We start from the raw sequence: 72,089 nt of genomic DNA, 5'->3' as shown, positions 1-72,089 counted from the left end.
CCAGTCATTTAATATATAGTTTTTGATAACTAGGTATCGTGCTCATCACAGGAAAAATTGTATTTAGCAAAATAAATACAGTCCTGCACTCTTGGACCTTGCTGCTTGAAGTGCATTCAAAGTTAGTGGTTAGTTATACAAACATGCCTATGACTCACTCCTAGAAACTTTTTGGAAGACTGGTCACATGCTAGACCCCAAGATTGTGAGGTATTTAGGTATGGCCAATGTTTAATATCTTTTATTTATTTATTTACTTATTTACTTTTAAAAATTGTACTTTACGTTCTAGGGTACATATGCAGATCATGCAGCATTGTTACATATGTACCTACATGGCAAGGTGGTTTGCTGCCTTTCTTCCCCCATCACCTATATCTGGTATTTCTCTCCACGTTATCCCTCTCCACCCTCCCTACCCCCCGCTGTCCCTCCTCACCTTCCCAACCCCAGCTGTCCCTCCCCTAGACCCCCTCAACCGACAGCAGTGTGTGATGCTCCCCTCCCTGTGTCCACATGTCCTAGTTGTTCAACACCACCTATGAGTGATAACATGCAGTATTTGATTTTCTGTTCTTGTGTCAGTTTGCTGAGAATGATGGTTTCCAGATTCATCCACGTCCCTATGAAGGATACAAACTCATCGTTTTTTTATGGCTGCATAGTATTCCATGGTGTATATGTGCCACATTTTCTTTATCCAGTCTATTGCTGATGGATATTTGGGTTGGTTCCAGTTCTTTGAAATTGTAAACAGTGCCAAAATGAACATATGTGTGCATATGTCTTTATAATAGAACGATTTATAATTCTTTGGGTATACACCCAGTAACTGGATTGCTGGGTCAAATGGTATTTCTATTTCTAGGTCCTTGAGGAATCACCACACTGTCTTCCTCAATGGTTGCACTAATTTTCACTCCCACCAACAGTGTAAAAGTGTCCCTCTTTCTCCACAAACTCTTCAGCATCTGTTGTCTCCAGATTTTTTAAGGATCGACATTCTAACTGGTGTGATAATTTATTTATAAATTATATTTTAAAAAGCTCTCAGAAGGGAATAGATGTGTTTAACACATAATTAAATGTTGTATATCATCATTATGATCCTCTTTAATCATCTGAGTTGCTTCCTATTAGTAAATGTTTTAACTAAGGAAATAAGTGACAAATCCTCCTTTCTGATCTTTTTTATTTATGTATCTTCTCCAGTGTGTTAGGCCTGAGTTATTCGGTTCTTGGAACATGTTACAAGCCTTGCACATTTACTACTGATACAAAGGGATTTCAAAAAGTTCATGGAAAAAATGAAATTAAAGAATGAAAATTTAAAAATATAAACTTTATTTCTCTATATATCCTTAATCAAGTTTAGGAGACTTTTGTAAGTGATGATACCATAAGACATTTAGTCCTTCCCTAAAGAACTGATGATCCTTGGAATTTAACCATGTTAATGCAGTCTTTTTTATATTATTAACATAATAATATGAAAGATGAAAAATGGCACTCTTTACAGACTTTTAAAGATTATGAAGCAAAAAGAAGTCAGAAGGAGCCAAATCAGGACTAAAAGGTGAATGCCTAATAATTTCCCATTGAAACTCTCCAAAAATTGTTCTTGCTTGATGCAAGAAATGAACAGCAGCATTGCTGTGGTGGAGACAGACACTTTAGTGAAGGTTTTCCGGGTGTTTTTCTGCAAAAGCTTCTGGAAATTTTCTCTATACGTTCCCATAGTAAGCAGATATTATCATTGTTTGGTCTTCCAGAAAGTCAACAAGTAAAATACCTGGAACACAATGAAAAACTGTTACCATGACCTTTATTCTTGACTGGTCCGTTTTTGCTTTGACTGGACCACTTTCAACTCTCGGTAGCCATTGCTTTGATGGTGATTTTTCTTCAGGATCATACTGGTAAAGCCTTGCTTCATCTCCTGTTACAATTCTTCTAAGAAACATTTCAAGACATTGAATCCACTCACTTGTTTACAATTTTCACGGAAAGCTCTGCTCTTGTCTGCAGCTGATCTGGGCACATTGGTTTGGCACCCATGGAATAGAAAGTTTGCTTAACTTTAATTTTTCAGTCAGAATTGTGTAAGCTTAACCAGTTGAGGTGTCTGTGGTGTTGGCTAAGGTTTCTACTGTTAATTATTAGCCCTCTTCAATTAGAGCATGAAAAAGATTAATTTTTTTCTCACAAATTGATGTAAATGGTGTGCCATCAACATCATTGTTGTAAACATCATCTTACCTGTTCTTAAAATGAGTTACCCATTAGTGAACTGCTGATTTGTTTGGGGTATTGTCTCCATAAATTTTTCCTAAACGATCAATGATTTCACTCTTCTTCCATCCAGCTTCACCATAAATTTGATGTTTGTTAGTCCTTCAATTTTAGCAGGATTCATGTTGCTCTGATAGTGGTTCTTTTCAAAATGATGTCTTATCCTTTTTAGGACATCAAACTAGATCCTATTCATACATTTTATAAGTTTATATGGGTTTATTCTGGTGCAAAAATATTTTGAAATTCATGAATCATTTTTTGCATAAGCATTTTGCATGAATATTTTAAATAGCCTTCATATGCCTGGGTTTTTTCTAGATTCTCTCTGTCTCATTGGTGCACTGATCATAAAAAAGCTCTAGGCTTGACTGATACTGTTGCATTAACTATCCGAATCCTAACTTTCCTCAGCTACTGTATGTTTCTGTGCTACACCATTCAGTGATGAGTTCATTTTCTTTTGTGTGTCCTACTTGCTTTGCTTTGTGTGGTTTTTGGGTCTGCACTTGGGTAAGATTGAGAGCACATAGTCCTCTTTTGAATATCAACACCAAGCCATCATAAAATTACTCAATGGTTGCATTTCCTTTTCAGTATACTATCCATACTATGAAGCCCAGGTATTTTCCAGTGAATTATAATAAAAGTCTCTTTAAGTTTACATCTTTTTAGAATAACTGACATTTGCAGAGCATAGATCTCTGGCATTCATGACGAGGCTAGTGTGCATCTTGATATGCACTTGCTTCTGTGTTTCAGGCCCAAAGTGATAGCTTTCATGTGGAGAACATTTTTATTGGTAAATGTGCCTCAAAACAAAAGCTAACAATGGATAATTCTGTGCATTGGCTTTCCAAACTTTATTCACAGTTAAGATAGGTACAGAATTTATAATTGATAAAAGCATAGTGCTGGTTATCGTCACATCAAATAGTAACTAAGAAGATAAATTTTATTAATGTAGGAACAAAATAGGATAATCAATACATGAAAAGATGCTCAGCATCATTAGTCATTAAGAAATGAAATCCACAATCAAAAGCACAATGTTACACAACTCCCCGCATGCACTAGGAAGGTAATAATCAACAAGATGAGAATGTGCAGAAATTTCATACTGCTGGTGAAAATGCAAAATGGGGTAGCTGCTTTGGGTAACAGTCTGGCAGTTCTTCAAAAGGATCAAGGGAGTTTCCATATGATTCAGCAATTCCACTTATATGTATATACCTGAGAGAAATATGGATACCTGTGCACAAAAAACTTATACGCATATTTTCTTGTGGCATCTTTCAAAAGAGTTAAAAATAGAAACAATTTGAATGTCAACTAATGGCTGGATAAATAAAGTATAGTATTATATTTTATTTAATAAAGGACTACAGTATTAACCCCCTTATCTGTGGGGAATAGCTTCTAACACCCCTAGCGGACACCTGAAACTCCAAATAGTACATACCTACCTATGTTATATTTTATTAATTAGGCACAGTGAACAGTAACAACAATAACTAGTAATAAAGTAGAATAGTTACAGCAATATATCTGCATCACTACTTTTGCACCCTAGGGTCATTCTTGAGTAAAATAAGTGTTACCTGAACACAAGCACTGCAATACCATGACAGGCAGCCAATCTGATAATGAGACAGCTGCTCAATGACTAATGGGCAAGGATATGCCGGACAAAAGGATGATTCATGTTCACAGCAGAATGGAGTGTGATGGTGTGATATTTCCTCATGCTGCTGAGAAGTGTACACCATTTAAAAGTTATGAAATTTTTTGTTTTTGGAATTTTCATTTTAATATTTTCATCGTGAGGTTGATATTATGTAATTGAAACCACAAAAAGCCCAAGCTTGGATAAGAGAAGAAAAGTGTATTATTCAGCAATAAAAGCAGTGTAGTACAGATACATGGATACATGGTGCAACATGGATGGCCCTTGAAAACATTATGCTTAGTGAAATAAATAAGTTACTAAAATCAGTTACTAAAAGATCCCATTTATACAAATTGTCTATGAAAGGCAAATGTATAGAGATGGAAAGTACACTAATATTTGTACAAGAAATGAGGAGTGGGGAATGGCGAGTGACCAGTCAGGAATATGGGGCTTCTTTCTGTGGTGATACACATGCTCTAAAATTGACTGTGGTGATGGTTCCATAACTCCATAAATTTACTCAAAACAATTGAATCATACATTTTAAATGGGTGAATTGCATGGTATGTGAATTATATCTTAATAATACTTTTCTAAAAACAGATATTAACAATAGTATATTTTCATTCCTTTCCAACTGACCTGTGATATTGTTATAAACTCCACATGTTATAAACTCCATGTTTTTCAGTGAAAGAAGCAAAAATAGATGTTATATGTGTAAACTAATTTAATTTTATTCACTACCCATTTCTTGCCACCCATTATAAACTTTACACAAACGTTTTTTAAAAAGCCTTTTAGTTGATTCTTCTTTCTTTGTTCTATCATTGGAATTCAAATATTCATAAAACTAAATATTTTGTGGGCATCTATCAGATGCTAAATATGAGATAATGCAGGGACACAGGAATGAGGTATTTGTGTCATTGAGGAGAGTAGGCCTGTAATTGGAAACCAGGTTACATAACTAATGGAGCTATATTACTGACACAGCATTGAATAAGAGCTAGGAGGGCTTTCCTTTCTATTCTCAAATTCTGTGCTTGACAATGTAATGCTTGGGAAAATTACTCGAAAGTCTGTGGGCTTTTAAGTCTCTTTAAACCTAAAATATTTTGTAATTTTACATTCTACTCCTGATAACTTGAATGATATTTATTCTTGAGTCATGGATACAATTGTATTTTTCTTTTTCACGATTGACTATTGGACATTACCAAATATTACCATGTAAGAAAACTTCTTTCTACATTGAATTTTAGCAATGGGTATGTGCACAGACATATGTGAATTCTATCTTTAAACTCTATTGCAAATTCATCAATCCTTCTCCATTTTCCTTGCCGACACTATTATCTATTTTCTACAAAGAATGGCAACAATGATGAAAACCTTCTTTATCTTTGTTATCCCACTAATCACATGTGGTCATTGAGAACTTGAAATGTGATTAGTGTGCCTGAGATTTTGAATTTCAAATTTGATTTGGTTTTAAGTTACTAAAATTTAAATTTGAATGGCTTCATGTATATTGCACAGAGTGGGCCGAAAGCTCACTCTTTGTACTCTGGAATCTTTGTCAGGCCATTGTTTCTATCACAGGAGTCAAAACATATTTTTTCTCAGTGATAGATTAATTCACATCAGCCTTTTATAAAATGCTACCATGGCTTCACATTACATGTTTATGTCTTTCAACTCATCCTGTACCACTTTTCTCCTCTGTTCCAGCCATTCTAGATTTTCTCTATTACACACCCATGCTATGGTCACTTTGCTCTCAGGGATTTTCTCCTGCCTGAAATTTTCACCTCATAATCACATGCCAATTTTTTTTTTAAATTTATATATCATCTCAAATGTCATTTTTAAAGAGTTACCTTGGGTGATTATTGTATGAACAGAACCTCCTCCCCAACTAGTTTTTACAATAGTAACCTGTTTGTTTTGTGCATAGCACTTGTCATTATTTGAGATTACTTATGTTTGATGTCTATTTCCCTCACTAGAATACTAGCAGCAGAGAACTTTTATGCTTTTCATTCTTGTGTCTCCAACGTCAAGAATGATATCTCGGTATCAATGAAGAATAATACTAGATAAACATAAATATATAGCTGGCTTCATTCTGAAATATTAATTCGTTTTTTAGTTGGCATTACTCATTTTGATTTTCAATGCACACTGGAAAGATTAAGCATAAATTCCTAAGACTTGTACAATTCAACCTCTAAGAATAGTACCAATTTTAGTTAAATCGATCATATCAATTTTTAGTCTCTGTTGTTTTAAAATGTAGCTACAAAGTTGAATATGGTAGCCCAAAACAAAGCAAAAGTTAAGTTTAAAACTCTTATATTACATCCAAAACAAATTCTGCATATAGTGATACACTTTTGCCTTGTGACAGTGATTTGACAATAGGATGATTTCTTCCTTACTTCTATCACTTGAGTTGTATTTTTTTCTCATTCATTTGTACTGATGAGATTGACTTAAATGTTTAAAGTGGTTTCCAGGGAATCAAAAATGTAACTGCCAATCACAACCTTTGTCGAACTGTTAGTCATATTGTTTAGATTATACAAATACTTGTTCATGGAAAGTGTTGTAGAAAATCAAGGAGACTAGTTGAGACCTTCCAATGGGAAACATAGATTTAGGGTAGCTTGTTGACAGATGTTTCTACATTCATCAGACTATGTGGCCAGCACTAGCTACTTGTTATGTCATCATCATCATTATTAGCGTCTCTGCCACCACTGAACATTGAGGAAGGCATTGTGGTAATGTTTTAAGACTTGTATGTAAATTAAGTAGTTGTTAACCATCCAATACATAGCTTTGTGATCCCAAGCTCCATAAAAATGGTTATCCCAGTCTCCATTAAAACAGTCTATAAATGAATCAGAATTCAACACATAATACTTTTTGGCATTCTTCATTACCATTCAAATTTTTATCCAAATTCCATAAAATTTGATATACTTATATATAATTATAATGGTTATCTGTGCAAGAAAAAAAAAACTTGCTTTTTTCATATTTGTCTTATAAATAACAGTTGAAATAAGGTTTGCTCCCAACCAAGAGTTCTAATAAAATTAATAACAGCCACTCAGAAAAAAGTAACTATGACTATAAGTCATCTCATTAATATAGTTTTTAAAGCTTCAGGGATTTAAATGTATAATGGTTAAGAACTTGGATTCCTGAATAAAAATATTCTTGTTCAAATCCTTACTATTGAGGATTCAAGGTAAGTTTATTCAATTTCCCTAAGGCATGGCTTTGCATCTGTAAAATGGGGATAATAATATAGCCTATGTTGTAGAATTTTTTTAGCTAAGATGAATTGAGATGCTATAAATATAAAAGTATTGTATCTGGCTCAAAATATATTCTTAGTAAATATCAGTGGCTTCTTCCATTGTTTTTAATTTTTCTTCAAGATGCAAATATTGGAAGAAAAACCCCATCACTTTATTCAACAGAAGCCAAGTATAATACAGGGAGAATATGCATGTGAGGGTACGTAACTGGTAGTTAATAGTTGGTTAACATTTGCTAAATCAGTTAGACAAAATATTGCCACAAGCAATGTTTGTTGCACAGCAGGTATTAGGTTTTGTAAATTAATATAGAAAAAATAATGTTCTTTCAGGAAATAGTAACTTCTGTTATACTTATACTACTAACTTCTGCTCTTCAGGTTCTCAGTGACAAATGACATAATAATTATTTTGATTTTGACTTTCTCAGAAGCATGATATGAGATTAAAGAAGAAAAAATTAAAACTTAAAATATAGCTAATGGCATAGCATTAATAGTTTGAATTAATATTCTTAGTTTTCCTCTAGTGCTACAAAATAATATGATCATTTATCTATAACTGTACTTAATAAAATTTGACTTCACTTTGTACATCCTATTTTGTAGTATGAGTAAAAATATATTTCTTATAACTCTCAAGATTTGATATGGAAGTTACAGATCCTCTCTCTCATACCTGAATCAAAATTGCTTAGCTTCCTAAAATTATAACTTCCCACGGAGTAAAAAATTACTCCATGGGAAACATATCTGTATTTTCGGCAGATCTACAAAGGAACAGTCCATTGTGAACTTCTATGTTATATATCCTTTAAAAACGCCTATACAAATGCTTATTTCTTCAGAGAATTTTACAGGCTTTCTTTATAACACAAAAGCTCAGGAGTTTCTGTAAACCTTAGATATTTGGAGAGTAATATAGACTGAATTGTGCCCTCCTTCCCACGAATTTGTAGATTGAAGCTGTAACCCAAAATGTGACTGTATTTGGAAACTGAGTTTTTTGGGAGGCAATTATAGTTAAATGAGGTCATAAAAGTGACTGCTAATCTCACAAGTCTGCTCTCTGTAAGACTAGGCAGAGACATGGCACTCTCTCTCTCTCTCTCCCAGTGTACAGAGAAGAACGGCCCTGTGAGGACATTGCTAGATGGAAGCTGGATATAAGTCAGGAAGTGTGCCCTCACCTGGAGCTGTATTGGCCAACACCTTGATTTGGGGCCTCTGTCCTCCAGGACGATGAGGACATTTCTGTCATAAGCCATCTAGCCTCTGGTTATTTTGTTGTGGCAGGTTGAGGTAACTAAGAGAGATGAGTGTCACCTGGAATTTAGTTCCATCTCCAGCTCTCGGCACCACCATTTCTTCTTTCTAAATGTGCTCCATGACAGTTTACTTTTATGTATTAAAAAAAATGTTCTTTTAAATAAATGCTTGCATGGCACAAGCCACATAGTACGGGTAGGTTGAAGGTCTTGTGTGTTCCTGAATCTTCATTCTCTTTTCTGTAGGACTAATTGCAGTTCACACATTACAGCATGTTTGTGAGATGAGATGACCAGATAGAGCACTCAGTTTCTGAGATATAATAAATATTATACTATGCTGTAGTTTAGCTATTGTTATTTGGTAAAAATAATTTATAGTTATCTCAAAACATCATTATTACTAATTTCTGTGATTTTATTTACAGTATAAATGTATGTTATTGAACAAAATCTATTCTATCCTGGATTTTCTGTTTTCCTTTTGTTTGATACTTTTTACCATAAAACTCCTCTTGTGAATATATGTATATACAGTGTAGATATATAGTGTAGATGTATATATAGTGTAGCTATATATATACTATACATATATAGTGTAGATGATGCTGTCCCTCTCCCAAATACACACTCGTGATTGCAGTGGCAGCCAATCTGTTACAACCACTGAAATGACAACAGCTATAGCAGGAGAGGTGTGGCTGGGGTTGCATGCTTTGCAGAACTGGCAGGGACTGGGAACAGGTGATCCCCAGCAACTGCCCCACACCCTACTGAGTTAGCAGGGTGGGAGCCACACTCATGGGTGCAGCTGCAGCCACCCTGGGTCGTGGAGCCAGACCCATGCATCCCTGCACTCCTGGGGCCCCAGGAAGCCGCTGCCCCTGCAGGCTCAGTAGTGCCTGTTCCTGCTCACTGGCCTCTCCCTGCTCCCAGTGCTAGCTCCACTGCGGAGCAAAGTTGTAGCTGAGTCTGGACACTGTCGCAACCTGGCCAGGTGTACACTGCTGGAGGTGGCACTGACACACCAGCACTCCCACCTGATGCCTCGACCCTTCTGGACTTTGGGCACCAATGAGTACAGGAGGGATGGTGGAAGTTCTGACAGCAGCTTGGCGCAGGCCTGTGGGCACCCCTCAGCACAGACAGCCTGAGCACTGCAGACCTGCCCATGGCTGTTTGAGGATCAGTTAGCACATTCTTTCTCCATTCTGTGCACATAAAAACCCAAGAGTTAGCCAGATTCAGACACTTGTTGGGATGGCCTACCTGCAGAAAAGAGTTACTCATTTTGGGTCTCCTGAGAGCTGTTCTGTTGCTCAATAAAGGTCCTCTCTGCCTTGCTTACCTTCCAGTTGTCTGTGTCATCTCAATCTTCCTGGATGTGGAACAAGAACTCAAGACCTGCTGAACGGTGGAAGTAATAGGAGCACAACATATTTCTGGACTCCTTGCTGAGCTGTGGCCAGTGACATGCTCCCAGACTTAAGGAGTGAAGAGAGGTGACCCTTCTGGGGGTCCAGACATCAGGATTCCTCCAGCCAGAGCTGCTATAACATTGTAACCCTGCCGCCCTCTGCCAGCAGCGTTGGGCAGCTGCCCCACGCAACGGGAAGCAGTGGCAGGGCTGGAGCAGCCCAGGAGCTACCAGCTAGAGTGAAGTGGCTGGACTGAGAGAGCTATAACTCAAATGGGCTGACACACTTCCTGCCCTCAAATACACCCTTTCAATGAGAAGGAGAGAAGAACTGTGGCTCTTCCGGGAGCCCAGAGCTCAGGGCTTTCTGAGCCAGGGCTGTGACATGCTGTAATACCCTCTTTGGGGCTCTGTGGCTCCTGGTGCCTCAGGGATTTCAGGTTCCACCTCATTACCCTCATCTAGAAGCTGGTGACCACAGTGGAAGCCACTTGTACTACATCTGGTCCAGCCACAGCCTGGGACAAAGCTGACACCTGTAACAGTGATTGGGGCTCTCTGTCCCTCCACAGCAGCTGATGTGCCTGACTGTGTGCAGTGACTGGACCCCAATGCTCACTCACTCATACACCCCTTGCTGTTCCATGCCTGGCTTGCCCTTGGCAGGTGTGAGATCCAGGCTGGTTACATGAGCTGAGCACAGCCTGCTGGACCAAGTGGGTGGAACACGCCTAGCAGGCATGAACAGAATTCAGAGGTGCGGCTGGCCACTGAGGTTTCTGGCTGGCATAGCAGCACCCTAAGGATCCCATGACATTTCCACACAACCACACGCATACACTCAATAATGCTCTATAGGAAACATAAAATATGGTTAAGATTTTGAACTTCAGAGTCAGATTTCTAGATATGAAACCCATCTGTGCTATTTAGTAGCTTTGTGACCTTGGATTGCTTAAATTCTTGGGTTTAGGATTTTTAGTTTACAAAATAAAGATAATATTATTCACATTTTTGGGAAGATTAAAAAAATAATTCATATAATAGAGTTCAAATAATGCCCAACACATAATAAATATCATAAACATTAATTATTTGCAGATAAGTTATTATATATCCTTATATACCTGGCTTTGGAAAGCATTCAGTTAATATGCTTCTCACTAAATCTCATTAAACCTAGTGAGTAATGCACTATTTTAAAAGATGGCAGCTCCCTTTTGCAGGAGTTACTGATTAAATGTGTGTTATTTATGAAACAGAAGGAGAAAAAGTATAATTTTATTCTAATGCATATCTGTGATACTGCCAACTTATAATATTTGTTAATGAATTATTCCAGAATAATGGAAAATATACAGCAAGAGCTTTGGTATTTGCCAAACTCTTAGGGAAAGCAATTTGAGTTCTTTATATTCTGTGTGAATATTCAGGATAAGGGCATGGGGTAGGCCTTTGCTTTGAGAAACACCATTTGAGGGTCTGTTAAATTAATTTTCTAAAAGTGATCTATGTTAGACCTCCTTGATTATGTTAAATGAATTCCAGTCATCCCTCTGGCCTTAATGTTACTTACTGAAAAACCAGTGACCTAATGGTCATAGTGAATTTTGTTTAATTGCACTTATTACTGTTTGCATGTAATTTGCAATTATCTAGGAGTTTTTATTGTTACTATTGCTATTGTTGCTTAGGGCAATTTAAGAAACAGTCTCTGACATGGGAAAAGACATAAAATTGCCCAAATATTATTTTCTATCCCTAGGTGCAACAAGTGGGAGGTAGAAAAAGATGGGGGAAAGGGTCACTGAATAGTGAAAGGTGGCAAAATAATTGGCAGAAAACTTAGCTCTGCTGAGGTTGCCTATAGAGTACAATGAAATTTTCTGATAGTGTTATTTATTTGGGTAAATAGTTAAAAGGTAAAGATAAGGCATTGATTGTTTTGTGTTAGTCAAGTCTAATGGGAAAAATACCTGTTTTCTACCTACATATGAAATTAGAAAAATAATTACTAAGAACAAATCCATGTTTAATAACATCACAGCTTTTAAAACATTTTAATTTTAAAAATTATAAATATAGAGCCATCACCACCAGAACACCACATTTATATCAACCACCATTGCTAAATTTACTATCCTTTGAAAAGATAAAATGCTCAGGAAATGTGTTTTGAATACAGAACTTAATCTGAATAAGAGCGATATGGGTCCTTATAGCATATACCCCATGAAGATTTTATCTTGATATCATATGTTGGTAACTGATCTTCTGCTCTACTTGCTTTAAGCCATTGTCTCCCAAGTTTCATTCATATAATTCTTAGTCAGTTTTCCCAGGCTGTGGTCCAAATGTACCATATGATATGCTCCAAAATGTCAACATTCTCACCAATCCTAATTGCTTACGAATTTGTATCTTCTCTTTTTTTTTTCTTAGACTATGTCAGAGTTGCTCTATAGCTAACTTAACTAGCAAAAAGATTTGCAGATTTATACATGTTCTTTGTTTCTTTGCACTACCTATTTTTTAGTTTTATTCATCAACATGAAAGAAAAGGAAATAAATATTAGAATGAAAGGCCATAACAAAGTAGATATCACAAATTTCAGATTACATGCAATTCAGGATAGAGTATTGCAGAGCACCGTGGACAAAAGTGTTTGTGGTATTCTAATGTTTATTAGACAAAAACAAATAGTTGTGTATCCCTTGCTAACTTTTACTGGCTCAGAGCAAGAGGCAGCACTCAAAGGATGAGAATAAATGTACATTAAATTATGCTAAAAGGGTGTATTATTCTACTGAATGCTTAGAATAATTATTTATTATGGTTTGTTTTGTTCTGCTTGTTTGCTTCAAATTGAAGGGCAAAGACAATAAAAATAAAAACAAAAAAGCATTTTTCTGATGACCAGCAGTGAGTGTTGACTGCTTTTCATGTTTATTAGCTATTTTCATTTTCTCATGTATGATTGGTGTATCTGTAGCTTTGCTCATTGTTTGCTTATGTGGTGATTAACGTTTTGTTAAAGTGTGTGAGGTAAGGCTCATAAAAAATTAATTAACCCTATACATGTTTTCCTGTCTTACTTTAGAAATTTTATTCAAAATATAAAATAAATGTTATAGATTGTTTTTTAGTTAAATTTGTAAAATTTTCAAAGATATGATATTTTAGAAAGCCCTTCCACAACCCTGAAAATAAATAACAGAGTTACATTAAACTTGTTTTTATTATTTATCTTGCTTTTAATGTGTAAGTGCCTGGTTCCCTTCTCTCCTGCCTCATAGTCAATGAGATATTCTTTAGATCAGAATCTTGGTCAAATACTGACATTGTGTCCAATGTGTTACTTGTCCTTTAACTCTTTATTTATTTTTCCCCCATTTATTTATTTTATTGCATTTTAGGTTTTGGGGTACATGTGAAGAACATGCAAAATTGTTGCATAGGTACACACGTGGCAGTGTGATTTACTGCCTTCCTCCCCATCACCTACTGGCCTTTTAACTCTTTATAAAACAAGAACTCTCAAAGATAATCAAGAAATCAAATATTGCATACATAAAAATCGTAATATTTTACTATTGTCTTTCATAGGGTTTGAGAAAGAGAAAGTATGGATAATTTTCTTATGTAATTAAAAAAGCAAAACAATAGTTTCTTAAATTTTAATGATAATAACAGGCTTGAGCTTACCAACTTCAGCCTTTTTTTGTCCCCAAATTTCCTCTTAAAAAATTCCAAATCCTTACCATGGCTGTCAATTTTTTGTTTTCTTCCATAGTAGAATAACTCCAATATTAATAGATTCATTAGTCTTTAAATTAGGGTACAGGTTCTTGTCAATATTATTTGGGCTAGAACCATTGAAAACTCCAGGGAAGCCAGCTCTATCTAGATAGTTGCCATTGCAAGTTAAAATTGGTTGTATTATATTTCCTTTATAGCAAAGAAATGTAAGTTCTTAGGTAGGATCTGGTATTATGTATTCATGGGAAATATATGCTCAATGAAATAAGTAAATTTGTATTCTTCCAATTTCCTCGTGTTTCTTATTTAATAGTATATTACTTTATTATTATGTTATCACTTAAAATAGAAATGGCTTTAAAACTTCAATAATCTTTAAAAGTTGGAAATTATAAAATACCTTCACTTAATGTTTTACACACACAAATAGACACGCGCGCGCGCGCACACACACACACAGTGCTGATCCCTTAGGTTCAAGGAACAGAAATTTATGTAGAGAGAGTGCCTAGATTTTGAGTTTAGTGGCATGAAGAATGATTACACTGATGAAAGAAATGTGGAATTCTAGATGTTTGTCAGAAGATGGGATAAGGAAATAACAGTCTACATATCAGTGGTGTAGTTGCCCTCAATGTCATGTAACACATGATTTATTTTTCAAACTTTCCTGTTGCTTTTGGATAGTGAATTGCCTTGAAAGACAGGTGTGGGTAGATGGGCATACAGCTTACAGTAAGAGAAGACTTGTAAACCAAATAATACATTTTTCTAATCCATTTCATCAATATTGGGAAAGCCTTTTAAATTTCTCAGGTTTATATGATGATATTGCTACCAACTTTCCACCTCTCTTGGGTCCATGACCTCATCTCCTTTCCCCACATAGCATTTCAACTAAAGCCCTGATGATCCTGAGAAAGGCAGACCTCTGAGGCTGCTGCAGCACTAGCTGATTGCTCTTTGTTTGGGGCTTGCTTTAATTAGTCTTTAAATTCAGGTATATTTAAAGACAATATACATGATTTATCTTTCAAACTTTCCTGTTGCTTTTGGGTAGTGAATGGCCAGGAACATTTCTTCATTAGAATACTCACCTATGTATTTTTTAATGTTTATTATATTTTACCAAGCTTTTTGAAGCTTTTGTTTTATTTCTGGCTTATTTTTATTTTATTTATGCATTACTAAGATTTACAGGTTATCTTTCTGATATATTGGCAGAAATGGAATATCTTGGCCAGAAGATATTCTATTACATATTCAGTCCATTCATTTGAGTAAGAGAAGTACTGGTTTGGCCACACCATTTCCATAAGAAATTAACCTCTAATATATGTATTTTTAAAGTATGTGAATCTGCCTTTGAGCATCAGCACAGAATGCCTGCATGCAAGTTCTTGCTAGGGAATGGAACCTTGTGTTGCTTTTCACTGTGAGAAAGAAACAACATTCAAGGATGAATGAATGAAGAGTAATCTAGTGCTTTCAAAACGTAAAATTTAACCCACAGACCACAAGAGAGTACAAATTTGATATTCATTATTTCAACATTTACTTGCTTTTACTACATTTGATTTGAGATCATGCTCTTGAATTGCATTGATTGACACTATCTGAACAACTTCATGGAATTCTTTATTCTTGTATTATAGAAAGGGTGCTGAGATTATTTTCCACAAAATCACTCTGCCTTTTATGAATTTTCAAGAGAAATGCATCTAAGAACTCTGTGCCAGGAAAATTTTCACTTTCGCTGAGCAATTGGTTTGTTGTTGTCTCATGGACAGCATGAATCTTACAAGTGATCATGTTTTCCTTATTCTTTGTCTGTAATGAAGTACAGCTAGTTTAATATTTTAGACCTCATAAAATGCATTTCTGCACTACAAAAATTTCTCTCATATATTACAAATGCATCTTTATTTTTTAAACATTATATTATTCTATTAATATTTTAGAATATCCATACTTATAATGTCAAATACTGCATGAAATAGAGCATATATTAGTAAATTAAACCAGTGGCACAATATAATGACACAAATTTGAGTTTGTTGGAGATTCATACTTAAAGTCCAAATCTTCTCTCAACTCAGAAATGACCTTTACAAAGGTAGTGGACTGAGAAGGGGAAAAACACTTTAATATTGAATAAACGTTAAACCATCTGCTAAAAGACAGCAAAGACATAAAGACATTTCAACCCCTTACATAGCCAAGCAGATACAACCTGTTACATACATGTTTCAATATAAACAATAACTAGTCCTCAGTAAGAGAACTTGACAGCACCATTTGTCACACATAATTCATTCTAACTTCTAACTCTACCTGGTAATTTGGGTGACCATCTGTGTTAGCTAATTGGTTTATATTCAGAAAAAAAAAAAAAAAACAACTTCTCATATGTTTATGACAGGAGGTAGTTTTGCAATTTGGAGCAAAGAAACCACAGAAGTTAGGCTCCTATCCTCCCAAAGAGAGTTGGAGATGGGGTGCAATTTCCCTTGATGTTAAGTGTTTCAAAGGGTTAAAAGAAAAACTTCAGGCAAATTAAATTTAACAGAGTTTAATTAAGCAAAGAACAATTCACAAACTGGCCAGTCCCCACTCCTAACCAGAATAGACTCAGAGTGATTTTGGTGTTGTCCAGCATCAGAGAGGATGTATGGAAAAAAAAAGAAAAAAAGGAGTGACATACAGGGCATAGAAGTGAGATACAGGAACAGTTGAATTGGTTACAGTTGTATGTTTGCCTATTTTTAGTAAACTGAACAGTTAAGCCACCTTTGACTGCCGAAACTCTCATTGGCACAAGAGTAGGTTACAGTCTATTTACATTTAGGTTACAGTTCATTATGTATGGAGAAACCTTTACGCCAAACTTAAAACTTGTGTGGAGGCAACTTTAGGCTAAACTGATAAGAAAAGCTAAACTTAACAAAAGAGATGGCTCTCAGGGCCTGGAGAAAAGTATTTCTGGGCCTAAATAGTTTTCAAAAGAGCGGAGAACTGTATAGGCCAACAAAGGCCAATATAGGGTTTAAAAGAGAGAAGAAAGTACTTAAGTTTTACAGGGTGAATGCTCTAAGAAAAGGGAAAAGAGGAAAATTTCTTCCTTACTTTCAACAGGGAGAATTAAGTCTCATATTTTAATTTACATTTTCTCTTACGAGTTCTTAATAAATACATTAAAAATAAGAAAATATATACTTTAAACTATCACAAAATATCTAATTACAGATAATTCTGCTATATTATTATTTTATTTAAAAATAAGACTATAATCCTTAAGTAGCCTGGAACATTGGGCACATTTTTAACCTACAATTAAGAACATAATTAGTTGATTGGGTTTCTGGCCAACCCAACGGTGATCCACAGCTTGAATGAATCAATCTATAGCTTAAATGAATTGTGTTAGTAGCCTACGTTCTGGTTCCTAACAGCAGAAATAAATGCTATGTGGTCAGATAATAAGGAAAGAAAGCCTGCTTCATTTTTCCTGGATATAGGACTGAACTTGAAAGTGTGATAAATAGAAGTCATTTGTTTACTGCTATCTCTTTTCTACATCTCTCTCTGATTGCCTCTTTTCAGCACCCTGTATGCCCTGATCATATTTTGTGAAACTAAATTTTTGCCCTACTAAGCTCCTTTTATTCATGCACGTAATGTCTAAATTTATGTGCTGTACTTCTCTGTATTAAATATTCCCCACTTCTTCTGTGTATCTGTCTCAGCTAAGTGTGAGAAGAAATGTATCCTGTTGAACAAATTTAAACACGTGTAAATGGCTGAAAAAAGTCTATAACCCCTTTATGCATATTTTTATTATCAACAGAGAGGCTTCTTAAACCCACTGAATCCTCAAGATTTTAAAATGTAACAGTTTACCAAAGGATGGATATAATTCATGCTGAGGTTCAGAAGATTTTTGGGTAGTAATGCTGCTTTGTAGACATACTGGCTCAGTTTGATGTCTTTCTTGGGATAAGTTTGTCTGAGTTATTCTTGATTTTTGTAGCTTACAGGCATATGCTTCTTTACCTCCATGTCCCTGAAAACTAAATTTTTGTTCTGGGTTTTGCTTGCTTGTTTGTTAGTTTCATTTTTGTTGCCAGAAAGGGGTCCTGATCCAGACCCCAAGAGAGGATCCTTGGTTCTCACCCTAGAAAGATTTGAGGTGAGTCCATAAAGTGAAAGCAAGCTTATTAAGAAAGTAAAGGAATAAGATAATGGCTTCCACCATTGGCAGAGCCCCCCAAGGGCTATTGGTTGTTCATTTTTATGGTTATTTCTTGATTATCTGCTACACAAAGGATGGACTATTCATGCCTCCCCTTTTTAGACCACGTAGAGTAACTTCCTGACATTGACCTGGCATTTACAAACTATCATGGTACTGGTGGGAGTGTAGCAGTGAGGATGACCAGAGGTCACTCTCATTGCCATCTTGGTTTTGAGGGGTTTTAGCTGGCTTCTTTACTGCAGCAAGTTTTATCAGCAAGGTCTTTATGAACTGTATCTTTTGCCGACCTCCTATCTCCTTCTTTGACTTGGAATGCCTAAGTGTCTGGAAATGTAGCCCAGTATGTCTCAGGCTTATTTTACCTAGCCTCTATACAAGATGGGGTTGTTCTGATTTAAATGCTTCTGACATTTTTCCTCCAATGGAGTGGCAGCAAGGCTGGTGCAGGAGGAATGCTGGGCAAGCAGGCAGAACAGAAGTGTTTACTTATATGAGCAGTTCTTGGTGGTGATTATAAGCAAATGACTCATCAGTCTCGCACCCAGGAAGATGAATTTTTCTACCAAAACATGAGGAATCACTGAGTTTTCTTCTCCCCAGAAAAATTAAATATAGTTTGTCTTCTGTCAAAATTAATTTAATTGAAGAGTGGGAATCACTACCCTTCAATTCTGCTTTAGAGTACAAAAAATAGTAACTGCTTTCCTTTGTAATTGTCTTTATCACTCATGTTGCAATTAGTTTAGCCTAATCCACCTTTCCCTTATTACCAGTGGATGTATTGCAAAGCAGAAAGAAAAGAGCGCTCATGTGTTGAAAAAATTATTATGTATGAAATTAACTGTCTGACTCAAAATTCTCTTTTGTTTTAATGAAAAAGACTCAGGCTTCCCATATTCCAAGGAAAAGGAAAGGTGCTCCTGAGCTTATATCTGGAGAGAAGGCTTTTAAAAGTTTTGTGGTAGTGGTTGGAGAACAATGTTAATAATGTATCTCCCTTTGAGGCAAGAAAATGGAAAAATTAATGTGGGCTAATGAAGGATAAGTTTTTCACTTTATCGATTCACCAACACAGTTTTTTTCCACATATTCAGTGCTGTATAATGAAAATTGAGTCGTAACAGTTTTTTTCACTGGTTTAAATTTACAGTGTTTTGTTACTTATGGGTTTAATTGAAATCTATATATTAAGGCTCTTTCACCTACATGAGAACTAGCCCGTGTTGGTATATAAAAACTGTACTGACTGAGGTATAAGTTTGCTACTTCTTGTTGTAATTCAAACTCTTTATTAGGATTCCTTGGAAAGATAGACTGAAAAATAAGCGTCAAAAGGAAAATTTTCATATATGTGTAATAATCTCTACAAATAATATTTATGTGAAACTAGATATTTTATTTTAAAAAATACAAGGGTTCTTCACCTCTGACGGTTTATGCAATTCAAGGAAAATAGTTCAATGCCTTCCTTTGTCTCCTAGAACATCTTTTATTATCCATTAATGGTCATATAATAATAATAAGAACTTTTTATTAAGATCTGGTCTGGGTGTGGTGGCTCATGCCTATAATCCTAGCACTTTGGGAGGCTGAGGTGGGTTGGATTGCCTGAGCTCAGGAGTTCAAGACCAGCCTGGAGAACACAGTGAAACCCTGTCTCTACTAAAATACAAAAAATTAGCCAGGCACGGCAGCGTGCACCTGTAATCTCAGGTACTTGGGACGTTGAGGCAGGAGAATCGCTTGAACTCAGGAGGCGGAGGTTGCATGCACTCCAGCCTGGGGAGACTCCATCTCAAAAACAAAACAAACAAACAAACAAACAAAAAAAAACAAAAGAAGATCTTCTGATAAAGCAGGTGTATCATCTAGAGCTTTTTCTACATATCCTCAAAAACAGTACTTTGAGGTGGATGTCATCTCTTTTCAAAGAAGAGAAAACAGTGACTTAGGGAGATTCGATCCCTTAAGCAAGGTGACACAGCTAAAAGCTGCCAAACCGAGATTTAAAGATCCATCAGCTAACTTTAAGATCATTATGTTGTGGTGCTTCCCAGGGACTAGAGCACCCAGCATGCACCTGCAATGTATTTCTTCCCAAGGAAAAATGCCATTGGAGAGATTGAACTAGCAAAAACACAGGTAGTAGTGGATCAGTAGGAAAACTAGGAGGGTTTGAATTTTATACACCAGATCGTCAGGACACTATAGAAAGATTCACTTTGTTCTCTAGCTTATTTAAAGGAAAAAACAGAATATTTTTAAGTAAACATGTATTTATTCCTCTTTCATTCATTCAGATGGAGTAGTCAGTCTCAATGAATGAAAGAATAATGTTCAAGGCATTACAACTCAGGGGTCTAGAGAAGAGGAATGGGCAGACTTGGGCCCTGTTGCCAACGCAATTAAAAATATTTGCCCCACTTCTGTCATACTTCTACATTTTAGGGAAAAATCAAAGACATGATTTATGTATCAGAATATTTTCTTTTGAGATTATTTCTAATAATAAATCTGGACATAAACTAAAACTCCCCCAAACCAAAGAAATTAAGTAATTATAAATCATTTTAGAGAAAAATATCATATATATTTATAGAAAAATTATCAAGATAAAATGTTAATGAAGAGGGTATACAACTGTATTCTTAGTATATATTCCCAGTTCTGAGAAATCTGTTAATATATGCATGTATATTATATATATACATTTATTTATTTATCTATATATGTAAAGCCATAAGAAAATATAGAAAAGACACAATTAGTTGTTGAACAATTATTACCAAATTGTCAGGGGTTCTACCTAGGTCCTGCTACTGGCTGCACAGAAAGCCAATCACTGAGACAATAAGTATTGCCAGGGAAGAAGGCTTTATTAATGTACTGTGGCTGAGCAGATTGAAGATCAGTTTCAAATCCATCTCCATAATGGACTAAAGTTAAGTGTGTGTAGGAAAACAAATTAGGGAGGGGAAAGGAAAGAGAGTTTGTCAGCAGGAAGCAGGTGGTCAGTTAGGCAATCATGATGGGTGAGGTGTCTGGCATCTCATTGTCCAGATGTGATGATTTGGTAAGTTTCAGTTCCTTGACACTATCTAGGAGGCCAGAGGTTGGTTTCCTGAGAAAGGAACTCATATAAGACAACTGTAACTTTAATAATTTTCATTAGAATATCAAAATAAACGTTTATTTTAACTAAAATGTGCAAAACACTGTGTAGGAGGTAATATAGAAATAAGATTATAGAAAGACCTCGCACTCAAATAATGCCTTTAGCATAGTAATGCTTAATAAAAAATTAAAGGAAGATGGATGAAGAGAGGGTGAAGGATGAAAGAAGAAAGGAAGCAAGGAGAGAGTTTAATACATAACTGGTATATTTAAGAAGAAGGCAATAGATGCAATAATTGACATGTAAACAATGTAAATGTTGATTACAGTTTAGTGCTCAGGAGATTCTTATAGACTATAATATGAATAATAAGTTTGGTATTAGTAGGCACAGAATGTTGAGCATTGTAGGCAAGCACATTGGAGAGCACAGAGTAATTTGAAACATTGCGTGGCTTACTCTATCTGCCTTGTGTTTTGACGTTAAACCTGTCCATATATTCTAATAACAAACAATACTTTTATATATAAATATAATAATATTTCCTTCCTTTTAGCACTCCAAAGATACTCCAGGTCTTTGGAGTGCTACAGACCACTCCAAAGACCTGCTATTTATCTATAATGAAATATTAACTCTTTTTCTGCTCAAAAAGACCCTACATGATTCAGCCCTTCACAAGTGCTCGTTCCTTATCTGCAACTCTCCCCTTTCTCTGTCTTCCAATCACACTGACCCTCTTTCATTTCCTCAAATTTAAGAGCCATGGTGTGTTTTCTTTCTTGGCTTGTAAAATTTTACTTCATGCTCTTTGTTTGGCTGTCTCTTTATTTTTGTTTAATTCTGTTACTGTTCGACTTAATGTCTGCCCTTCAGAAAGACTATCCCTAACCACTTTCACGACACTTGCCACCATTTGTTGTCATTGTCAGTATTTATTTTGTTGCCTATTGATTAATTAGCTGAGTGAAAGATTCATTGCTTGTCTATCTTTCTCACCAGATATTGAGCTCCATAGAGACAGTAATATCTCTGTTTAATTCAATATTTGTCCAATACCATTACATAGTAAAGGTCCAGAGGATATTTGAATATTTATTGGACATTTAGTAACCAATGATGACATAGAGTAGAAAGAGATTTTAGACATACTCCCAGTGAAAAACTGAACTCCTTATTAGAAAAGGATGCTAGGAATTAAAATGAGGGAGAGGATTTAAGAGGAACCACTAAGTAATACCCCAAAATTTCAGCAGTCATGCCCTGAAAAAGAGGAGGCAGAGATTACACTTTTTTTTTATCATCACATGAAAAGAACAGTGTCTCTGCCTGTGATAAAGACACAGATTATAGGAGGATGAGCAGGTTTATTTTTGGAAAATGATGGCTGCTTTTCCTTTTTATGTCAAAATTGAGATTCTGGCAGAAAAGCTAGTTAGAAATATCCACAGGTGGTTGGAATTATGATGCAGATGCTCAGGAAGGTGGTGAAATTAGAAAACAACTTGGCATTGAGGGCCAAACAAGTGAAATGTCCCTACAGGTAGTTACTGTAGTTTAATATGGCTTTATTAGGGTTTAAGAAACACTACCTACTGGGTTATATTTAACTACAGGCTTGTAATATTTCTGATCCAGTAGAGTAAGTCTCTATAAATTATATGTGTTAATGTGTACACTACTCTTTTAAAATTATTTTTTCTATTTGCTTTGGCAGGACATTTTGGGGAACTGAAATGTTTATGTTAGTGATTCCTAAAAAATTGAACTTCAGTAGAGGATTTGGCTTAAAGCCACACATCTCATCTTTCTTATTCTCCTTAGCCAATCTACAGATAAATGCATTACTGCTCAAAAGTGAAAGCTGAAAATACCACTTGCCAAAGTAATATATAAAGCCAAAAGACTAAAGATGTTAGGTTACGCATTCATTATGAGAAAGCGACATATATTAATATTAAAATTGATAAAATGTGGGTGCTATTAGGACATAATTGAGAACAACAAAATCAGCATACTTCAAAGTATGGTAAGAATCTGACAGTTAGGTTGGCTGGGATTGCTGGGTTCTGAACATGAGGTTGAGGCAGAAAATTCTTTGTATTTTGAATGTTCTTACAACTCAGCAAAGTCCATGTGTCTTGTGGTTCTGTTGAAAAAGACTATTAAGGTAGAGGATATCAGAAAGGGTAGTTTAAGGGGGAAATTTTGACAGGAAAAGTGAGAATAAAGAAGGACTGGACATTTGTGGAAGACCAGTCAGTGCATGGGTAGGATGGTTGCACCAGTTTTGTCAAAAATAGATACACCATACGTCTTTAGTATGTACAGATTTGCAAGTGCTGTTTGTCTGGTTTTCCTAACACGAAGGTAATTTTTTGTGAAGCCAGGTGCTGTAGGGCACCTGCTCACATTTATTAATAGCATGTAATTCATTTGGATTTGGGAAAAATAACATTTTTCTCCCCTTCCTTTTAAGGCTTAGAAATTCAGGTCCAGCAAAATGGTCTTGTTTATATTCTGTGTTGCCGATATACATGAACAGACTTTGTGCTGCATTTATCCTCTACCTGATTTGTTTTATAACTAAGGCTCAGTTATGTAAATGTGGTTTGTTTACCCTTTCTTATTACTGTGAAGTCCTTTCTGCCCTGAGACTGTTAAAATATTTTTTTCTTAATGAGCCTTCCCTAGTATGACTAGTTTATCTTTCCTCTGTACCTGAATACTTTCACTTTTTTTTCCTTTTGAACTCACAATTCTAAGGGTTGGGGCCCAGCTGAACTGCACCAGAGGCTATACTTTTTTCGCCCTTTCCATGTATTATATCTGACATAATTTTGTGAGGCAATGTAAAAGTACATTAAAAGCTATTTAAGCTCAACCCCAACATAAGGTATAGATAGCATTTTTTTCTTCCACTCTGCCATTCTTTGCTTTTCCCCTCCTTTATTTCTCTATTTTGTTTTATTATTTAATTGCAGATGAATACTTATGGAAAGCTGTATTTTTAAAATAGGTATGCTCTTAAATGAACCAAGATTCAAATCATAGCAAGATACATCCCAGCTAACCCAATAACAGAAAAAAATAAGAAATATTCTTCTTGAGTTTGGTGCTTAGTTTGTATTAAAAAATACATGGATACATAGACTTCTTTTTGATCTAATTGAATTAACTGAGTTTTCTATACTTGTTTATTATATAACCAGTTTTATTTCTTATTGAACACATTTAAGTTGTCTTCACACATACCACTCAAGGTTGTGTGAATTCTATACTTGCTGTTATGAAGAAATCCAGGCTTAGGTTTTAGACCCTCTCCTGAGGCTAATATTCCAATGAGTTTCATATTGTTATATTATCATAAATGTTCTGTTATCTGCATCATTTTTCAATTCAATTTCTTTCCACAACTGCTCTGCCTTCTCACCAATTTACTGTCACATTATTTTTCCACAGTTAACTTCCTGGACAAATAAATCTGGGGGATTTATGCAATTTTGCTTTAAACAAGAGTGGTCATTTTGGCCATGACTATATAGTGTATGCTTTGGCAGAGTTTTCTGAGGCTTCTGTAATTCATCACTCTGACTCAGTATGGTCTTCATCACCCTAATGGTTTTCTGATGATATATACTGTTGAAACAGAGGAAAGAATAGATAACTAGAAAAAAATACAAATTACACAACCCTGTACAAAAGCCTTATGATTATGACACTTTCATATTTATTATTACTCAATTAAGGATACTTTAGTAATAAAGACGTCTTTAAAATGAGGCCTCAGTTGGAAAATGCTTTCAGCAGTTTGGCATTATCATTTTGTAAAGAAAAATTAGCCATGCCATGGATTTTGGAGAGAGAGTACATTCCATCTATATGATCTAAAGATAAAACTTCTTGCAAGATCATGTTTTAGTTTTCTTGAATGTCATTACTTAAGGCCCTGCCAAGCTTTAATGTAAGTTTCCTCTAAGATCGAGGGATCTTAGCTCCTCCTAAAGAAAATAAGTTACAAGGCCTAAAAAATTAAAAAATAGTTTTAAATTGAAATCCATTATCCATTATCATAGATATGTTTTGATTTTTATCTAAGAGAGAAAGGACAGTCTACTCATGAAGCTAGACAGCTTTCAAAACATTACAAAGTTATTTTTCATCCTTAATGCAGACTTGGGAGCATGTGTGTCACTGGAACTGTGATGGTGACAATTTGCACTGTAGGAAAAGATTAATGACACTAGAACCCGCCAGCATGGTGCTTACCATGCATTTTCTGTATTAAGGGACAAACCATTTGTTTTCCCTTTTGCATTACTCTCTGCTTCTTGATTTAGTTGGCAGCATAATGGAAACAAGGTTTTAAATGACTGATCTGACTACCATCCTTTCTTCGTGACTGATGTCCAGTAAAACACAATATTTTTCTTTGAAAGGAGCAAAATCATTTTTATTATTTTTTATTGTGCATCATATTTATTATTTTATTTCCTAGGATTTTTAAGAACTGTTTTCTTTATCATCACTTTTAAACTAGAGCTTGGAAATCTCTGAAGTACCCTTTAATATCAGAAGAAAATAAATGACACTATACCTATACTAAAAGGCTAGGCCCATTCTAACCTTTGATAGGTAGAACCGAATGGGTGTGTATCACTAGGAGAGTTCCTATGAAAACTACTTGTTTTGATGCTACACTCAAAATAATGTAAGATAGAATGGGGCTAGTAGGAACAGGTGAGCACTGGAAAGAAAAGAAGAATGGTTGAGTTATCTTCAATAATGTTACTCTTTAAAACATGTTGGTTACTGGCTGCACTCCCATCTAAAACAAACACCAGTCCATTTGGTCACATATTTGCGGTTGTAATGGATTTGGTGAGTAAAACAACATTCCATCTGTATAAACTGAATAGCTTGACAAAACACTGCTCACTTGTCACTAACTGCCCTTCAGAATTGTAATCTGGAGGGAAGGTTGTAAAACCGACATGACTTTAGATGTCTTAACAGCCAGAGAGGACGACTGTGACATACTTTATAATAAAGTGTCATCTTCCAAGATACATAAAAATCAGTTGTATTTACTGTGCACCAGATCTTTTTTTAGCGCCAACTAAATGACAATGTCATGCCTGTACTGCTGCATGCATAATTCAAATCCTTATTTCACAATGTATTACTATAGTCAGCCCGAGGTGGGTGGTCCCTCAGGGATCACTGCTCTCTCTTTAACCTTGGTCATGAATTACCTATCAAAGGTAAGACTTGATATTTTAGCAGAGATTATGCGAGGTTTTCCACAAATAGATCTGGAGAAATCGAAACCATACTCTTGCATTGTTAAAGCTCTCTGTAAATTGAATTTGGAATTAATCAAAAGGATCATCAGGGCTCCTAGTAATAAACAAGAGAATGCTGTGCTCTGGCGAATTTAACACATATATGAATCATGCTGAATATCAGTGGCCTGTACAACTGTGGAAAAGAAAATTGGAAAGGAGTATAGCTTACTTTAAAATTATTCTACTCATTTCCTTGCCCTTCTCATTAGTCACACAAGAGTGTAAAATGAAAGTAAGCACTGTTAAATGAACAACCTGATACAAATAGTGTATTTCTAATATAAAATTCTGCTGCATAAAACAAAAGACGTCATTGGTATTTTTTGGCACATTTTTACTCTTTGAATTATATTTGTATTTTCAAAAATTTATGATACAAATTCTTTACTGAGTGTTAGAGTGATAAAATGTAAACAGTTGATATTAGAACTCCTACATCAAGAAGTCCCAAGGTAACTGGCTTTGACAGATGTCTACCTCCTATGTACTATTAGCTTGAGCTATACTTTAAAAAATGTTAGAAAATTAGTTTTAAATATTCATTTAAAATAAAAGTACTTTAATGTTTTTCCTTATAATATTATAACACCATATTCAAATTTTTCAACAGTATAAGTTGATGTAATTTCCAAGTATTCTTAAGTTCTGTGATGAGGTGACTTTAAATCAAAGAAATAGAAGTCATTGAATGTATACATACTGACTTTATGACTAATATATGATTTAGTGAGAATGTTCATGTTAATACATGTTCCCTTGTTAATCATTTTATTAGCTGGAAAATATCCATACATATTAATCAGTACAAGATTCCTATTTCCATGGTTAACAAATTAGGTTACAGTGAAATGGTGTTTAAAAGTTTAGGTTAGTGCAAAAGGAGACACCATGCAAAAAGTTGGTCAACCTTACAGGTTATAAGTTAAGTTATATAAATTTAAAAAGCAATGTTTTTATTCATTCATGTTGTATAATGTAAAAAATGGATGACAATACTAACTTTTGGTGATTATTTGGGAAGAGAATCTTTCACAGTTTTGGTGGACATCTAAATGGCAACAATACCTTTAGAGAACAATTTACAAGATTTATAAAGTTAAATCTGCATTTACTACTCAACAGATGACAATTCCACTTATTGGTATATAACCTAGAGAAATGCTCATATGTTTACACAAGGCAGTTTGTGAAAGTGTGTTCAATGGGATGATGTTAGTAATACCAATTATGGGGAACAGCCTAAACCACTATCATCGCTGTGTAAATAAAATGCAGTCTAGCCATAAAATGGAACTTGCATGACTGATTAGAAAAGGAAAAGAATACACTACAAAAATAGATCCTAGAAACAATGAAGCAGTGGCAGAACATGTGTAATTGGTTAACATTTATGAATATATTATATATATATTTATTTAAAAGTCATCACACTCCTGAGGGAGGTAGATAATAACAGTAATAAGTTCACCGTGTATCTTCGTTGACATTTTTCCGTAGTCTTACATATGTATGTATTCAAATGCATGTGTTTGTGTGCAGTAATTTTTATGTTTTCTTTTTTATTAACGGTAATATATTTTGGATCTATATCCATGTTAGTATTAAAAACCTACTCTGTTTCTTTTAATGGTTATATAATATTCCATGAAATTTAGTTATCCAACTAATGTACAATTATGTAACATACTTTATGTAACATAAAGTAATTGCTGACACTACATTTTTGTTTACATTAGTAATTTTGGATCATTACTGAAAATTATGTAAAAGACTTGAATGTATGCCCTTGTGGTCATGAGTAATTCCAAACTCTCTAAGCTCAAAGAAGCTACAAGTAAAATGTAATCATCGAGTCAAAGGATATGCGCAATTTTAGTTTGTCTCTTTTAAACTAAAGGTTCATATTTATCACTTGCCTCCCTTGTATTATTTAGTTACACCCATCAGGCCCAGAGTAGATATTCTCATAGACATTACAGGACTGCTTACCTCTTGGCATCACTTAGCATATTTTTATGTCATCTATATTTTGTATAAATTGGTAATTAAACCTAAAGGACTGTTCAGACTCAAGTTTGATTTGCAAGTATGTACCTACATTAGGAGACATACAGGTTTTCTATTATTATTGTTTATAAATGATATTAATATGATATTTGATTAATAATTATAAATTATCATATATTTCCCATGACTTGTTATAAACATCAATTTACATTTCGAATAATTAAACTACCTTCTTTTTCTACTATAGCTTTTTTTTCCATTTTATTTAGTCTGCTAATTTACCTTTTTATTAACAGCTATATTAAAGTATAGCTGACATACAATAATCTGCATATATTCAAAGTGTACAGTTAAATAAGCTTTGATGTTTATATATGCCTGTGAAAACATCACCACAATAAAAATCATGAACCTATTTAACCTATTTATCACCTTCGAAAGTTTCCTTATGCCTCTTTTCAATCCACTAATTTCTATTCTGTCACTATACATTAATTGGCAAGTTTTAGAATTTTACATAGACAGTAGCATATAGTATTTTCTCTTTTTATGGCATGGTTTCTTTTAATCAGCATAATTATTTTGTAATTTATCTATACTGTAATGTGCCACAATAATTCATTCCTTTTTGCTTCTGACACGTATTTCATTGCATGAATGTACTACTTTTTTTTTAATCATTCAACAGTTGCCGAGCACGTGGGTTGTTTCCAGTTTTAAGTTTTCACAAATAAAGCCAGTACCAACATTCACGAATGAGTCTTTGTATGTAAATACCTAGGAGTGAAAAAGGCTGGATCTGGTGGTAGGTAAATGCTCAACTTTTAAAAAAATTACAAAACTTTGTTCCAAAGTGGTTGTATCATTTTATCATCAGTGTATGAGTTTTAGTTTTTCCAAATCCCACTAACACTTGTTATGATCAGTGTTTATTGTAAATATTCTGATAGACATGTGCTATGTAATAGTTTTAATTTACAGTTTTTGATGTTGAGGATTTTTTTATTTGTTTACTTGCCATCCATCTATCTTCCTTAATAAAGTGTTTATTCAAATTTTTTGCCCATTTTATTTACCGGTTGTATGCTTTCTTATTGTTGAGTTTTAAAATTCTTTCTACATGCGGGATACAAATATTCTATTGGACATAAGATTGGCATTTTTCCCCAGTCAGCGGCTTGTCCTTTCATTCTCTTATACTCTCTATTGAGGAAGTCAAACTTACCAATTATATGTTTTTTTAATGTTATAGCCGAGAAATATTTGCCAACACATGATCATAAAGATTTTCTCCTTCATTTTGTTTTAGTAACTTTATAGTCATAGGTTTTACACTTACATCTATGACCCATTTTGAATTAATTTATGAGTGTGATGTGGATGGAAATTAACTGTTTTTACATGGAGATTGAATAGTTTTAATACCATTTCATGAAAATACTATAATTTCTCCATTTAATTACCTTTACGTCTTTGCTGAAAATATGTTATTCATACATGTGAAGCATATTTTGGGACATTCTGTTCTGTCCCAGTAATCTGTTTGTCAAGCTTCTCTCCTATACCACATTTTCCTGATTATTGCAGCTTTATAATGTTTTGAAATCAGGTAGTGTTAATCCTGCAACTTTGTTATTTTTCACTTATTAGGTTATTCTAGGTTCTTTGCATTTCCATATGAATTTTAGAACTGTTTTTCCAATTTCTATAAAAATTTCATGTTTGGATTTGTATTGGCATTGTGTTGAATTTATAAAGCAATTTATGATGCATTGACATTTTAACAACATCCCCTGACTCATGGTAAAGATATATATCCCCATTTACATAGGTCATCAGTAATTGTTTTCAGGAGTGTTTTGCAGGTTTCAGTGAACAAAATTTGTACAAATTCTAAGGATTTAATATTTTTCAATTCCAAGTAAATAGCATTTTCGAGTTGTCATTTCTAGCAAACAGAAATACATTTGGTTTATTGTATACTGATCTTGTATCCTGATATCTTAAAATATTATTTAATATGTCTATTTTTTTGATTTAATAAAATTTGTCTTGGATGGCTCATTGAACTTCTTGAGTTTGTGGGATTACAGTTTTTGTTAAATTTGGATGTATTTCAGTATTTCTTCTTCAATTTTTTCTTCTGTCCCCACTCTTTTCCTTCAGGAACTCTAAGTGTGCATAATAAATCATTTTAAGTTGTACCACAAGTCATCAATACTCCATTACTTTATGCAACTATTTATATATTTTTATTGTTATTTACTTATCTTTTTAGCTTTCTATTTGTCATTCATATAGATTCACAGTAAGCTTTAAATATACTACAGAGGGCTACTGAGTTCCCTTCATCCACTTTCTCCAATAGTTACATCTTCCATAATTGTAGTTCAATATTATATTCAGGAAAATATCAGTAGTAAAATATGTTTATGTTTATGTGTAATTCTATGTTATTTTTCATATGAGTAGATCTGCATAACAACTGTCACACTATCACAATTAGATACAGAGTGATTCCATCATCATAAAGATCTCTCTTGTTCTATTTCATTTTAGTTAACACTCTAGCACCTCCCGCTCATGATTGCTACCCTCTTATAATCACAGTCTATTTTCTATCTCTATAATTTTGTCATTCCAATAATGTAATGTAAATTAAATTAGACATCATATAATCCTTTATGACTCCTTTTTTTTTTTTTTTTTTTTGTTCTCAGCACCATGCTATTGAGAGCCATCTAAGCTCTGCATGTTGATAGTTTGTCCCTTTTAATTGTAGAGTAGTATTATTCTATGGTATAAATGTACCATCTTTTGTTTAGCCATTCATACTTTGAGAGTCATTTAAATTTATTCTAGTTTTTGGTTACTACAAATAAAGGTGCTATGAATTACCATTAGTTCTCACTTATTTGAAATGAAAGCCCAAGAGTGCAATTGCTGGGTCCCGTGGTAAGTGTATGTTTTGTTTTTCTTTTATTATTATTATTATACTTGAAGACCTGGGGTACATGTGCAGAACGTGCAGGTTTGTTACATAGGTATACATGTGCCTTGGTGGTTTACTGCATTCATCAACCCATCATCTACATTAGGTATTTCTCCTAATGCTATCCCTGCCCTAGCCTCTTACACCCCTGCTATTCCTCCCCTAGCTCCTCATCCCCTGACAGGCACAAATGTGTGATGTTCCCCTCCCTGTGTCCATGTGTTCTCATTTTTCAACACCAACTTATGAGTGAGAACATGTGGTGTTTGTTTTTCTGTTCTTGTGTCAGTTTGCTGAGAATGGTGGTTTTCAGATTCACCCATGTCCCTGCAAAGGACATTAACTCATCCTTTTTTATGGCTGCATAGTATTCCATGGTGTTATATGTGCTACATTTTCTTTATCCAGTCTATCATTGGTGGGCATTTCGGTTGATTCCAAGTCTTTGCTATTGTGAATAGTGCTGCAATAAACATACATGTGCATGTGTTTTTATAGTAGAAAGATTTATAATCCTTTGGGTATATACCCAGTAGTGGAATTGCTGGATCAAATAGTATTTCTGGTTTTTAGATCCTTGAGGGGTTGTCACACTGTCTTCCCCAATGGTTGAACTAATTTACACTCCCACCAACAGAGTAAAGGCATTCCTACTTCTCCACAACCTCCCCAGTATCTGTTGTTTCCTGATGTTTTAATGATCACCATTCTAACTGGAGTGAGATGGTATCTCTGTATGGTTTTGATTTGTATTTCTCTAATAACCAGTGATGATGAGCTTTTTTTCATATTTCATTGGCTGCATAAATGCCTTTTTTGAGGTGTATTTATTCATATCCTTCAGCACAGAATGGGAAAATTTTTTCACAATCTACCCATCTGACAAAGGGCTAATATCCAGAATCTACAAAGAACTTAAACAAATTTACAAGAAAAAAAACCAAGCAAACTCATGTTTTGTTATGCTAAGAAATTGCCAAACTACTTTCCAGAGTCTCTGTACCATTTCACATCTGCACAAACAATATATAAGACATCCAGTTTCACCACATCCTCACTAGCATTTGCTATTACCATTATTTTTTATTTTAACTCTTTCTGGTTTTGGTATCGATGCAACACTGACATCATAAGCTATTTTAGAAATACTACCTCCTTTTCTCTTTTCTGGAGAAGATTGTAAAGTTGTTTTTATTTTTTAACTTTTATTTTAAGTTTAGGGGTACATGTGTAGGTTTATTATACAGGTAAATTCAGGTCTTTGGCTTTATTGTACAGATTATTTCATCACCCAGGTATTAAGCCCAGTAAACATTAGATATTTTTCCTGATCCTCTCCCTCCTCCCACTTTCCACCCTCCGGTAGGCTCCAGTGTCGCTGTTCCCCTCTATGTGGCCATGTGCTCTCATCATTTACTTCCTACTTATAAGTGAGAATGAGCCATATTTACTTTTCTGTGCCTGCATAAGTTTGCTAAGGATAATGGCCTCCAGCTCCATCCATGTTCCTGCAAAGTACATGATCTCATTCTTTTTTTATGGCCCCGTATAGCAATCCATGATATAAATGTACCACATTTCTGTTATTTAGGATGATTTCATGGCTTTGCTATTGTGAATAGTGCTGCAGTGAACATACAGTGCATATGTCTTTATGATAGAATGATTTATATTCCTTTGGGTATATATCCAGTAATGGGATTGCCAGGTTGAAAGATAGTTCTGTTTTTATCTCTGAGGAATTGCCACAGTGCTCTCCACAATGGTTGAACTAATGTACACTCCCACCAACAGCATATAATCATTCCTGTTTCTCCACAACCTTGCCAGCATTTGTTATTTTTTGACTTTTTACTTATAGCCATTCTGACAAGCCTGAAATGATACCTCATTGTGGTTTTAATTCGCATTTTTCTAATGATCAGTGATATTGAGCTTTTTTTCCATATACGTATTGGCCAATATGTACGTCCTCTTTTGAGAAGTGTCAATTCATGTCCTTTTGTCACTTTTCAATGGGGTCATTTTTCTATTGTAAATTTGTTTAAGTTCCTTATAGATGCTGGATATTAGACCTTTGCCAGATGCATAGTTTGCAAACATTTTTTTTCCCATTCTGTTGTACGTTAAATTTGATGATAGTTTCTTTTGTTGTACAAAGCTTTTTAATTTAATTAGATAACTTTTGTTAATTTTTGGTTTTGTTGCAATTGCTTTCAACATCTTCATCATGAAATCTTTTCTAGGTCCTAAATCCAGAATGGTATTAACTAGGTTGTCTTTCAGTGTTTTTATAGTTTTGGGTTTTACATTTAAGTCTTTAATCTATCTTAACTTTGTTTTTGTATATGGTGTAAGGAAGGAGTCCAGTTTCAATCTTGTGCATATAACTAGCCAGTTATCCCAGCACCATTTATTGAATAGGGAATCCTTTCCCTATTGCTAGTTTTTGTCAGCTTTATCAAAACACAGATGGTTGTAGGTGTGTGGCCTTCTTTCTGGGCTCTCTATTCTGTTCCAGTGGTCTATGTGTTTGTTTTTGTATCAGTATCATGCTGTTTGGGTTAAAGCTTTGGGAAAGCTTTGTGTCTTTTGTTTGTTTGTTTTTGCTTAGAATTGTCTTGGTTATTTCGGCTCTTTTTTGGTTGCACATGAATTTTAAAATAGTTATTTTTCTAGCTCTGTGAAGAATGTAATTGTTAGGTTGGTAAAAATAGCATTGAATCAGTAAATTGCTTTGGGCAGTATAGCCAGTTTAACAATATTGATTCTTTCTATCCACAAGCATGGAATATTTTTCCATTTGTTTGTGTCATCTCTGATTTTTTTGAACAGTGCTTTGTAGTTCTCATTGCAGAGCTCTTTCGCCTCATTGGTTAGCTGTATTCCAAAATATTTTATTCTTTTTGTGGAAATTGTGAATGGGATTGTGTTCCTGAATTGGCTCTCAGCTTGACTATTATTGGTATATAAGAGTGCTAGTGATTTTCGTTTGTTAATTTTGTATCCTGAGGCTTTGCTGAAGTTATTTATCAGCTTAAGGATCTTTTGGACTAAGATTGTGGTGTTTTCTAGATATAGAATTATGTAATCTGCAAACAGAGACAGTTTGACTTCATCTCTATGTAGATGCCCTTTATTTCTTTCTCTTGTCCAATTGCCCTGGCCACGACTTCCAATCCTATGTCGAGTAGAAGTGGTGAGAGCAGGCATGTTTATCTTCTGCTGGTTTTACACGGGAATGCTTCCAGCTTTTGTCCATTTAACATGTTGGCAATTGATTGATCATAGATGTTTACTATTATTTTGAGGTATGTTCCTTCAATACCTAGTTCTAGTTTATTGAAAATATTGAACACAAAATGGTATTGAAATTTATTGAAAACCTTTTCTGCATCTATTGCAATAGTCATATGACTTTTGTCTTTAGTTCTGTTTATGTGATGAATCACATTTATTGCTTAGCATATGTTGAACCAACCTTGCATCCCATAGATAAAGCCTACTTGATTGTGATGGATAAACTTTTTGATGAGCTGTGGATTTGGTTTGCCAGTATCTTGTTGAGGATTCTTGCATTGATGTTCAGCAAGGATACTGGCCTAAAGATTTCCTTTTTTGTTGTGTCTGCCCGGTTTTGGTATCAGCATGATGCTGATCTCATAGAATAAGTTCAGCAGGAGTCCATCCTCCATAATTTTTTGAAATAGTTTCAATAGGAATGGTACTAGCTTTTCTTTATACATCTAATTGAATTTGGCTGTGAATCTGTCTGGTCCTGGACTTTTTTGGCTGGTAGGCTATTTATTAGGGATTTAATTTCAGAATTCATTATTGATCTATTCAGGGATTCAATTTCTTCCTGGTTCAGTAGTGGGAAGACATATGTGTCCAGGAATGTATCCATTTATTTTAGGATTTCTAGCTTGTGTGCATAGAGTTGTTCATAATATTCTCTTGTGATTACTTATATTTCTATGGAGTGAGTTGTAATATCCCCTTTGTCATTTCTAATTGGGTATATTTGGCTCTTCCCTCTTATTTATTAGTATAGCTAGTGGTCCATCAATTTTATGAATCCTTTCAACAACCAACTACTGGATTCTTTGACCTAAGTAGTTTTTCATGTCTTAATCTTCTTCAGTTCAGCTCTGATTTTGGTTATTTCTTGTCTTCTACTAGATTGGGGTTGTTTACTCTTGGTTGTCTAGTTCTTTTAGTTGTGATGTTAAGTTGTTAATTTGAGGTCTTTCTAACTTTCTGATGTTGGCATTTAGCGCTATGAATTTCTCTCTTAACAGTGCTTTAGCAGTGAGTCTGGTATGTTGTATCTTTGTTCTCCTTAGTTTCAAAGAACTTTTTGATTCTGCCTTAATTTCATTATTTACCCAAAAGTCGTTGAGAAGTAGGTGATTTAATTTTCATGTAATTAAATTAATTTGAGTAGTTTTCTTAGTTTTGATTTCTAAATTTATTGTGATATGATCCAAGACAGTGGTTTTTACAATTTCAGGGTGTTTTGTTTTGTTTTGTTTTTCTTTTTTTTTTTTTTTTTTTTTTTTTTTTTTTTTTTTTTTGTTTTTTTTTTTTTGGGGTTTTTTGTTTTTTTTTTTTTTTTTTTTTTTTTTTTTCATTTGCTGAGGACTGTTTTATGTCTGGTTGAGTGGTCAATTTTAGAGTAATTGCCATGTGGCAATCAGAAGAATGCATAATTTGTTGTTTTCTGGGTGAGAATTTTGTAGATGTTTATCAGATCCATTTGATCCAGTGCTGAGTTTAGGTCCTAAATATCTTTGTTAATTTTCCACCTCAATGACCTATCTACTATTGGCAATGGAGTGTTGAAGTTTCTCGTTATTACTGCGTGGAAGCCTAAGTCTATTTTAAGGCCTCTAAGAACTTGTCTTCTGAACCTAGGTCCTCCTGTGTTGGGTACATATGTGTTTAGGATAGTTAGGTCTTCTTGTTGAATTGAATCATTTCCCATTGTTAATGCCCTCTTTGTATTTTATTAAAAAAAAATCTTTGTTGGTTAAAAGTCTGTTTTGTCTGAAACTAAGATTGCAATGCCTGCCTTTAGTGTTTTCCATTTGCTTGTTAGATTTTTCTTCATTCTTTTATTTTGAGCCTATGTGTGTCATTGCATGTGAGATGGGTTTTTGAAGACATCATACCATTGGATCTTAATTCTTTATCCAGCTCACTACTCTGTGTCTTTTAATTAGAGCTTTTAGCTCATTTACATTCAAGGTTTGTACTGATATGTGTAGATTTGGTTCTGTCATCATGATGTTAACTGGTTACTATGTAGACTTGTTTCTTTGGTTGCTTTATAGGGTTACTAGTCTGTGTACTTCATGCATTTTTGTAGTGGCTTGTGGTAACTAGCTTTTCTTTCCACATTTAGTGCTTCCTTCAGGAGCTCTTGTAAGGAAGGTCTGTTTGTAATAAACTCCCTCTGCATTTGCTTGTCTGAAAGGGATCTTGTTTCTCCTTCACTTATGAATCTTAGCTTGGCTATATATAAAATTATTGGTTGCATTTTTTTTTTTCTTTAAGAATGTTTAGTATTGGCTCCCAATCTCTTCTGTCTTGTAGCATTTCTACTGTAGTCTGATGGGCTTCCCTTTAAGGGTGACCTGACATTTCTCTCTAGCTCCCTTTAACATTTTTTCTTAATTTTGACCTTGGAGAATCTGATGATTATGTGTTTTGGGAAAGTCCTTGTGAAGTATCTTACTGGAGTTTTCTGCATTTCCTGAATTTGAATGTTGGCCTCTCTTGCTAGGTTGGAGAAGTTCTTATGGATGTCCTGAAATATATTTTCCAAGTTGGTTCCATTCTCCTTATCTCTTTCAGGAACACTAATAAGTCATAGATTTGGTCTCTTTAAGGAATCATATATATATATATATATATATAAATTTTTTTTCATTCCTTCTTATTCATTTCTCTGTATTCTTGCCAGTCTCATTTCAGAAAGCCAGTCTTCAAGCTCTGGTATTTTCTGTGATTAGTACTTGAGACTGTATTATGAAACTCTCATAGTGCGCTTTTCAGCTCTGTCAGATTGATTATGCTCTTTTCTATACTGGCTATTTTGTCTGTCAGCTCCTGTATTGTTTTATTGTGATTCTTAGCTTCCTTGGATTTGGTTTCAACGTACTCTTTCATCTCAGTAATCTTTGTTTTTATCTATATTGTGAGTTCTATTTCTGTCATTTCAGCCATCTCAGCCCAGTTCAGAACCCTTGCTGGAGAGGTAGTGCAGTTGTTTGGAGAAGATAAGGCACTCTGTCTTTTTGAGTTTTCCGAGCTCTTACACCGGTTCTTTCTTATCTTTGTGGGCTGATATTCCTTTAATCATTAAAGTTGCTATCCTTTGAATTTTTTTATTCCATTTGATTACCTTAAGTGTTTGATTGTGGTATAAGATAGGGTCAGTTGCTGGGCTTCTTTTCTAGATAATTTTAGGAGGCCAACGCTCAACTCCCAATTCCTGGACTGAATACTCTATGGGGGATTTGTCTCAGATCCTGACTTTGTTTCCTGGCTTCTCAAAATTAGGATCCCAGTGTGCTGTAGGGCGAGGCTGAGGTGCTCCTGGATTGCTGGTCACTACACTCTGATGGATGGTGGCAACCAAGTGTTGTGTAGGGCAGTGGCAGTGGGATCCATCCTCGTTCTCATGTGCTAGCAGCAGTGGCAGCAGAGCAGCAGGGTATATGTTCATGGGCTGCAGCATGGTGATAGTAGGTGCCAGAGTGCCTGCCTCCTTGCAAGCATGCATAGCAGTGGTGGAGGCAGAATGGCTCATGGGAGTCAGGGAACCCCCACTGGCAACTGTGCACATGGTCACACTAATGGTAGTTTTAGCATGGGAGCAAGGCACTGGTGTGCACAGGTCCATGTGCACTCTCTGTGTGTATTAGAGTGGGATCTCAGTGCAGAGGAGGAGCCACTGTTCTCAGTGCCTCATTTTACCCTGGCAGCAGTGTTGGAGTAGGGGCACTGGTGGGGGTGAGACTGGCAGGCTCTGTAACCACCAAGGCTCTGACTGCAATGATGGTATGGCTGGGGGGAGGTTGCAGATTGCACTTCTGCCAGCAGCAGTGGCAGAGCAGAGTGCATCCACACATGTGTCTGGTAGTACAGGAAAGGTAAGATCCACCTTTGCACATGGGCACCAGCAAAGCAATGTGAGGGGTGGCCATGTGCATGGAGGAAGCTACAATATGGTAGGGGAGTGGGTAAGCTACTGTGTGGCCATGGGGATCACCCTATTGGAACTCTCTGCTGGTCAGGAGTGATCTTCTAGTGCAGGAGCCATGATGAGGCCCCCCAGGGCACCCAAGGCTGCAATGTAAGCAGGTTCAGTCAGGCTGAGGTCCCAGGAGAGGCCAGCCAGCCAAGGAGTGTTTAGGTTGGATGGGCACCATCTAATGGACAACACTGCTCTGCGGAATTCAGGTCCAACAGTTCTCCTAGGGCTAAAGTCTCCTACGGGAGCAAGTGTCCATTGTGGTTGGGCAGAGGTTCTTTTCCTGCTGGGATTTATCTTTGGCCCTGAGGTCCATAGCCAGGCTGACTTTTTCTTTCTACTTTTCAATTTTTTTTTAATGTTCATTTTCTATATGATAGCCAAAAGTTTTAGCTTAATTTAGAGGTAAAAGTGGGGAAATATATGTCTACTGCATCATTCTAATCGTAAAATTTTTTTATATTATAATTATCTCAATGTTTATTTTGAGTAAATATATTTACTATAGCTGTGCTGCAAGTTCACTATTTTTTTCTTCGGCAGTGTCAGCTCTGTTTTTATTTCCAGTTTAATTTTCAGCTTATACATTGTAGTTTTTATTTCTGGAAGTTTGATTTAGGCCTTCATAACATATTTCATTTTGACTGTGACATACAATGATAACTGATCTTTTTTATCTGTTATTTTTAACATGTTACAATTTTGTTTCAATGGATTTGTTCTTTCTGTGCATTATAGATCAAATATTCCTGTTTTTCCGAATGCCTGGCGATTCTGATTAGATGCCAGACATTATGAACTGTACTTTGTTAGGTGCTGAATATTTTTGCATGTCCATGGATATTCTTAAGCTTCTTTCTGAAATTTATCCATATCATTTTAGGGCCTTGTTTTCAATTTTTACGTCAGGATTACAGCCATGTTGTCTTAGTCCATCTTTTGCTGCTGTAACAGAATATCAGAGACTTGTACTTTATAATAAAAATAAACTTATTTTTCACAGCTTGGGAGGCTGGGAAGTCCAACATCTAGGTGCTGGCATCTTATGAGGCACTTCTTGCTGTGTTATCTGACAGCAGAAGGTGAGAGTGTAAGAGAGGGCAAGAGATTTATTTACAGCCTCAAGCCCCTTTATAACTGGCATAAATTCATTCATTAAAATAGAGCCCTCCTGACACAAGCAACTTCCATTAAGCCCCACCTCCCAATGCTGTTCCATTGGGAATTAAGTTTTTAACACATGCTTTTGGAGGACACATTTAAATCATGGCACATGTCTAATTTTCAGCTAAATATTCCATATGACTGAGGCAAGAGCCTTCACAGCATTCTACCCAATTACGGCTGCTGGAAGTAAGCACTATTCTCTGCCCTTTTGATCTGTATAAATTTGAGAGCATGTATGGTGATATTTAGATTTATATGGCATTCATTGTTCCACAGGAACATGGATATTATTCTTCAGTGGAGAACATTAATTTGCAAAGTTAAGGTAAAGATCAATTTTTTTCTTTACAGTTCATTTATATAAGCAGGATAAAATATATTTACAAAGACATGTGCATAGGGCATCGTGGGATGGCCTATGGCCTAATTTGTGGTTTCTAGAAGTTCCATTTATAACAGTTCAGGATAAAAAACTGTTAAAATGTATATATGTTTAGTGTGTGTGTGTGTCTGTGTGTGTGTCTGTGTGTGTGTGCACGCACGTGTATATTAATTCCAGGTTCTTGTATGAATATGGACGGTTACCTCCATATTGTAAATAGCATGTATGTGGTTTTGTGAGCCTAAGCAATATCTTTTTTAAGTTTTTGGCAATATTTTAAATAGTATTTCATTTTAAAAGTGATATTATATAAAGTTCTTAGGTGGTAAAGATCCCTCAATTTATTTGGAAGATTACTGTATTTTGTTGAGACAGTTTCTGATATTTAGCCTAATTTTATCTTAATTTCTTTACCAGAATATTATGCTACCTCCACTATCATAAATCATTTTACTCCCTGCTGAGCACTTACATGCTTCCAATATATGTAGAAAATAATAGCTCTTCTTAGTTTTAGCAAAACAAGGATATATCTCTTTTTCACTTAAACAGCAAGCCTACTGCTATAATTTGTATCATGTAGCATTCCAGGTTTTAATGTGCATGCCATCTGCATCTATTTTTTATGTCTCTATTTTGAAAAAACAAAACATTAAATTAGCAATTAATATTTGATTCATTTATATCCAAAATTTATATTGGTTAAATAACTCATATATGTGAAGATTTCTATTTTTTTAAGCATGAAATTGAATTTACTGACTAGTAATTCAATTATGAACTGGCACATGTATTAATTATGGTTCATGACTTGTTGCTCTAAATTCTTTACCATAATTATATTACACTGGGATTTTAATGTCAGCAAGCAAATTTTAAAGGCCTACTATAAAAGAGTTGTATTAATTTTCTAAGGTTGCTCTAAAAAATTACTTCAATTTTAGTGGCTTCAAACAATATAAATGTGTTATTTTACAGTTCCATAGGTTAAAAATCGACCACAGTTACTAATGAGTTAAAATCAAGGTGCCAGCAGGAGGGTTTTCCTTTCTGGAGGCTATAAGGCTAAATCTGTTTCCTTACCTTTTAGAGGCCATCCACGTTGTTGACAAATAGTCCCCTTTCTCCATCTTCAAAGCTGATAACATTGAGCTTCTCTGATCTTGTTTCTGTCTTAACATCTGTGTCTGATCCTCTTCTTCTGCCTGAATTTTCCACTTCTTGGGACTCATAATAATACTCATCCACCCAGCTAATCCAGGATAATCTCTCTAGTTTAAGAAGAGCTGATTAGCAACTTTAATTCTATCTGCACTCCTAGCCCTTTACCATGTAGCCTAACATATTCACATGTTACAAGGATTAGAACATGGCTATCTTTGATGGGACCATATTTCTTCCTTCTGCAATAACCAAACAGAAAATGCTCATTTGTGGAATATTAAAAAATATGGAAGAAGCAGACATTTGCTACTCGATGAGAGATTAGGAATAATTTATTTTAGTTTTAGGGGTATTTAGTTACTCTGGATTGCAATGAAGTCTCATATTTATTGGTTTAGGATTTAATTATATCAACCCAATCCTAGGTATTAAAAATATTTCAATCAAGTTAAAATGGACTTTCTTAAGGTGGGCATACCTTATCAAGTGATTCAAGTATGTAGCCAAGGCTAAGAACTGAAGAACTATATAGTAAGTAATATGGTGATACTTCTTTATATTTTTTAGCCTCACCTAGTACATCAAAAGGAAAGTAACAGAATAAGCATACAAATAAAATACATTATAGTCCCCAAATGTATGAAATGTAGTTGAAATTCCAATAAAGTCTACCTCCATGACAGATTCATAAAACTGAAGAATTTTCTCATGGATTTTATGAAATGTCATTTTAAAAATATTTTTATAAGATTAGAAAATATCACAAAATGTGAAGACTTGGAATGAAGAGAGTCATTTTATTAAAATCATTGAATGTCAGTTGAAATTTTCACTTACTCAATAAACTTTCCTTACTCAGGAGTCTTTGGTTTCTGTTTTAGAATAATTGTTATCATTTAGTATATTTATCCTCTTCCTTGTTTGACAAACCAGTAAAAAATTACACATGCAAATGCAAGTCTATTGCAAATAGAGATCTCTGGAAGTTTTCAGGAATCAAGCGTGCAGGATAGGGTATATCTGGTTCAAGACAAAAACAGGCAGCCTACACATCTGCAGCCAAGATAATAAGCAGTTCAAATGCTCAACTGAATGGAGCACAGTGAGAAGCAATCTTGCCTGTGATAGACTACTGAATGAACGGTTGGCAGATAAAGCCAGAATAGTGCAATGTGACATGATGGGGAAAGTATGTTGGCTATGAGGACAAAGATTCTTTCTTTCCTTCCACTTTAAAATTTCTTAGCATGTTAGGTGTTTTTATCCCTATACATCCAGGGGACTGGGAATAGAAATTTATTCAAAAATATCCACATTTTAACATTCATCAAAATCTGAATATTTGTATACATCTTAACAATAGTTTGTTCAGTATTTAGGTTTGCTTTATTGCCCAAGGCATGCATTCAGTCATTTATGAAAAATCCTTTTTTCTTTTTAAACTTTTATATGTTTATGTGAAAATCTGTACCTTTCCTGTGATTTTATTCATTTTAAAAGAGTTATTGAGCCTCTTGGGAGTAAGTTAGATTTTAACATGTTTACTTTTCCTACAGCCTTATTTGCTATTATTGCCAGCACAACGGTCATTTCCACAAAGTAAGGGAGAGTGTCTCCCTGAGGTTTACGACAGCTGTGCTAACTAGCAGAAGGGTAGTTACTATTGAATTTTTTCACAGAAGAAATAGATGGTATGTATTAGTGCTTTGCACATATCTTTTCCTTGGGTTGAGAAACCCTAGAGGGGTGAGGAAAAATGTGAAAGCAGATATGTGGTAAAACCTGAGACACAGGTACAGTGAGACAGAATAATAGCTCAACCAAACCAGCAAAGATTCATAGAAATTCCCCCCCTCTCTCTAGGTTTATAGGTAGATTGATGAACAATGATTTTCTCGCTGAATATTTTTGTTCCCAGTAAGTAGCCATACCCATTTTCAAGTGATATCATGAAAATTAAAAATTAATGTTCAGTACTTACTATATGTGACCACTTGCTTAACTTAGATTTGATTTTGGGGTGTCTTAGCTTACCTGCTGTGAACTACCTTAGCTCTTTCTTTTCCTTTTATATCCACATTCTCTCACCTTTGCTCTCAGAGCCAAGGATTATCCCACTCTCCTGACCCTTTTACTTACTTTAGTGAGAGGTGCTCAGAGAATGAGTGAATTATGGCAGATCCCTTTCGCAACAACTGCTGCTAATTTCACGTACCTAAAATCTGTAGCATTGTGCCCAGAAGATGCAGTTCAGTTAGAATGCCTGGGGCTATAGGTCAGGTAGGGTTATTATATTAATATTAATGAAGATTGGAGAAATAGATGGAAAACTTGCAGCAGAATGTTAAATAAAATCTATCTGAGCATAACTCTTATGATCACTTTTACCTCACTGCTATGATAATTTTGTTTTGTTTTGTTTTTAGGATTACTGGCTGGGTCAGTAATGGAATTCTGAATGTTACATAGATCTCCATGATGCTAGTTTTCTTTATGATCTCTTTAATAGATAGATGAAAAGATGGAAAAAGGTAGATAAATAGACAAGTTATTAAATAAACTGAAAGAGCATTTAGAAGTATATTTTTTATACAGTCTTTAGCTCTTGAAAATTTACTTGGGTTTCAATTTTTTGTCTATATTATTTAATATATGATGATAGATTTATACTGTCATTGATAAGAGGAAAACTTATTAATCTCATTGCTCTCTGAGTCAAATAATATGAAACTTTGAAGAAATCCAGACTTACCTGTAGCTCAGTTTTCCAAAGAGTTGAAAGTAACAGGACTGACTTAATTTACACAGGATGAATATACCAGCTTTGCTTATTGTTAGTGACATGTTGGAGCATGATACTGTACTCTGCCTAAAGTGAGAGCATCTCCTGGTTTTTTTTGTTGTTGTTGTTGTTTTTCCTGTTTTTTTTTAAACCTGGCCTGGCACCCTTTTGGAATGCAACAGGTGCTGTGGGAGAGAGGGGGGTCTGTTTCTTAGGCATCTTATCTCAACTGATGTGCCCATGTCACAAGAAGAATGACCCACTTGCTATAACATGTAAACTACTATTTCAGTCACATTGAGTTATATCACTATGAAACGAAAAACAGGCCTGTAAAATCTCAGTGCAAGACAATGTTTACAGTTTACCATGGGAAAAAACCCTCAAATTAACCTCATGGTTTTTCTTGCTCTTTTGTAACGTTACCTAATCTTCAGCATGTTAAGCATGCCTAAAATTATGCAATTCTAACCTGTGAGCTCAAGTAAGAATTGATTCTGAATAAAATAGATATGGACAAGAAAATGGAAAATATTCTCTTAAATAACCGTGATGTATACAGGCTATATATATTTGATGAAGTTTTCTGAAGGTTTGGGCTCTGAGTTTATGACTGTACACAGCCTATATGTGGAAACTTGACATTAATGTGAAGCAGTAGAGGTCTTGCAAGAGTGTGCTTCCATTAAAACTATAGTATAATAAAAATTTTAAAGAATATTTTGGTTGCTTTCTGAACTTTAGTAAATAATAAGATGTTTTCACTTTTGAAACTGTTTATGTGTGATCAGTGTATGAGTGGCATGGAAGACATAAAAACAAGGTCAGCTTGGTCAATAGAAAAAAATCAGTTCTCTCTTTTCAATAAACTCATTTGTCAAGAAAATGTTCATTGTAGCCCTACATGCCAGCAACATTACAACAATGTCTAAGAATTTGGAAATATCACATTTTGGATTTAATTAGGAGACAATACCATTTCCTTTCTCTACTATTTATGTAAAGTTTTCTTCTCAATTGTGTGTTATTTTTGGTTCACGTATCATACATACAATCTTCCAGTATGTCTTACAATGTACTAAAATGCTTTTAATCTTAATAAGTTTTATTTCATAAAAATTTACTTCTTTAATCCCTTTAAATATTCCTGGAATGGTCATCCTTTAGGCGAGCTGTTTCTTCAGTAAACAATACATATGTTCTGGTAGCATGGGAATTCCACGTCATAAGAATGCATCAACCAGCAGTTTTCATGAAGACTTAGGAGGAATTGTGATTGAGAAAAGACAGCACCATAGAGTGGAATGCAGTCATCAAGTGGAAGGCAAGTCGCTTATATTCATAATTAAATATTTTTGTTTTATTTCATCTTTGGTGAAGAGAAAACATATCTAAACACAGTAAGTACTTCTTAGTGCTCAGATGTGTCTACCAGAAACATTTGTTTGGCTAATGTTTCATCTGAAGCCAAACAATGATTTTGTTGTGAATATCATTATTCACAAGTAGAATATGTATGTGTAAATAACACCAACCATGTATTTTACTGACAACAGATGAAGAACTTTATCTTTATATATGAAGGCTATTGTATTTCCGTACAATTGTATGGGCCATAATAGCATTCTTTGCTGTGTTAGACTTCAAGGCAAAAGGTTTAAGCTCATATGACTACTCCAGAGAAAATGTGGCATTGTGCTTTAGAATCTTTACCTGACTTTATACTGAAGGGACTGCAGTTGTGTTACCTTGCAGAGAAATGAAACGTTTACATAATTATGTAATTGATGGATGTTACGTTTTTAAATTAGAAATAGTTGACTGATGCTTGTTTAGTTTTTATTTCTCTTAGGGAGCATCTTCGGACAGCAGTGATTTTATGTTATCATGCATACTGATTGAGATTTATAGATGTGAATACATTTAAACATTATTGCTATTTTTTCAATGAAATATATTTTAAAGGTAAATCTATACTGAAAAATGTCAATGTTCTCATCATATACGTTTTGATAACATTTAAAATGAAAGGAAGCCCCATTTGATTTCTTCAAGGAAAACTGCATTAATTCATTTAATACTTATTTATAGGACATTCAGTATGCCAGGTGTTATGCTGGGTGTTATGATGATGATTTATTTCATCACCAAATCTGAAATCAAATAGAAGTCTTATGACATATGCACAAATAACTATAAGGAAGAATAATATATTAAAAATGATATATTAGTTGTACTGAAATGAGTTCTAAAGCAGCTCACAAAGAAAACATTCTATGAAAGCTTCGCAAGGAGAGGAACTTTGGGCATTAAAAGATGATTGGCATTTGCATTCAGAGTATTATGTGGAGAGTGCAGTTTTGATAGTAATAATTTAAAAAAGGAAAGCATAAGGAAAATTATGGAGGCAAAAAAGCACAAGCCATGTTTTAGGGTAACAAATAGATTTCTTGAAGTAGTAAACTGTCAGAGAAAATGCTAAAAAATGGACCTGCAATATTTATCCTTAAATGTCAAGTACAAGAGTTCCATTCTTCCTGATAGCCACAGTGAGCCACAAGGTAAGGTTGCTTGACCTTATCTTCTAACCTTGTTATTCAGCTATTATTTACAATGTCTAAGAGCACTTTTGTGTTCCCCATTTCTTTTTTTAATATAGTATCTCATACTTTTTTTAATGGGTTTTGTCCCCCAAATTGTCTCTTTTTTCTCTGTGGTATAATTTCTGTTTATCTTTCTCTTTTGTGCTTACCCTGACCACACTACTTAAATTACACACACACACACACATACTCAACATCACTTTAACTTGTTTAAATTTTCTTTACAGTATTTATCATCAGTTGAAATTAGTTTGTGTATATATAAGTAAATATTTTATTTTAGTAATTACCACCAGAATGTGGGTTTTTTGAGGAAATATTGTATTTCTGGCTACCAGATTAGTGACTGGCAGAAAATAAGTGTATTGCACATATTTATCAAATTAATGAAAATCTGCTGAAAGTCTTATTTCTTGCTTGCTGATTTGACCAACATTTTAGAGATTATTAGATTAATCCTACCGTTTGATTTTTCCCAGGATAGAAATGCTTAGAGCCTGATCTCCCAGCAAGTCTGGGTAGGGAAGGAAAGTGGGGCCTGGCTGTGTGGTACAGTGCAGTCTTCTATACATCTTCTCTGCCACCATCTCCACTTATTGCACCTGAGTCTGAGTCTTTCCAGGATTCTTTAAAGAAAAATGCCTGCCTCCATTTCAGGTTCTGGGTCACATATCTTCAATTTTCATTTCCTCTCTTGTCCATTGTCTGTCATTATTCTTCCATCTATATTCCAGCTTCAGAAGATCTGTTGAAATATCTAATTGCCATGCCTGCTACCTTTACTGCTGGAGGTTACCCTATTTATCATATTTTGATGATGTCTTGGATACAGGAGCAAACATATGTGCTCAGCTCAATCTGACATCTGCCTTGACATTTCCTTAAACATTTTTTACGTATATAACAATGCTTCTCACATTTTAGAATATAAGGTAACTAATACAAAAATCAAGAATGTAAACTTGGAGAATGACTCCAATGATACAGAGGCAACGGCCTAGCAAAACAGATAGGGAACGTATGGAAAGAAAAGTGTGAGAAGGGGCTGAAGATTGCGGAATCACAAAATCAACGGAAAGAGAGTGTTTCTAAGGAAGTGACGACAAGCTCGAAAGTTACACTTAGAACCAAGAGGAAGACAGCGATAAAATGTACTGTAACTAAGTGATAACAGCACTGATTTCTTAAATTCAAACCAGGAGTAGAAGTGTTCATGAAGAAACTAGGTTTAATGGGTAGAGTAATCATAGATAACTTTTGTAGTGAAATGAAGAGAGTAACTGTATAACAAATAGAGACAAACAAAAAAGATATTTCTGAGATTCAGTGTCTTAGAAATTTGACAGAATGAATATGCAGCAGAATGCATATGCAGCAGAATTTGAAACTTGAGACGAAGCATATCATTGATTAAGTTAAGCTAAAGATAGCAGTGTTTTTTACTTTTCAATTATCTTGAATAGCAATGTACTTCCTAGGGTTTTCTTAATGCCATAATTGTTTTAGCAAACTGTTTCCAACATATTATGAGGCTAAGAAAGTAGTTTGAAATAACATTTGACTCAATGTTTCTTTTAGAAGTCAACCTTTGCTTTTTCTTGTCATTTTAACATAATGTCTAAATAAGAGAAACAAAATTATAAAAATCCACTGGGTTTCATGTTAGGAAATAGCCAACCTATCCATAGTTACTTAATTCAATCTCCTATTGCCAGCCTTCCATGAGGCAAAAAATGTAAAGTATATACCCAAAAATAAGCACTGCAATGTATTTTTATAGACCTTACAAGTAAAATACTAAATCACAGATAGTTATATTTGATTGACTTTTGATCCTTTTTATTGTTCATAAAACTAGCAGATGAAATCTTCTAATATTCTAAAATCCAGCGCAAAGCTTCAATTAGTGATTTTGTATGTAATGGAGGTCTCATTGAATCTAATAGCTAATAGGCAATTTGGATTTTCAGAGTAAGTATTGTCCATTGATTACATCTTTCAATATATATCACTGGCACTGTCATAAGTAGTCCTTAGAAAGAGGACAATAAATGCATTTTTACTTTTATTTTTATTTTTTTGATTCATAGCAACTTTAAAAAACTTTTTTAAAATTTTTTATTGCATTTTAGGTTTTGGGGTACATGTGAAGAACATGCAAGATTGTTGCATAGGTACACACATGGCAGTGTGATTTGCTGCTTTCCTCCCCATCACCTATATCTGTCATTTCTCCCCATGCATGGGGATAAATGCATTTTTAAAAGTTGAATATAGAAATTATTTTCTATGATAGCCAAATAACACTTTTTAAATTAATTTGAATAATTCATCCTAGGCCCCAACAGTTAATTTAACTTGTTTATATTCTAGATTGTGCTAAAATTGACAGTCCTAAATTTAAAAAAAAGTTAGAAAATTTCACTTTACTCTCTAGCAAAATTTTAATTTCAAGTTATTAGTCAACTTAAATGTTTAGTTCAGTTTTGCCATCTAAAATTTAGAAAAGGCATTCAGAAAAAGGTTTCAGTACATTATTTATAATGAGATTTCCTTTGTGGTACATTCAAAAGGAGCTACAGAACACAACCACACAACCAGTAATATCGTAATATTGTACTAAAGTTAGAACAGAACTTACACCATTCGGTCTTCATTAGGTGAAATGGAAGGGCTAGAGAAACATATAGACTAATAATGTCATTATGGCATAGAAAACAAATTATTAGGTTGTTAAAATACTTTTAAATTATAAAGTGATATATGAATACATTTTATTTAAAAATTTTCTGTTAATAAAGGGGTATACAGATGAAGAAAATTAAAGTCTCATGTTATCCCTTTCTCTTACAGGCACAACACACCTTTCTTTCCCCACCAATGTCCACAACCTAGAGGTAATATATTTACTACAATAATATTAAGATTATTAGTTGGTATATATTTTTTTATATGCTGTTACTTGCATTTATTTGATGGAAAGGGAGGGATGATTGGTGACTCCTACATTATTTTGACATGAACAGGATGCAGGATTGAAGTGTGTGGTAGAAAATTTTTCGATGTAAATTGAATTTATTAGTATATTTAAAAATCTATGTTAAAATTGCAATAAATTATTTGGATATGCACTTTGGCTTTCAAGATGGAGATGAGAACCAGTAATATAAATATTTATGCCATCTACATGTGGATTTCTTAGAAAAGGAAGGTAGATAGGGACAAAAATTGGGGGCATAGCAGGGCTCCAGTGAGTTCCAATATTAAAAGATCACACGGTAAAGTAAAACCCAACAAAGAAAACTGGGAGGGATTGGCTAATGAGAATATAAGGCAAGCAGAAGTTGGTGGGATAAAGAAACTTAGAGGAGAAAGTATTTCAGAAAAAAGTAGTTATTTGATCATTGTTGAAAGCTCATAAGATGTTGGATGTTTGGAGATCAAGAACTGGAGATTTGATTTGGCAACACAAGTGTCACTAGTGGTCTTGGTCAAGTAATTTAACATCCTATGTCATGTAATTATAATTTGGCAGCAATAACATTCTATGCTGTTGGCGTACTAGATTGCTGACATCCTATGTACTTTACATGAGTTAATTTTTAAAAAACACTTAGGAGAGTCCTGGCTCATAATATTCACTAAATGTTAACAAAGTAAGTGAAAGTGTTGCAATTGTGGCAATGGATCTCTGTACATGAGGAAGGAATCATTAGGAGAGAGGAATAGTGTTCAGGAATATTCCAGCTTTGTATCCTGCTATCAACTTGGGCTTTATCATTAAGTCTGGGGACAATGACAGGTATGTTTCCTCCTCTTGGAAAGGAGAAAACCAACAAAGTGTGAGGAGAGTCCTCTCCCACCTTCATGAGGTGCCTCTCTAGTATCGACAATTGTTTCTTATTCAACAATATTGAACAAACATAGATTTTGGCCCTAGAAGTCTACAATGTAGGCCAAAATATGGTATTAATTAAATTACCCAAAGATGAAAATCCATTCTCGGTTATTATACAGTACAAATTGTATCTAGCCATGTTATCAGATAAAACCCTTTGAAGACACTAAAATGAAATGACATTAAGATATTTAATGCGTAAAAATTCCAATAACAAACTGCCAAAGATGCACATTGCTTCAAATTCACATATATTTTCAAATTAATTCCAGAAAAAAATGAAGTTTGAGAATTAAATTTTATTTACAGTTAAAATATTAAAATACTAAAGTTGAAGGAAGTAAAGTCTGAAACCATATACTCTTATTCATAGGAGTTAAAGTTCAAATAAAGTTTAATTTTTTTATCCTATTATTTTTATCATTTTGTCTGTAATCAAAGTGGTTTGGGGTGCCTGAGCCAAATGCTCTTTGACAGGTATACGGTATACCAAGGCATCAGTGAATGAGGTACATGCATGGTTACACCAAGAAAGAAAAGTAAGTGGTATAGTTTGCCGTCACAGTCTTTGAAAATGTGGAAATTTTAAGAGAAGCTGCTAGAAAAATGATTTCAAAGATTTGAAGGGCACCTAATGAGAGGTACAGGATAAAAAAACCCATTACTCCAATAGGCTGTGAGGGAAGTAGTCTTACTGGGCTACATCCGTGTTTACATCATGGCAAAAAAAATGTGAAATAACAGAGAAGAGTTTGAGGATTGACTGTGTATTTCAAAGAGCACAGGGTAATAGCTTGGGAAAATGACACAGCATGGACTATTTAATACATATATATATATATATATATATATAAAATTTTATTGCATTTTATGTTTTGGGGTACATGTGAAGAACATGCAGGATTGTTGCATAGGTACATATATGGCAATGTGGTTTGCTACCTTCCTCCCCACCACCTACATCTGGCATTTCTCCCCATGTTACCCCTCTCCAACTCCCCACCCCCCGTGGTCCCTCCCCTAGTTCCCCCCCTACAGACCCCAGTGTGTGATGCTCCTTTCCCTGTGTCCATGTGTTCTCATTGTTCAACACCCGCCTATGAATGAGAACATGCAGTGTTTGATTTTCTGTTCTCGTGTCAGTTTGCTGAGAATGATGGTTTCCAAGTTCATCCATGTCCCTACATGGACTATTAAATCACTTTCAGGGACGTGTAGCCAAATAAAATATGAGATAGAGAGTTTAGGGTCCAGTGATAATAAGGACCTAGCAAATCAGGATGGGAGGCAAAATACAAGTAGATGCATTAATAACATGTTTTAGAGGAAGATAACTAACTTAGGTAGCTGGAAAATTCATGAGTATTGGGTAGAGTGAATATACGTTTCACTGTCCCAACACAGTCCTATTATTTCTTATTGTCTGAACTTCCCTTCCTTTGTAGCATTTGTCTAGATTATTTTATTTAAAAAATTTATTAGTTTTATAAAAGTATGTCAAAATTGGTGTGGTATTTTACATTTTCGGTTTCTGTCATGGACAGAAACATGGTTTCAGCAACGCATGTGCTGAAAGCAGAGTGCTTACTTTAACACATGATTAAATCTGAAAGACAACCAGCATTAACCTGTCTCTTTTTCTTCAGTACTTTCTAGATGCAATTTATCTAACTTGTCCCTTCAAGGATAGCTTTATAAGGTGTTTACCGATAAAATGAATTGCCCTTGAACACAGGCAGCTAACGGGAGTCAACTCTGATCTCAGGTGATGGTAGGAGAAGGATTACACACTGCTGTCCCTACCACCCATCTGATATACCAACCAATAATACAATGCTGGAGAGTTGCAAAAAAGCACACAAGCAGGATCAGTGGGAAATCATTGGAGGTATGTATAAGCAGACTTTCAGTAAAAGCATTTTGTTACTACTGAGCACATAAAATTCAGAAAACAAAAATATAAATTAGTAGCAACATTATAAAGTTATTCACTACTTTGAAGCCATGCCCCAAAATGGTAATCAAGTGCATGCAGCTGCAGAAAGTGTGGTATATTTCATTCTGTAAAACATGACTTTTCGTTTAGATCAAATGATTCCATAGAAATTAATTTTATCCATTTTAAATTCTAATTATTGTCATGCATGTATGAAAAGTCAGTAAATAACTGTGAATATATTGTCCCTCTTAGCAAAATAACTTCACAATTAAATTACTCTAGCTATTTATTGTGATATCATATACCCTAAATAGAAAAACAATTTACGTTTATTCTAATAACAATTTGATTTTTTATTTCAAATTATAGCAAAGCTTTTCAAAGTTCATTCCGTTGAAAATGAATGTTGAAATATTTTTCCTAACATTCCTTGCTGTAGAACCACACTCTAAGTGACATCCTCTCATAATTATAGGTTTATTCTTTCATTTCAGTAAGTACACCTTTTTATATGGAAATACAACTATCATGTAACAAAATCTATAGTCACGAAATGAAGACCACAGACACATTTTGATTTAATTCTTTTATTTTATCTTTAATCTGTATGTAAGAAGAAAAAATGAAAAGAAAACCTGGGATTTTCTCTGTTTTCTAATCTTCTTTGTAACTTGAAGTTACAAATGATCTTTTATATATCTTATGCAGATATAGATCAGTAGCTTGAGCAGAGGGTCTTTTTGTAGTCAAGAATTTCTTTTTCTAAAAATAGTCCTTTCCTTTTCTCTCTTCCGAAGTTTCTTTGAGTAGGGGAAATGTAAGGTGGTATTGGGTACGTGTATCCCAGAAACAGAAGGCATGAAGGGTTCTGGAAGAAAAGGAGTGAGGGTGTCCTCGTCAATGTTCATTATCATTATTGCTATGTTCCATTTTATCTTCACTATTAAGATATTTTATAGGGCTCAAATGAAAAATATATCTCAAAGGAATAGATACTTTGTTAATACTGGATATCATTTTATAAGAAATATGTCATTTGTACTTATTATTGATAGACTTCAATACAATAACAGCTGGCAACTTCAGCACGCTGCTTTCATCATTGGACAGCTCGTTCAGACAGAAAAACAATGAAAGATCAGACTTAATCTGTACTTATCATAGGTTAATGTGGAATGTGATGTGATTTTTTTTGAACTTAATGATGCTATCAACTTCTTCAGTGTTGAAAATCAACTGGCTCATCCCTGTGCAATATAGATCAATAGGTCTAACATCTTAAGTCCATCAAATTGATTGAGTTAGAATTGTCTTCTGTCAGAGCTACATGGCTGGACCCTAAAAACACTGATTTCTTTTTCAGTGACATAAAAACGTTAAATGTCATTGTTTTTCCTCCAATTCCTTAATAACCATGTTTGTCAAAACTCAGCTTGCAAGTCAATTCTAACATAAATTTTTATATACGGAGTTTCACTCCTGTTGCCCAGGCTGGAATGCAATGTCACGGTCTTGGCTCACTGCAACCTCTGCCTCCTGGATTCAAGCAATTCTCCTGCCTCAGCCTCCCAAGTAGCTGGGATTACAGGTGCACGCCACCATACCCGGTTAATCTTTGTATTTTGAGTAAATGAGGGGTTTCACCATGTTGGCCAGGCTGCTCTTGAACTCCTGACCTCAGGTGATTCACCTGCCTTGGCCTCCCAAAGTGCTGGAATTACAGGTGTGAGACACCATACCTAACAACAATTCTACCATAATTCTAACATGAGAGAATTGTAAATAACATGAATAGAATAAATATATAATATGCTTTTGTCAATGAAAATAAATGCATAAGCAGTAGGATTTACTGAATGTGCATAAGCAACGAAATGGATTTCACTACCACCCAGAAGAGACCTTTATAGTGCCCTACATCTATAGACCATATGGAACATTTTGCACAAGAAAATCAATATATTCCATACTTTGCCTTAATTATTTTCACGTTCGAATATTTAGAGTTCAGGGAACTATTCCAAAACAAAGTATAAGAGCACATTTCAAACAATTATGTTATACTTACTGAGTGATCAGTTAGTGTGAGATATAAAATAACATAACCCAATTAGACATATCCTTGAAAACAAGGCAATACGCCTGGGGAAACAAATCTAAAGGAAAGACCTCAACTGGAGTCTGAAGCTGAGAGATATAGGTGAGGCAATGAAATTAGCAAATGGCAGATTTGAAACAAACTTAATATCTGATGAGAATAAAAGTAGTGCAGTGTGGAACTACAAAAGGTAGGCACGTACCTCCCAAATTTAAAGATAACAGCTTTCTTTACACAGCATTTGGAATGTTGAACTGAATGAAACCTGGTAAAAGTTAAAGAAAGATATCTAACACAAGTGCAGAGGTAGAATAATACACACAAAGGTAGAATAATCATTTATCTAGGGTTTGATTTAGCAATGAGCAAAGTGGCAGTGCTGAGGGGTTTAATCAGATGGCATAAACTACATGTTTGTTTGTTTTTTTTCTTTTGAACACCATGGGATTCTCCTCCGCCAACTACTTTTGACCTCCTCAGGGACAGATTTGATCTCATCCCCCACTGTTTTCCTCTGAACTATTACAACACTCAGGTTTTCATACTTTCTGAACACGTAGGAAATACTTGAACACCTAATTATTAAGTAAATATTGTTCAATAATTAAATTTTGCTGAATACACCATTTATGCTTTTTTGTATAAGCAATGAATTTAACAGTAGCAAAAACTGTATCTGGAATATGTTCACTGCAATATGTACAAAATTCCAAAGTAAATTAGAAATAATTTTTACCGTAAACAATATTTTTAAAAAGCTTAGTAAGGTGTAGCACATCAGTATGAAAATGAAAGTCTGAAGGTATACATTAATATAAGAGAAGTAATGCCTAAAAACAATGTTGTATATAAGTGGTATACTTATGAATGTTTGATTTCAAAAAATGATATTAGATTGCTTCTTTTGAAAAATGCCTGATGTATTCTCCTATATGTATTCTCATATAAAGATAATATATATTTATTTTAGAACTGGAAACCATAAGAAAATAGAAAAAATAATACAAAAATCACCAATAAATTTCTCACTCAGAGAAAATAGTGCTATAATAAATATATTTTTATACAAAGTATAATTTGTATCACTTTATATTTTATAACTAGCTCACCATTTAATATTTTAGTTTTAGGATTAGAGTTCGGAAAATGCTGTCTGAATGAATGAATTTAAATGGCTTCTGAGCACTTTATCAAAAACTATGCCATGATACATTTATTTAATCCCTGAATAGATTGTTTCTAATGCCTAAATATAGGAATTACATTGTAGAAAATATTCTTTCACATAGTGCTTAGTATGTTTGATTATTTCCATAAGAAAAAGTCTTGAAAATTAAGTTATTTGATAAAAGAATATCGATTTCCTAAGCTTTTTAAGATATCATCCAATAGTTTCCAGAAAATAGATATCAATTTTCATCCCATTGACTTACAAAATTTCCTGTTTCATTGCTTACTACATGTATAGTGATGAAAAAGAGGATCAATCTGGTAAGTGGAAAACTGTACTCCATGAATGTTTTTCCTCTTTTAAAAATTGAAATATGCCAAACCATGTGTTTATAGCTCCATGAGTTTTTACCAAGTGATTATTCACCTTACACAGGTATATAACAATGTAAACACCATCCAGACCAAGAAATACAACATTACTGGCTTCCAAGATGTGCCCTTGTGCCCCACCACTCAGTCACTTCTTCCAAGACTAACGGGTATTCCGACTCCAAATTCTGTTAGTTTCAATTATTGTCAAATCTAAAGTCATGTAAAATTGGATAAAACATTGTGTTCTCTTTTGTGTCTGTCTTCTTTTATTCAACATTATGTATATGAAAATCATTCATCTTCTTACATGTAATAATAGTGTGTTCATTCTTGGTACTCTAAAGAATTGCAGTGCATACAAATAATACAATTTATGTATCTACTCTACTATTAATGAACATTTTTAAAGTTTCTAAATGTTGTCTATAATTAATGGTGATTCTATAAAAATTCCCATATATGCCACTTGGTACATATGTATATATAATCCTGCTAGTATGCATCTCGTAGTAAAATTGATGGGTGATTGGGTACATGTATGTTCCCATAAACTAGACAATGTCTAACCATTTCTCCAAGCTCTACATATAGCATAAAAGTATTACACTTGTTCCACATTCACGTCAATACTTAGTATTGTCTGTTGCTTTTATTGTAGACATTCTGGTGGATATCGTAATGGGAAGAAAATATTTCTTTTCTTCAATCATCACAAGGTTCCTGGCTGAGGCAACTATAATGAAAGATAGACTAACAAGAGAAAAGCATATACATTTTCTTAACAGAAGTTTTATGTGACAGGGTAGCCTTCAGAAATGAGGACCCAAAGAAACAATAAAGCCTGTGTACTTCTGTGCTGAGTTTGAAAAAGTGGATAGTTGTGGGGAAGTGGGATTGGACAAAGGAGGTATGATCTAATAGTGATAAGCCAAGAGCTGGGGGACACTTAGCAAGTACTGTTTCTCCATATTGTTTTTGGTATCTTTGTGCCTTTGAGGATAAAGATGTTCATCCAGGTATCTCTGGAATGAAGTCTTTGTAATCTGCTCCATGGAAGGGCAATGGAAGGTGAGAATAACTTTCCTGCTTCTGACGGTTTCTCAAATTCTAATATGTCATGTTTGGGGGTAGCATGTTCAAAACCCAGTGAGTATGTAGTGGTATCTCAATGTGGTTTTAATGTGGATGCCCTTATAGCTAATAAATTTGAATATCTTTTTAATATGTATGTTGGTTATTTGGATATTCTATTGTGTAAAACATCTAAGTCTTTTGCCCATTTCTGTACTGAATTGCCTCTCATTCAAAAACTGATTTATATGAAATTTGTGTATGCTCTGGATATGAATCCTATGTTAAATAAGTACATTAAAAATACTCTGCTCTACTTTATTGCTTGCTCTCCTTTATTCTCTTACTGATGTCATTTAATAGAAAAAGTCTTTGACCTTAGACAAGTAGTCTTATTTTATTCTTGGTTGTTATCACTCTTATGTCCTTCTTAAGAAATCTTTACTTATTTCTAGTGAAGACATTTTTATTTATTTATTTACTGGAGACGGAGTCTCACTCTGTGGCCTGGTCTGGAGCACAGTTGCGAAAGATCTTGGCTCAATCTCACTTCAACCTCTGCCTACCAGATTCAAGCAATTTGCCTGCCTCAGCCTCCTGAGTAGCTAGGATTACAGGCTCCTGCCACAATGCCAAACTAATTTTTTGTATTTTTAGTAGAGACCAGGTTTCACCATGTTAGCCAAGCTGGTGTCAAACTCCTGACCTCTTGATTTTCCTGCCTCGGCCTCCCAAAGTGCTGGGATTACAGTCATGAGCCACTACACCCAGGCTATGTCTTTCTTTATTATTGCACTGTTCACATTAGATGTAATCCATACGGGATTTATTTTTATGTATTGTGTGAAGTAGGCTAGAAAGGCTTTCCATGTAAAAAAGTATTGTTATATAAAAATTATTTATGACATAAGTTAAAGGCAGTAAGCAGTACTCTAGTCAAGCGTTTAGGTGGTATGGTGATAACTATAGGGGCCGTAGCCACGATGCAATTAGGTCTGTCTGTGAAGGGGAGAGTTTGGACTCAACTCTAACAGTGTATAGCAAAGGAATAGGTGGGATAAGTGGTGGGAAATTTACTAACAAGAAACATCAGGTTTAAGGGAAATTCTTACTAGATTGATTCAACAGAATTCTTGCTTAAGTCAGGTCAGGTTGATAATATATAGAGTGGTCAGATACTAAGGGTGGAGTCTCACTAAACTGACTTAGCTCGATTGTTCCTCAAACTGAATTATAAAAGAACAGAGACACAAGACTGAGTATGATCCTAGTCAAGCAGAGGAGTTGAAGGAGACTGAGTCTTTCTTTTTTCATTCAAAGGAGAGAGGCTTAGTCAACATATTATAGTGAATAAAATTGATCTAGCACAATTTATAGAGTATTCCATCCTTTACCCACTGTATTATAGTCTCACATTTTAAATATAAAATAAGGAACTTAAGTTATTGTATACATGGCTCTGTTTCTGTTTTCTCTCTTTCATTAGCCTTTTAAAAAAATAAAACTTTAGCAAATTGAGTTTAAAGATTAAAATGGCTTTTATGGTGATTCATAAATCAGGCATAATCCCATTAAAGATTTGGCAGAAGAGTTAGCTTTTATAAGGTAGCTTGAGCAGGAACAAGGAAAACGTATGAACAAACAAAAACAAAAACAAAAAACAGTTTAGTTAAAATCAGGTTACTTTACGTACTTTCTTTGTAAGGGTTAAAGCAGAAGGAATTTCCTCATCACTCTCAATAAAACTGGCCTGTTAGGGCATTTGTATATCATTTCACCTTTGCTTTCTCAGAAGGTCAGATAAACAACTTTGTTTCAATTTGGTGACATGGAACCTTAGCATAAGTGACTCCATTTTGACTAGATCTGTTTTGTTGGGGCCCAGTGCAGGAGTTTAGTCCAAAACAATGACATCCCATAAATTTTAATAGTCTATTTTTCTCTGCTTGCACCAGTATCACACTGTCTTAACTAATGAATCCTTAAAATTGATTTTAATACCTGGGAGCATAAATCTTCCAGATTTTTTCTTCATCTTCAAGATTGCCTTTATAATTGCTGCTTCTTTGCATTTCCATGAGTTTTTAAATCAGCTTGTTAATTTATGGCTTTCATTGTTTCTGTTGAAAAGCCAGCTGTCACTCCTACTGTTGTTACTAATTTGCAGTTAATGTGCACCGCCCAACCCCAGATCTTCATTTTGACTTTGGATTTCAACAGTTTTACGATGACAAACCTAATTTTACATATTTGCATTTATTTGATTACAGAAAAACAACATTTTATATTTTTATGATCATTCATATATCCTTTAGGTGAATTATTCATTGGGACATTTAACTTTTTGATACACAGAAGTATTTTGTGGTGATTAAAATGTCTTATAGATACTACAATATGGTTGCAATTTTTTCTTTGTATTTGAATTGTGCTCAAGTTTTATGTAAGAAAAAAGTAGTTACATGTAAAAGTAATTTATGCTTCATGTAAAACTATTAACTGTACAATAAATACAAAGGAAAGAACAAAAAGAAATCCACAATTCCACGATCCAGAGATAACTATTATTAATTTGAAGTGAACGTTATTCCAAGTATTTCTTTGTATATAAAAACTGAGGGAATAAAATCTATGAAGATGTCCTGGGATTGAATAATATTATCTATGAGTTCCCACTGCCTAAGAAGTATGTTCCTACTTGGTTTTCTTATAACCAAGGATGCTACAAACATGATTGAGCATCTGTGGAGTGCCTTAAAAATTTTTAAACTGCTTTCTGAATAGCCATTCCATTTGAAATTTATCAGGATATTTAAAAATCTCCAAGGAATTTATTATTACAAAAACAGAGATGATGTAACTGATATATGGAGGAGGTGATGGTTGACCTATGGCCTTGCAGCATGACACAGGTTGTTTAGAGATCAAAGTCAAGTGCTTGGTTCATGAGTCACAGTTCTGGATTCAGCATGTTCTTAGAATGACATCACCTGTACTATGATACATCACTAACTTGGTTATCAGCATTTAATCTTCTGGCCTTTACTTTTACAAAATTGAAACAAAAATTAGACATATGTGTATTTCCCATAACTATATTTATGTTGTGTGCTTCATTTGTTAGGTTTGACAGAGGGAGACAGCAGAAAAGACAATGATATTGAAAAGACCTTTGTAAACATTTTGCTTACATGGTTTTCTGACCCTGAAAAATGATCCCTGCATATGAAATGAGAGACATTTTTTCAAGTAAGTCATCATTCTTCAGTGCTGCTGAAGTAATCTTGTTGTGTTCATTGGTATAACAAATTTATCAAATATCTGTTAGTTATTAATGAAGACTATATTTTTAAAATAATAACTACATTTTTAGGAAGAATAATATTGAAGGAAAATTTTACATATTTGATTTGGCTTATAAAACTATTTTCAAATATAACTTGAAAGACTTTCTTGTAAAATCATTATTTCCAGCAATACTTCTAGGTCTCATATTAGTTACTATTATGTGCATATATACATAGACAACTTTGTATTTACTTACATAAGACATGCTTTTATTCAATTTACGGTTTTTGATTCTGAGGGATTGTATTCTCTTTCTGGGTCCACAAGGGGATGTAGTGTTAAGGGCAAGAACTACCCAGCGCCATGCCCCCCTCCCAACTCTTTCCATCTGGGAGATTTAATAAATTTCACAGGCGTGGGAAAAAACTAAGAGTCAATCACCCCAACAGAAGTTTAAGTTCATTGGCCAGAGGAACTTGGGGAGGTGGGAACTTCTCCCAGGATAAATTCCCCTGCTCCTTCTCCCACGCTGGATTTCCAGCTCTCTGGAATCCTCTCCCACATAGTGGGAAATCCCTCCTGGATTTCCCCTCTGGGGTCCCGCTTCCACGCGCTCTTCGTGGAAGTTTTCTCTCTTCTCCTTTTTCTCTCTCTTCCTAAATAAATGACTTTCTACAAATACTTTTGAGTCTGGCATTTACTTTTATGAGCACACTGCTTCATGGTCTCCTCTCCCATTCTTGGGGGGTGATAGACCAAGAACCTGGAGAAACATCATTTCAGGGGAACTGAGGGCTCCCCTGAACCCCAACAATTCCAAAGAAATCTGAGACAAATTGATATCTATCACTGGGTCATAGATTGTTTTCTCTCCATGCTTCCAGACAAAGAGAAAGCACATTCCTTACATGTCTGTATCATCTAATATCCATGTTAGAGAATGAAGTGCGAGTTGTAAGTTGCAAGAAGTGGTTTCATCTGCCTATATGAACAAAAATGAGTTTTAGATTTTTTTTTTTTTTTAATTTCAAAGGAAGCACAAAGCATTCCATCACATGTCACTGATTTTGGAAACAGTTTTGCTATTTACTTTTAAATCTGGAGATTTCCTAGTAAATATGATTATTTTTAAGTCCCCAAAAAGAATAATGAGTGTATTAGTTTGTTTTCACACTGCTATAAAGAAATACCTGAGACTGGGTAATTTATTAAAGGGAAGAGGTTTAATTGACCCAAGGCCTCAGGAAACCTACAGTCATGATGGAAGGCGAAGGGGAAGCAAGCTTGGACCTTGTCACATGGTGGCAGGAGGAAAAAGTAGACAAAGGGGGAACTTACCAAACACTTAGAAAGCCACCAGTTCTCCTGAAAACTGACTCACTGTCACAAGAACTGCATGGGAGAAACTGCTCCCGTGATGCAGTCACTTCCCACCAGGTCTCTCCCTAAACATTTGGGGATTACAGTTAAAGATGAGATTTGGATAAAGACACAAAGCCTAACCACCTCAATGAGTGTCAAGGGAACCTGAGCAAACACTTGAAAACTTAAGGAACTGAATTATTCTGATTCATATTTATATTAAGAAGTATCAACCTTACTTTTGTTGAGTTTTGACTTTTTCCCCTTCACATCTATTTACTAGATTCTTGGTCATAAAGCATTTGTAAATGTAAATCGGGGTATTAAAGTATTCTGTTTGTGACACACATTTTATTTTTATTTTAGTTTAGTTTAGTTTTTAGAGACAGGATCTCACTATACTGTCCGGGCTATTCTCAAATTCATAGTTTAAGTGATTCTCCCACCTCAGCCTCCCAAGTAGCTAGGATTATAGGCTCTTACCACCATGCTTGGCTCTTGTGACACCCTTTACATCAGGGTACTATCCATTTAAACACAAAGAAAATGTGGACTTTTCTTCCCTGAGGTAAACAGATTGTGCCAGAAACACTGAGAGTACTTTGGAAATGAATTATTGTTAAAAGTGTCAAATTTTATATTATAAAATAACCATATTTACACAACTTTGAATTTAAATGATTGCAGTTTTAATGCTTTCTATTTTCTTCTTGTATTAATTAGAATCTTTGCCAGCCACATGGAACTGTGAGACCAATAAACCTCTTTCTTTTGAAAAAAAAAAAAAATCTTTGTAAAATTCTTTATGGCAAAAGGAAGTCTTTGTAATACATACTTTCGTATTAAGGTTAGGAGTGTTAAAGGTTAAGGAAGACTAAATTTTATAGAACAAAAAGACAACCTTTAAAACAGCATTACTCCCTAGGGACTGCCCAGAATAAGACTGCAGCAGAACTGAGTAATAATCTAACACAAATAATATTAATTTGAATTAACCCCCAAAGAAAGACTCAATCCTAGGTGGTAATACGAGAAACAAATTTGAGGCCCAGTAGTAGAGTAGAGGCTGCTGGATAGTAGAAAGATAAAATAAAATAAAGAACATGCTTTCCATCCCACAAGTATCCAAAATGTCAAAATATTCAGAGCTAGTAGTACAATACGGAATGATCCTCCTCCAACCAAGATATGTTTAAGGGAACTTCAGCAAAGGAGTTAGTGGTAAGTATTAAATAATGTTGAATTGAGAATCTAAGATTAAAATAAATGCAGATATATGTGTGGGAGAATATGTTATTTGTTGTATAGGCTAACAAAAATAGAAATATTGCAAGTAAAAACATAGGAAGAGAAGGGAGAGACAAAAGTGAAAGCAGCAGTAGCTATTTTTTATTGTCTTTGGGATAAAAGATGGAAATTAAAGCTGAGAAAACATACAGAGGTTTAGGTAAGAAAAGAGGTAAAGAAAAAACCATTCTATAAGGACATTAGAATAAAAATAGCCACCAAAACAAAAATATTAACCTTTATAATTACCAGACGAAATTCAAACAAAACTAAATGCATTTACTGTAAAATGAAAACAAACATTAAGCAAAAACAAACTACAAAATAAAACCCAGTGAAAGAACCACAATAAATATCACATTAAAAAAAAACACAACAAAAATTGAGGACAAGCAGATGCATTATATAATACATATAATTGGCTTAATATACTTACTAAAGGAAGGGCTTCAAATTGGGTCAGAAGCAAAATTCACCTGTATGCCTTATACGATTACATATTTTTAAAGTGATTTAAAAGCCTAAAAATGAAGAAATGAGCCAAGGTCACCTGAAAATCAGACAAAATGTAATCAAGGCTTGTGATCTTGATATCTATCAGGATGAATTCAACATAAATAACATTAAGGCTAGGCGTGGTGACTGATGCGTGTAATCCCAGCACTTTCAGAGGTGGAGGCAGGCAGATCACTTGTGGTCAGAAGTTCAGAAGCCTGACCAACATGAAGAAACCTCATCTCTACTAAAAAATACAAAAATTGGTTGGCCTGGTGGCACATGCCTATAATCACAGCTACTTGGGAGACTGAGTCAGGAGAGTCACTTGAACTGGGGAGGTGGAAGCCATGGTGAGCCAATATTATGCCATTGCACTCCAGCCTGGGCAACAAGAACAAAAATCTATCTCAAAATAAATAAATAATAAATAAATAAATAAATAAATAAGCATATAAAATAAGATGAAGGAGTCTTCTAATGCACAAAGTGCTAATATTTCACAATGAAAAGTTAAGATTTATAAATATATTCAGACAGTGGCCATCTTGATAACATTGAAGCCGAAGGTGATGCTACAATAAACAGAAACAAACAAATAAGATAGGACTTTGAAATAACTGTCAATCTTAGATGATACAACAGGTATATAAAAGTAATTGAGCACTCAGAAGAACTAAGTAGCACAATCAGTAAGGAAGTTTTTATGAAGACATATACATACATTGTTCCCCAACAGAAGGATAATAGGTATACCGTGTTCACGTGCTCATAAAATATTGTAAAAATCTATTGTATTTAATTTCCTATGTGCCTCCCATGACATAAAGAGAACTTCAATAAGGTATGTTATATGGAAAGTATACAAAACAACCTAACTGTAATGTAATACAACTAGAAATTAATGAGATAAAAATAAAGATAATTTCATCTGTCAATTAGAAAACAATTTCCCATTAACATTTTTTGGATCAAAGGGAAAATACAAACTTAGCTCAAAAAATTTCTAGGACATAATTATCATGCACTCCTTACTTATATATCAAAATCTACACAGCATCTAGAGCAATGATCATAGGAAAATGAGTAAGGTTATGTAATTACATTAATAAAGATGAAAAACACCAGAAATAAACAGATTAGACATATAATCTAAAATGTTAGAAAAATGACAAAGCAAACAAAGTAGGCATAAAAAAAAAAAAAAAAACTGAGACAATAACTTGAAAAAAAAAAAAAAAAAAAAAAGGAACAAAAGCAAGCAAGAAATACAGAAACTAAAAAAAGTTCCCCAGTCAACTCTACGCCATTTTATGCAAATTAATCTGAAAATCTGAAGGAAGTGGGTAATACCAGTCAAGATGGTGATGAAAGGGGATGTTACAGTGTAACCTGGAGAAGAATACAGTGGTGCAAGTGAGAGCTCTTTGAGTAAGTTTCATATTTTTTTTTTTTTACTTTTAAGCCATAGGAATGTTTTTATGTAAGAAAACATGAAAACCTTAGCAACTGTAATAATTAACAATGATAACTGACTGTAAAACACTGAACAAACAAAACTCTGTGAGTCCTGGAAGATATTTCAAAAAGAAAGCATGAGAGAGATATCCAACGAGCACTTTGAGTGAGCTGATCTTGAGGCGAGATATGTACCCCTTGATTTTTGGATTATGTGAGCTGCTATTTTCCATTTTCCTTTTGAGAAACTTTAGTTTTGCTCCCTTTAAATGCAACTTTGATAAATATAGAATTCTATCTACATATGTCTCCTCATGTTCACATATAGAAAAATGATTATGAAGATAACTTTTTTTCTCATAATGAACTGAATATTTGAAGGAAGAATTTCAAAATCTTATGCCTATATGTACAGAGATATATATCAAACAGTTTTCGAATATTACATTTTACACCTAACTTTTCAAAAGATAGAGATTTTCACAAGTATCATGTAATGTCCTGCAATTTCAAAAACTGAATAGCTCTTAAAGCATTTAAATGTTGACACAGGAAAACAGCTAATAGTGAAAGAGACATCAGCAGACATGAGGTCAATACCATCAGCTTTTTAGAAGATAGATTTCTCCAAGGTGTATTTTTTATTTTCATGTCATATAAAAAATTAACTCAAGATTCAATTCGTCATTTCTGCAGAAGTGCTACAGATATCACTAAGAAGTTAGTCCAGGGGGCCTGCTAAGGAATAGGGTTTGAAGTTTCAGCAACAAACATTGTAAACATACATGATTGCCTGAGCAGGAGAAACCAGCTGCACACCTCAGAGCAGTTAACATTAATCACTCTGGGTAGAGGTAAGAAGAAGAAGAACACCTAGGAAGGAAACTCTCAAACAGTTGCTGCCTCAAACCAACTCTTCAAGATAGAGTTAAACAGTTGGTATTAACAGAATTTTTCCTTTCCTTTTCTTCTCATGTCCTAAATCAATTAATTTAATTAGGCAATGGAGCTGTTTTTGCTCCATTCCCTTCTCAATAAAAACTTTGCCTGCAACACTCTTAGAAATTCCAGCCCTGAATTTCTCCTGAGAATATTGTTCATGCTGAGAAATGCTCCATTGTTGGCATGCTCTGCAATAGGGAAAAATAGATATAAGAGTTATACAGAATTATTGTATCAATATATAATAAATATTTAAATTACAGAAGATCTTAAACTTTGATATGAAGCTACCATTTATAAAAGCAGAATAGAATAATGCATGTAAAACTCAAAGGTATCATTCATAGCTTTTCCCCCGTCATTTGAAATGTAATGAGGGCATTTTATCATGAATGTTATACCCATGATAGAAACCAAGAATCAAAGATGAAAGAAAAAAAAGAAGAAAGAAAGGGAAATATAAAAGAAGAGAAAGAATGAAGGAAAAGAAAAAATAATTTAAAATCCTTGAATAACTTTTATTTTTCCTTAGCTTGACTAAGGGAGTGATTGAGCAACCTCAACTCCAGAAAAACATCCAGACAAATATTATTTCAATTTTATAGTTAAATAAAACATTTAGTTTATAAATTAGAAAATGCTATTTTGCGGCAGTAAAACTTGACTGAGTTATGTAGCTTCTAAAATACATGGCACATTGCCTAATATCATCTACTGAGAGTTTTACTTAACTTTTTAAAAAGTTTTACTTTGTTTTTAATTGACACATAGTTGTACATATTTATGAGGTACAGTGTGATGTTTTGATACATGTATACATCGCATAATGATCAAATCAGGATAATTAGCATATTTATAATTTTAAACATTTGTCATTTCTTTGTGGTGAAAACATTCAAAATCCTGTCTTTTAGCTTTTTAAAAATAAATTATACATTATAATTGACTATAGTCACCCTACAGTGCAATAGAACACCAGAAGCTTTCTGTCTGTCTAACTGTAACTTTGTACCAATCTCTCCCCATCCTTCCCTTCTCCCTACTCTTCCTAGCCTCAGGTAACAACTGTTCTATTCTTTACTTCTACGAGATCAACTGTTTTACTTATGAGAAAAATCATGTGATTTTTTTTGTCCCTCTGTGCTTATTAGCTTCTTTCATTTAACGTATTGTCCTCTAAGTCAGAGGTCCCACAACCGCTGGGCCACAGTCTGGTACTGGTTGTGGTCTGTTAGGAAGGGGGCCACACAGCAGGAGATAAACTGAGAGCAAGTGAGCATTACCTCCTGAGATCTGCCTCCTGTCATGTCAGCAGAGGCATTAAATTCTCACAGGAGCAGTAACCCTATTGCGAATTGCACATGTGAGGGATCTAGGCTGGGTACTTCTTATGAGAATCTAACGAATGCCTGATGATCTGAGGTAGAACAGCTTTATCTTGAAACTGCACCCCCAAGTCCCCACCCCATGGAAAAACTGCCTTCCACAAAACTGGGCCTTGGTGCCAAAAATGTTGGAGACCACTGCTCTGGGTTTACTCATGTTGTTGCAAATGGAAATATTTTGTTCTTTTTTATAGCTGAATACAATTTTATGTATATCACATTTTTTAATCTATTTGTCCATTGACGGACACGAAGGTTGATTCCATACCTTAGCTATTGTGAATAGTACTGCAATAAAGCTGGGAGAGCAGATATCTCTTCGACTTACTGATTTCATTTCTTTTGGATATCTATCCAGTAATGGAATTGTTGGATCATACAGTAGTTCTATTTTTAATTTATAGAGAAAACTCCATATTGTGATCCATAATAGCTGTACTAATTTATATTCCAGTGAACAGTGTACTGTATAAGAGTTTTTCTTTTTTCACATTCTCATTAGTATTTGTTATTTTTTTTCTTTTCAATAGTAGTCACTTTATCTGGAGTGAGGTGACATTTAATTGTTGTTTTGTTTTGCATTTCTCTGATGATTAGTGATATTTTCCCATATACCTGTTGGCCATTTGTGTATCTTCTTTTGACAACTATCTATTCAGATCTTATGTACCTAGATAAACCATTTTAATTAGATTATAATAATCTTTATTACTTTTTTCTGTTGAATGAGTTGCTTATATATCCTGGATATTAACCTCTCATCAAATGCATAGTTTGAAAATATTTGTTCATTTTCTGTAGTTTGTGTCTCCAATGTGTTGATTTTTTTTTTCTGTGCAGAAGCTTTTTAGTTTGATGTCATTCCATTTGTCTATTTTTGCTTTTGTTTCCAGGTCAAAAAAATTCTTGGCCAGAACAATGTCATTAAAACTGTAATGAAAATTCTCAATCAAATGATTTTTTTATTCAGATGTTATTGAAATGTCTATATGGTTCCTGAAAATTGTAATTCCAGAACGTTCTGAATAGCCATGAAACATTCAAGCATAGAAATTCATGCTTTTTAGAAATTGTTTTTAAAAACTGTGATTCTATATACCCTGAGATAAGTTTTCATGCTGCAAGACTTCCGTTTTTTTCATAAAAGAACAAGATTCCCTGGTTTATTCTTGAAGCCTAAATGGTGTAAACATGAACATAGAGCTGGCAAAATCATTGATTTTATTATTCATGTTACTATAACCTGTTTGTTTGTTTGTTCTTTTGTTTTGGATAAGACATAAATTAGCAACGTGTAGTTCCTTCTCAACTGACTGGTTGAAAGATGATAGTTGTGTATTTGATATAATCTATAAAGAGTATGGTAGATTGCATTTTGCAAAGCCATAAAGCATTATTTACTATTCAGGTAACACCCTCAGTAATGCATTTTTGCAAAGTTTCCCTGTAAATTGCTAAATTGTTCGTGTCAGATTTACAATGTTGTTAATGTCAAATATTTGAGTATTTGATGTTGTAGAATTTTCCACCATCTTTTCACTGTCTAAGAGAATTCTGTTTTAAACTATTATGCTTTAAATAAGTGACGTTCTTTGGCATGGTAAAGAGCACCAGAATATTAACCTGATTAAATATTTATAAGCACATGACTGTTTTCTTGCTCTATAGAGTCATCTTCCCTGAGCAACCAAGCTGTAACAACTACTTTGTGCAGAAAAATTCTATGATGTTCTTAATAGAGTATATTCTTACACTTGAAAATGTCATTATTACCCATCCATCAACTCTAGTGAAGTTATGAAACTTCATTTCACTAGAGGCCTTGACATTACATTGCTCACTGTTTGTTCTGCTTGTCAGCACTTTATGTCACTAATGGACAGGAATTTGAATCAAAAATCTCAATTTTTTTCTTAATGGAGATTTTTTTTTTTCCTATTCAATCATCTGCTCATGTGGCTTATAATATGCCTGAAGGTACAGAGACAAATCTAGGTAATAAGGTCTGTTGAGCTTGACTGAAGAATGGTATTGGCTTGCGGGGCTAATTTCTGTGCCCCTGAAAATGCATTTTTCCATTATATTTATGCCATGCACTTCATAAAAATGAAGAATATGGAAATATACTGTTTTTGCTTTTCTGTTAATTTACACTAACTAATTATAAAAGCAAAATATATTAATTTTTAAAATAAATAATTTGGATAAAATTGAGGGGAGTCACTTTATTACGGCAAGTAAATGGATATTTAGAAAAAGAGAAGATCTCCATAACTTCTGCTACAAAAACAAGTAACATAGAATAAAATTTAAGTTTTATTTTTACTTGTGAACTATTTTATGGAAAAGTAACATTTTTGTTATAATTTCAGAAAAGAAGAGCATGGTATACACACACACTCAGACACATAGACACATACATGCACACATGATGTCCATCTGAGTATCTGAATATTATTTAGATTTAGCACAATGAAAATTCCTGGTTCATTCATAATTTATTTTAAGATTAATTCCTAACCTTTTTTTAAATCTCAGTTAAGTGATATAATATGTTATATGAATGCAAAAATCATGGGCGGAAATGAGAATTAAAATGAGTTATTAATGAACAGTGACTTAGATTGTATTTTCAGAAACCATTACATTTTAAAGGAAAAAAAATAGTTTCTAGGACATTGTCAGAGAAAATGGGTATGAATAACATGGCCTATGATAGATAATGAAATATAATTTATTTCAGACTGTATTTCAATGCATACATGTGAACGCAGGTCTATGTGAAAATTCATCTGTTTTAAACAAATTGCAGCTCACGTCACCATACTGTCCTGTCTAACACCTCCTGCTCCAGCCATGATATAAAAATTGGCAGCATCACCTGTGAATAATTTTAAGAAGTATAAACATGAATTATCTGTTTCTTTTTTTTAGGCATCTTTTCTTTTTTTTTTTTTTTTTTTTTTTTTTGAGACGGAGTTTCGCTCTTGTTACCCAGGCTGGAGTGCAATGGTGCGATCTCGGCTCACCGCAACCTCCGCCCCCTGGGTTCAGGCAATTCTCCTGCCTCAGCCTCCTGAGTAGCTGGGATTACAGGCACGCGCCACCATGCCCAGCTAATTTTTTGTAGCTTTTTAGTAGAGAGGGGGTTTCACCATGTTGACCAGGATGGTCTCGATCTCTTGACCTCGTGATCCACCCGCCTCGGCCTCCCAAAGTGCTGGGATTACAGGCGTGAGCCACCGTGCCCGGCCTGCATCTTTTCTTTTATCAAGTAATTTTTGGAAAGCCAAAAAATTATAGTGATGGTTAGGATGGTGCAGATGGTTGTGGGTGGTACTGATAACATTATTGAACTCTTTCCATATATGTGCTCTAAATATATTAATTTGCTTAATTCTCACCAAAACTTATAAATATGGTGACTATTGTTACCATATTTTGCAGATGAGAATGTTACGGTGCACAGAAATTAAGTAATTTGTTTTCCTTTCTCAAGAATCTTCATGTCACACCAAAGACAATCTTCCTTAAACATGTCTTAATGGTCTATTATATACTTCAGCAAACTTTGCTGTCTTCAGTTGTCTATGTCATCAATCTGAACGTTTCTCTTCTCTTCCCATGGTTCTCTATTATCTTCATTCAATCTATTCAAATTTTTATTGAACAAGTTTTTAGTATGTCCAGCCAGAGGCAAGTCTTCTCTCCTTTTGCACTTTTACAGATTATAACACATGGGTTGTACAATCCTTTAGCTTCATGGCACACAAACACATATATACAAAATAAAATCCAGTCATGTCACACAACAAGGTATACTCGGCTCCCCTGCCATATACGCCATGCATTTACCCTATGGCTTATACAAATAACTTAGCTGTAATAAATTCCAAAGTGATCCAGAGTCATTGTAAGAAGCTGTCATATATAAAATATCATAATCTAGAACTGCATCTAGAGAGCCAGATAGATTTATTTCTCTCTTATAATAAGTTTCTTTGGGGAAGTGGAGAGAGCACTTGTCCTGTTTTGCTATCTTCCCATAGACATGCTCTAAAGCATTGGACCTCAAAGGAAACAGGCCTCAACCATATTGTTTGAAAGTAATTCTAGTTAAGGTACATATGTACAGAGATGTAGAGAAAAAGGGATCTGTCTCATTTTATTCTCTACCCATAGATAATCCAGTGTCTTTTCTCTTTTTCTCTTTCTTTGCTCTTTTCTTTTCTTTTTTTTAGAGCTGAGGTCGCACTATGTTGCCCAGGCTGGTCTTGAACTCCTGGATGAAACAATCCTCCAGACTTGACCTCGCAAAGTGCTGGAATTACAGGTATGAGTCATAGTGCCTGAGCTTCCCATGATTTTTCAAAGGCAAGGAATGTCTTGATATGCTTTCTCTTTCAGAATGTGTCTTTGATATTGTTTTACACCTACAGAACTAAAAAGGCACACTGAAGATATTTCCAGAATAAATAAGTTCGTCTTCAATGTTATTTCAA

The sequence above is a fragment of the Cebus imitator genome, unplaced genomic scaffold (assembly GCF_001604975.1).
Source record: "Cebus imitator isolate Cc_AM_T3 unplaced genomic scaffold, Cebus_imitator-1.0 Scaffold116, whole genome shotgun sequence".
In the NCBI taxonomy this organism is placed as follows: domain Eukaryota; kingdom Metazoa; phylum Chordata; class Mammalia; order Primates; family Cebidae; genus Cebus; species Cebus imitator.
The sequence above is the reverse complement of the archived record's forward strand: the minus strand, read 5'-3'. Positions refer to the sequence as shown.